A 72,089-nucleotide genomic window follows, 5' to 3' on the forward strand; every position below is an offset into this window, starting at 1 on the left:
TTGTGTATAATCATTATAAAGCATCCATTGTGAGATACGTCCGTACATAGGCATGAGTTCGTAGCAGTCATACTTGGATTAAATGAGTTCATAGTAATATTTAGAGCACTGTTCATCTAGATTTGGGGAGTTTAGAACTAATTTCCCGTCATGAGTTTGTTAATAAAATATACCACGAAATACGAAGTAAGCTGTAAGAAAAAATGTCAATTAAAGTATGAAATTAAATCGCATACTTCTCATTTCAATCACGGCTGAAGCTTTCTTAAGAATTAGTGTTTAGATTGATATCCACAAACCGTACAAAGTGGAAAAGAGTACGTATCCAAAAAGAATGCACCCTCCAACGAAATTTTGAAACTGTAGCTAAAACTTCAATAACTTCCTCCAGAACTTAATCATATCCCCCTCCGAAATCCTTTTCTGGCTACGCCATTGCAATGCGCCCTTATCTAAAGGCAAAGGTAACCAGGCATGAACTATCAATCGAATTGAATGAGTTCAATTGTACTAATAATATTTAGACCTAGGGGGCAGTGTCCCCTGCTCACTCGCTCGCTAACCCCCTGAACTGCATCAGATCGCTTCATGATCGGAGTTCGCTATACGTACTCAGCGGCTGGATTACGTTAACGTGGTTGCTTTGTGATGGCAGGTTGTGGCACCAAAATTTTGGAAAACTCGCCATAACAGCATTTTTGTAACTCTGCATACTCATCGGCGGATTCTCAAATATTTCATTTTTTTTTTCACAATCGCAGAAATAATTGTTGCTTTTAAAATTTAACACCAATCGATGTTTTGTTATTGATGACGCTCCTCTAGTTTAAATTCAACTTTTTAAAATAAATTAAACTTTTTTAAATAAAATAATTGTCTGCTTTTTGAATTAAAGCAAGCATAAATGATCTAAACCAGTGATTCTCAACCAGTAGTCCGCCGACCACTAATGGTCCGCGAACAATTTTCATGTGGTCCGCGAATAGCTGTAAAAAATTAATCTGTATAATTTTCATAGGGATAAATCTTTTCTATTAAACCTGTGCGCGGCTGTCTGTGTTTGTAACCCTATCTCCCTCGGACTTGCAATGTCTACCAGGCCAATAATGGTACCGTTGGATACAGGACATGCAGGGGAAGCCATTTAGCCCGGTTTTACCCTTCTAAACCTTAAGAGGCCGGACAACGAGCCCTACGGATGTCCTGAGGAGATCCAGGGATGTCCGGGCCTCCCTCTGGATGTCCTCGGGACATCCAGTGGTAAAAGCATGTAGTCCACAAAGGATTCGGAAGAATATCAAAAGGGCCTCAGAAGTGAAAAGGTTGATCTAAACTAACTTTTGTTACCCAAATAAAAATTCGTCAACTATGATATCTAATAAAAAGGTGCGCTTGTCCCCAACTCCCTTTCCAGTACAGAGCACTGAGTATAGCATAAACAGAATGACTAAATATTTTTAAATATCATAAAATAACTGTTTTTAGACTGTTGCTTGGTTGACTCATCAAATTGCTGGTCTCAAAATGAACCATATAAGACCCACTGTACCAAAATAACTTTTTTTAACTTAATAAAAATTCATCAACTCTGATATCTACGTTGTAAAAAGTGTGGGTGTGCTCTCCAAATTTTTCCAACTGCAGCACTGGATATAGCATAAACAAAATGACTACAGTTTTCTAAATGTCAATCACTGATTTTAGACTGTTCAAGAACGGATCCAGAAACTATTCTTCAAGGAGGTCACGATCGAATTCAGATACATTTTATAATTCCTAAACCTCTCCCCTCTCCGCCTGCAAACATCGTGAAAGATCGTCTCTCAAATAGGTTTTTTTTTTTTTTTGGAATCCAACTTCCAAAAAATTCCGGAGGAATGAACGGAGCCCCGTTTTTTACTTTAAAGCCATCAAAAGTGTCTTATTAATGTTTTTTTTTGGACTTCAATGTAAAAAATTATTTACAGGCGAGCCCCCAAATCGAATCTAATGTCATATTAGATCGTAAAAATTGAATGTTAAGAACTTCGAAAAACTTCCTATATACAAAGTTTTCATGCGTTAAGAAATATATTACAATTCCGTTTTCAAACCTACAATTCTAAAAAAAATATCCGAGGGAGAGCCCTCTTTTTCCAAACATTATTGAAGTTACTTTTTAACCGACTTCAAAAAGGAGGCGGTTATCAGTTCATACCGTATGTATGTTTTTTTTTTTTTTTTTGTTTGTCCACTCATAGCGTCTCACTCAGTGAACCGATTTTGATGATTCGTTTTTTAATGGATAGAGGATGGCTCAACTTAGGTCCCATTACTTTGTTTGACCATATTTGTTCTTTAGATAAAAAGTTATGGGCAAAAAACAGTAAATTTCCCTATTAAATGATTAAAATCATATTGTAGCGAAGTTCGCTCTTTTCATCCGAGGATAACGGTGGCTCAGTGGTAGAATTCTCGTCTCCCACACGAGCAACCCGGGTTCAGATCCCGACTAGGACAAAGTGAATTTTACTAAAATTCCGTTTCTACTGTTTCCCGTATTTTCTCGAATGTTCTATTAATTTCTGTATCTTTTAAAGTTTGGAAAGTTCTAGCACTTTTTCAAGTTGTATATAAGGAGATGTAACGTTCATTCGTGGTTCTGAATAAAGATCTCGAGTTGAGACTAACGAGTATTCGCTTCATTTGGCTTTCACATTGTCTTCGATATCTTCATCTATGCGACAATATGAAACTCATTGTTATAAAAGTTTGGTGCCATATAACAGTAACATTAATAGTAATTGTAATGATAATTTTGAATAAAGGCTTTTCTAAAGCAATACAGTGATATAGAGTCGAACTTCTTACTAGGTAACTTCTTACTTTTACTGAAATATCTACATTTACACTAAAAAGAATGAAATAAAAAAATTTTGAAAAAAAAAAAAAAAAATAGAACCGACTTCAAAATTGCTCTAAAATGAAAAATAATTTTATTCTTTAAACACCATCGATAATACTTTTAAACATTATTTTTGAAGTTGGCGCAAAAATAAAAAGTAAAATCCATTGTAACCATGCTTCGTTCATATTTTTATCAAAAAATCATCCAAACTTAGGAACGAAACATTTATATCGTTACTCAAATATGCTGTCATCAATGCGTAATGCATGTGGTAGTGAAGAAACTGGACCTGGTTAAATTTATACTTGTAGTTGAGTTATGGCTGTGAATGATTTTATCGATCGTTTTTGCGTCAACTTCAAAAATTATGTTTAAAAGTATTATCGATGGTGTTTAAAGAATAAAATTATTTTTCACTTTTTAGAGCAATTTTGAAGTCGGTTCTATTTTTTTTTTTTCAAAATTTTTTTATTGGAACTTCGGTGTGAAAAATATGCCGAGAGAGAGTTCCTGTATTTCGGCTCAAAGAGGGGCGATCGCCCCCATCGCCCCATCCCTTGCATCCGTCCTTGTGTTTGGTAAACTCAACAAATTTCAAGTCTCAAAATAATTATATAAAGAACTCATTTGAAGCTGCGTTCGTATTCTGGAATGAGCTCGCATCAATCACATACTCGAATCAAAAGAGTTCAATTGTGGTAATATTTAGAAGGCTGTTCGTCTTGATTTCTGAACTTTAGAATTAATTTGCCATCGCGAGTGCTATATGTAATTACTTTCGTGCTTTTCAGGAAGTTGAGAATTTATGACACAATAAAATATGTTTTAGGATGGTTATTGCATTTTTCGATATCGCAAGCGACTGACCCTTGTTCCAGGCACTTAAAAAAGGAATGACATCAATTTCTTTTTCAGAAAATCCAGACGAAATTTACGAGGAGGGGTGTGAGTATCACAGAGCTAACGATGTGACGAAAAAGAAGGTTTTTTATTACATCTACTGGCGATAAAACTCCTTCCTTTATCTATTTAATGGAAATGATACAAAGGGCGACGTGAGGGAATTTTTTGATTTTGCGGAAACTGGAGGAATAATCGTAAAATTTATACTTTTCGGTTTATCTTTTGGACTCAAAGTAAGAGCAGACTGCTCAGAGCTGATTGCAGGTTCATTTGTAGGAAAAAATGATGGCCACTAGCGTTCGCCTTTATTTTTCGCATTCGCGAACGATCTCCTTTTTGGTCGTTTGTATTTTCAGAGCATGCATCAACCACACGCAATGCTATCAACACTATTAGCAAAGCAGGAAGCTGTCCTATTTTTAGTTTAATAGTCAAGGACTACTCATTCATTTTCGGGTTTGATACGATGCGGGTCGCTTTTAACGAATGCGACATTATTTTTCTTTAGTGAACAAAAAAAAAAAAAAAAAAAAAGTTTCTATCTTTGGTTAGACAACACAATGTGACCCTTGAAGATTTCACGCGAAATTCAAGAATATCTTAACACGTTTGAAACCTATTACCTGACATTCAGAAATATAGTTCGATCAAAAATGCTGGAACATTTTCTGACGTTAAAAACTTTGAAATTAGTAGAAACTAAGTTAACAATGCTTCAAAAAGTATTTTTGAAAATAAAAGTTCATAAAGTAAAACTAAAATTGCACGTTAAAGGCTTTATTCGGCTCGCAATATTAGGCCTTTTTTGCATTAATAAACATTTTTTTGCTAGCTAACGCTCACCAGTTCTCGAAGATTGCTTCGCAATCTTATTTGATTAAGTTGTCTGCTAGTAAGAATTAGATTAAAATATGTGTTATAATTATTAAACAAAATAAAAAAAAAACCTTCCACAAGAAAGGGAATTACACTGTACTCCCGATTATCCGTGCTAATTAATGCACGGGTGTACACGGATAATCGAAAAACACGAATAATCCAAAAATGACCAAGCACGTTGAAAAGTGTGTATTTAGAAGCTATAAATAAAGTACACGGTGGTACGTAAAATACTTGAGGTTTAATTACGATACTCTACTAATACAAAAAATAATACATTAGGAATGATAATGAAATGTGCAATAAAATTTGGCGTAATTTTTAGCTTTAATTAGTTTAATTTTTTAATTTAAATTTTTGTCTGCATGCATAATCCGCAAACGGATAAACGGGAGTACAGTGTGTAAGAAAACAGTTCGTAGTAACTAGAACAAAACTAAAACCTTGATCCCGCAGGAAAACAAACAAAAACAAAACAAAACAAAAAAACTTGATGAAAATGCGTATAATATAATTATCTAAAAAAGAAAAGCCACTTTGAAGACTCCCCCTTCCCCCTGTCAAAACTAACTTTTACCAAATTTCGCAGCTATAGGTGCTTAGAAGAAATGCCGTTTTGTATGTTTGAAAATTTGTTTTCAAGTTCGGGGTTTCTAGTAACGTTTTGTTCTTTAGCTTCGGGTTTGAATTGAATTTGCCTTAGTAGACTTCTACTTAGTTCACTGAAGTAGAAACCCGTAAATCCCCTGTACTATTTTTATTGAGAATATTGGAAAAAAAAAACATCTAGTGCAGAAAAAAAAAAAAGCTCTTGAATGAATGACACAGAATGTTAAGGGGTGCATGAAACCTTTCATCTCTTTAATAGGAGATTAATGTGAAATTTTAGCTGAAAAAGCAATTTTGAAATTAAGAAGAAAAAAAAACTTTCTCTGAAGTGCAAATCTTCGGAGCGGAAGTAATTTTATGATACTGTGCTATGGGGTCTCCTAGACGCGGTGCAGCCTTAGACTCAGACACACGTTCGCAATTTATTTGACGTTACATTTTTTTTTTTTTTAATACAGTGAAACTTCGATCTGTCGAACTTTGATGAGCTGAAAACTTCGACAAGCCGAAATGAATCTTTATTCCCATCTAACTGAATGGAGAACTAATGTAATTTATGATGTTATTGTTCAATAAGACGAATTTCGTTTAGTCGAAATATTCGATAAGCCATCTTATACTTCATGACCGTCGCCTGATTTTCCTTGTTAACGTAAATTCATAAGTCGAAATCGTTTTCCCCTCCTAAATAATATGGAAAAAAAAAGAAAGAAGAAGAAAAGAACTATGAAATGAAATTCAAAAATACTATTCGATTTGAAATGCAGGTAGAATAATCATCTTGTGACTTTTGGTAAGCTTTGCTATTTGGTGTTTCAAGTACTTCTATTTTCGTTTACTCTCATACTGTCAATATTTTACGTCATTCGTCAAGTTTATTTTGTTTTTTTCTTACGCACTTGTAGTCCACTCATATTAGACATTAAAATCGCAAAGTGCGGTGTAGTTCTAATTTTTTAATATGTTGTTTGGGTCCAGTAGTGCAGCCAGACCGTCTGGAGAGTGTTTTTTGATGGAAAAATTCCTTCTAGAGGGTTTTAAAAAAATAAATAAATAAAAACAGCCCTTCCATATGCATAAACTACTGTATTAGAATGTTTAAAAACAATGACCCTGGCAGGTATTTTATCCCCCCCCCCCAACCCCACGCCATCGCTACGCCACGTTTTGGGTCAGTTTGGGTAGTGGAAATCTAAGTTTGCAGTTTTTAAAAACCTGTGCCCGCTGCGCAATTCGCGAGCGAGCACAGGTTTTGGTAAACTGCGAAATGTTCGGACTTTTTTAGTTTTTCATTTCTAACTCCTAAACTATTCAACTTTTGATTCTAAATGTGAATATCCCTTTCAAAACACATTAAATTAGAAACAATTTAAGCTCAAGTGGTGCTCTGTTGGACCAATAGTTTAGGAGATATCGCCGGCAAGCGATTTAAAAAAAAAAACAGCGTCATTGCTTCAAAAGGCGGCTGAACGAAGTGACATTCCCATTACATTACACCCCAGGGTCCGCCGTACCTACCACAGATTAGGTTTAGTGAACTTAATTTTCGATTTTAATTTACAAAATGAGTGGCAACTCCTCCATTAATTTACAAAATGAGTGCAGTTTTTTTTTACAAAAGAAAATGAACAGTCCATCGAGCGAAATCGTTTCTGATATGGAGAGAACTTGAACCGGTGGTAAAATTTACCTGCTATGTAAGATGCAGTGAACCCTCTCTTTCTGAACACTCTCTAATGTGAACACCCCGATATTCCGAATACATTTTGATGATCCAAGAAGCACACATGCATTAATTCCGTCTCCCACTGTAATAAACACCCGCATAATGTGAAGGTTTTTCTTCGGTCTTATGAGAGTTTAGAATAGAGACAGTCTACTGTATACAGTGAAACCTGTGTATAACGATACTGTCTATAACGATAACCTGCCTATAACTTTTTTTTTTTTGGCACCTTAAAAATGTCAGCATGAATAATCAAACTGTCTATAACGATAACCTGTCTGTTAGGATATTTTTTTTAGGATATTTTTTTCCCAACAGTATCGTTGTAGACAGGTTTTACTGTATGAAGAGCAGCAGATGTATTGTGCGTTTTTATAGAATCCTGTCCAAAGTTTGATGCATTAAAAGTATCCGAGGACTATTAAAAATAGTCCTCGGATGAATTGAGAGTTAAAATTTCTGCACAGAAGCAGTGTTTAATTACAGATTCTGTATTGATATACTTTTTTCTTGGGGGGGGGGGGGGGGGAGGGGGAAAGTAAAGTTTCTTATATTCATCAAAAAAAATTTATTTGTTTTCCAACTCACACAAACTCTTGAATTTATACAGTAATTATTTTTCACGTTAATTATGTTAAATTTATACATAATCTCTTTGATACATTATTCTATTATTTTTGCAAATGCTACTATTATAAATTTCTTGAGTTTCAGAGGTAGTGTTTTATTTTATTTTATCGATTTGTTTTCGGTTTCGATTCGCCAAACTTTCGATTGCTCGAATTTCCTCCATAGGCGCCCATATGCAAAATTGTAAGGGGGGGGGGGGGGGGCGGATGTTTTCTCCGTGGTTTAGCATATTTTCCTTATAAAAACCGATTTTCAGTACAGATTAGTGTTATTAAAATTCGACATTTTCAATGACTTCTTCATTAATGGCTGGAGAAGAAATATTTTTATATTTTTGCAAAGAAAAAAGTACTAAAAGCAGGAAAGTTCAAATTTCTAAGGGGGGTGGAGGCTTGAGCTCCCACTAGCCTTCTCTCCCCCCCCCCCCCCCCACCTATTTGGACGCCCATGATTTCTTCCACTTTCCTTGCATCGAAGCTTCACTGTATATAGAGACAACAATACGGAAAATACGTTCCATTGCAGACAGACGTTGTAATCAAACACTATTGTTGTCAATTTAATTGAAAACAAAATAAATAATGTAAAAAAGGAAATAAAACGAGTAATGTAGGCTTCTAGCTTGTTTTTAAACAGTTTAGTTTGAGGGAAGGTAACGATTCACATTTCTTTCCACAAAAATCCCAGCACACACACATAAAAAAGCCTATTCTTGAAAAACTGCTTGCTAAACATAAACCGAAAGCAGCATAAAAAGGAAGTCGTTAATTTCACGCGCCCCTGTGTCTTCCGAAAGAGACTGCCCGTTGTCCACCCCTTGCGGTTTTACGAGCATTTTGGAAGCCCCGGGGGTTACATAAGATGACGCTTTTTCATGTCGGCGCGCAGAGGAGGTCGTCTTTGATGACGACCGACCGAGAAACCAAGAAAAAGGTCGTTACACTGCGTTATTTCCTTGAACCGAGTTTCAAACTAGTTTGAAATCTGCCTCCTAGATGGCGACACTAAGCGCACATTTCAGAATGGTTCGACTTGGGGGCACGTCCGCAAATTATTCAATTTTTGAAGGGTAAAGGGTTTTGTGAAATTGTGACAAAGTGAAGGGAGGAGGGGGTGGGATAACATCATGCATTAATTTTTTCATGAATATTCATTCTTATGAAGAATAGCGTGACATGTGATAAACGGGGAAGGGATAAGGCAGGTGTGTCCTGGAAGGGGGGAGGGGAGGAGGTATGGCGCGTTGGAATAGAATATCAGAAAAGCAAATACGGAATTATAATTTTCACAACTCTTTTACCAAATAACAAGGAACTATCAGATTTTGTTGAAACTGTATAGAAATTAAGATTTTTGTGTCAATCGTCCGATTCCGATTAACCCAGTGACAATGAGAGCTCAGATCCATGATTACTTTGGGACCCCTACCGAGAAATAAGATATACAACAATAAAAAGAAGCGTAGCACGACGTTAATATTACGCAGTGATAATATCCAAAAAAATAAAGAAGTAAATAAATAAAACAAAATAAAAATTTACAGCATCCAGCCCTTGGCATTAATATAAAGTTGGACGTCTGACTTTAAATTTTGTTATCGCAATCACGAATTGCGAAATGACTCGTTGGGTTTCTTGTTTCTACAAATGGCTCCTGATGCAATCGTAATTGCGAAAAAATAATTTGCATTCAATGCTTCAAACTTCAAATTAATTGCATACAGAGGTTCCCCGATGGGAGGTCACGGGGGTGACTGTGACCTTTCTTAGAAATCCTCATCCAGTCAATTTTGCAGACGAGGGAGGGGGGGGGGGCTGTTGGCGTGGCCATGAGCTTAATTTGGGCGGAAAATTTAAAATGAGGGGTGAAATGTATGTAGAGACGTAGGAGTTACCAATATGAAGGGGAGGGGGGGGGGGCGTAAATGATATTTGTGACGGGCCCCAAAATTTCTGTGTACGCCCCTTGACACGGTGACGATATGATGAATCCGGAGAGAGCCCGGGCTAATCATGTCCTTCTAAGTGTCCCGGCCCAGGGCGGGGTAAATGCAGGAAGCAAAAGCTCCAGCATTGTTCAGTAGTTATATAGCGCTTGTGAAAAAGCAGCAGTGTCAGCTCAACCAAAAAAGTCAGGCGCAGTCTCCTCTTTTATTCTTCCCTTGTGCAATATAATTTTTTGTTTTCTGAATATACTTAACTGTTAAACATTTTCATTAATGACCGGTACGAAAACACTTTACTTACAAATGAAGCACAACAGACAGGCCCGGATCTAGATATTTTGGGCCCCTCCTGCAACAAAATCTGTAGGGACCCTCCCCATAGTCCAGCAGTATTTGTTTGCAACGTTAATTTGTCTTAGTGCTAGCTTTTTTTTTTTTTTCAATTTCTTGGGCCGTGGGATCCTTTTAAGGACGTGCCCCACCCCCCTGTACTGCGAGGGTCTACGGGTACGCAGATGGCAGATGCAGATCCGTGCCTGTCAACAGCATAACGAAGTAAAATATCGCTCCCGGTAGATCTAGGAAAATTTAAAGTCATAATCCAACTTTACCATTTTGAAGTTCCAATAAATCTCCAATAATTATAAATAGTTTTCGACTGCTTTCTTCTTTAAAAGTTAAGAATAGTTCTAATCTTTCAGAATCTTATTCGGTATGTTCGGTATGTTCTGCCTTGCTATGCATTTACATCGCATTAATGTCTTTAATGACCTCAGCCGCATTCTGTGTGACGTTGAGAACCTATGGATTGTAGTCATGTGAAGCGCTGCCACACGCTCTGCTCCAAAAGACTGTGGAAACGATACTGGGAGGCAAGAGAACAAATGGGTAGATAGACTTATTTACTGTCATCCTTTTGTTATTTCTTTACTAAGTTTACTTGTTTTGGATGTAAGTGTTGTCTTTTGCATCCGCCGTTGGAAATAAAAAAAAATATTCGACATGTTTCACCGAAAGATAACTAGCTACTACTCAGATAGCAGGCTTCGTTTCATAAACATTGTATAATGGTTTAGTATTGGGACAACTATTTCAAAATTTTGATGAGGAGTTTAAGAGGTATTTGTGCTACCTGGATATGTGCAAATATTTGTATATCAACAATCACTATTGATTATCTATATACATAAATGGCTACTTCTGTATGTATGTATGTCCGACGTAAACATAAAAACTACAGGACGGATTTTAACCATTTTTTTCGCCACAGATAGCTACATTATCAGGGAGCAACTTAGGCTATAACTTATTTCTAAAAAACTTAATTTAAAAACGTTATGATGGAAAACAGTAAGTTTCACGTAATTTCCCCATTGAAGGATTCAATATAAAACCCATTGTTATCAAAGTTCGTTGCCTCACAACAGCAATATTAATAGTAATTACAATGAAAATTTTGAATCAAGGATTCTCTGGAGTAAGCATGAAATTCATTGCTTTCTTAGGAATTGTATCCTCATCTATGTACATAAATGGCTACTTCTGTATGTATGTCCGGGGTAAACTTCAAAACTACTGGACGGATTTTAATCATTTTTTCACCACAGATAGCTACATTATCAGGGATTTACTAAGGCTATAATTTGTTTCTAAAAAAACTTAGTTTTAAAAAGTTATGACGGAAAACAGTAAATTTCATGTAATTTCCCCATTAAATGATTAAATACAAAACCCATTGTTACAAAAAATTCCATGCCTTACAACATCAATATTAATAGTAATCATATTAAAAGTTTTGAATCCAGGCTTCTCTGAAGCAAACATGAGTTTATAGTCATTTAAGCATTTGGAAACTCTACTTTTTGCACACTTAGGAAAACATAGTCGAGTGCTTTTTTTTCTCTTTTTTATGTGTGTACTATTTAATTAAAAAAGCGCACGGTTTTCTTAGTGGTCTTTGTTTTTGTTAGTTCATATTTTGGAAACTCTTCAAATTTTTATATGCTTAAATTCGTGCTTTCGTGTCTAAATGAATACTCGTTCGTTCTTTATAATTATTGCTATTTTACTTCTTTGGGTAAGGAAGAAGCTCAATTTTTAATCACGTCAAGGGGGTGTGTTTTGAGTTCTTTCAGCTAAAACAGAAAACGAAAGAAAGTAACATTGTTTATCACAATTATTACTGACCCAGGCAACGTCGGATATTTTTGCTAGTAAATCATTATCTCGTAATGAATTTTCACGTCCTCCTCATTCTGTTAAACACATTTATGATTCTTGAAAGACTAATTTTAGGAAAAAAAAAGATTTAAGATTCGTAAAATTTATTTCAATTTTCAATTATTGTTCAGTTGAATAACATACACTACCTGATGAATATTGCAAAAATAAATTTAGTTTTTCTCCTCTAAAATGATGAAAAAGGACTTTTTTCACTTTAATGTTTCAGTTCTTGTCGATGAAAGTATTTTTTACGAAGTGGAGAATGAGATTGCTCTGCATATATATAATTAGTTTAAACAGTTTTGATTGTACTGACTGAGCTGATGTTTGATAACGGACGAGAAATTTCTCGAGCAAATGTGTTGTATCTCCGCGGACAGATAAAATGAAATAAAATATCGGTTATGTTTATGGAAAGTGTATCTATGTAGAAATATAGTTACAATAATTTATATTGTCGGTTAGAAATAGTTAGAAGTTGGAAAGGTAAAACTTTGGGAAAATATTACAAGGTTTAAGAAATAAATATGTCCTTAACTGGTAGATGGCAGCACCAAATGTATTGTGGACCAGCGATTCCCAATCTTTTTTGCTTTGCGAACTCCTTCCGAAATCTGTATGAATTGGGCGAACTCCTTGTGCACAAAGAACTAAGTGACAAGCACCCCCTCCCCCATAAACAAAAAGTAAAATTTGAGGGAGATTTTCTTTCTTTTTTTTTTTTTTTGTTTGAGAAACGAAAATAATAATTTCAATATTATGCGGTACAAACATTGCTACAAGCTAAAATGATAGCTGAAAAATTACTCAAAACAAATTCATCGGACCAAGCCCAGAGATAATTTTTATAGTTTCTGCCCACTTTGAGCAAATTTTAAACGGGATGGTTGTGGAACAAAGAATTTCAATGTTTGGCTCAAATATCTTGTCTGACAGTTTTAGTCTTACATTAGGCTCGAGATTTAGTTTTCTTCTGCATTTACCTCTATATGCTGTAATTCATTTTCCCCATGGAAACTTTGCAAAAGGGGTAACGATGAAAATAAAAATACAAAAAAAATTATCTCACAACACTACATTTATTCGTAATGCTAAATCCGTCAATAAAAAATGATCTTTCAAAATATCTTTTGGAGAAAATGTCTCAGATTAACTAAATGATCTTTTTTCTTCCAATAAAATGAGAACGTTCTCTAAATTTACATCTTCTTGGAGAGGACTGCTAATCTAGTTGTTTGATAAGGATATATTGAGTACATTAATCGCTTGAGTGCGGAAGAATTTTCTTTTCCTTTTACTAAAAGTTCCGAATAAAGTGCGTAGTTATTTTTTATTGTATTTTATTTTTGAAAAAATAGAAATGTCTGCAATTAACTCTAATTACTACATAAACGGTAAATTTTACGAACAAAATATATTCATGCTCACTTATTACAAGAGAATTTTTCTGCGCAAATTTCATGAGTTCCTTTTTTACATAGAGCGCAAATCTTTATTTTTTAATTCCGTAAAATGTTTTACGACTACTTCACCATAGCAACAAATATCGCCATTGCACAAATTGTGTCACTCGCATTTTCGGCGAAGCACGAGAGAAGCGTGGTCGTTATTTGTCGCACTCAAATGGTAAAGAAACTAAACATAGAAAATTAAGTAAAGATGTTTAAACCATAGACTAATAATAAGAGTAGACCGAGCTATGGCAACCCTTTTGCTGCCCATAAACCAAACCATGTGACTGGTGGATATCCTAGCAACAACGGGCGTTGATCGTAGCAGACGATCAACGCCAGCGCGAAATAAAATAAATAGAACTGTTGGAACACGGAAGAATGATCTTTTATGGAGTCCGATTTGTAAATTTGTTATTCTAAGTTGTAAATATTTTGTTAATATAGTGAGTTTTTTCGTTCAGATAGTATTGTGCATTTTCTTTAGTCAATTTCAATAACTCTTTTAGCAATAAAAGATGCAAGCGACCAAGAAGAATCGGCAAACGGTAAGATTTTTACCTACAGTTTCAATTTAAGATACCGATTAGTACATTTTTGCGTTAACGCAAAACGTTTACACCATTTCGTTCACGCCAACGCTGACAGCTCCAAATGAAATAAAAGTTACCGAAAACTGATCAAAAACTATTACTAATGTCAAAATAATGCATAACTAAAAGAAAAACAGTTCAATCTCTGCACCTGGAAGTTTTTTTAATGAAAACACATTGTCTTAAAATACATGTCGAGTGCCAAACTATAGATAATGCTGCCATCTAGCAACCATGCTGCCAAAGTCTTCGCCAAGCCCTTCCACTAGTCACATGATACATCTATGAACCAATTTTCTTCATCAGCAAGAATGAGAAAGCTCGGTCTACTCTTATTATTAGTCTATGGTTTAAACGCTCTTATATGCTCCATATAATATTTCCATCAAGTTCAATCGAATTTTCGAATGTGCAAGAGACACAAATGATAAAGAAACGAGCTGATGTGTGCCTCACGTGACTTCCTTTTACTCCAATTTAGTGTCATCTCTCTAAATATCACTAACAGTGGCCAAATTAAAACCAGATTTAAAAAAAAAAATGCCAAATTTGTTTGGCGACCAAAAGACTGGCGATATATCGCCATGTGTCCGCCAAATTGTAACACGACTTGAGTTTACATCGAAATTAACGATGATTTCCCCCTAAAAATGGGGAAAAAGACCCTTTTAGAAGCACCCGAATGCAACCAAAAAGGGAGGTGCACATCTAGACCCCACTAGAAGTCTACGTACCAAATTTCAACTTTCTAGGACATACAGTTCTTAAGTTATGCGACATACATCCGCACATACGTACATACGGACGTCACGAGAAAACTCGTTGTACTCGGTGGATCTCGGGGGGAAACTCGGGGATCGTCAAAATGGATATTTCGCGTGTCTATACGTTCTTAGCACTTATCCACGAGTGGTCGAGTCGAAAAAAAAAAAAAAAAACCTCAACATTCATTCGGGGGCGAGCAAAATAAAAATTAAGGTCGATTTTTGAGTGAAATTTTTTTCGCGAATACAACTCTTCCTTTTTTGTAAAAGGAAGTAATAACGCTTGAACTCAAGACTTCATCCACTGCCGTCCACCGAGACGGCGGTGCTTCATCTCACACAAACATATTAATTCTCTGCCATTACAGTATTATTTTCGCGAACCCCGTTTGTACGTCTTGCGAACCCCCAGGGGTTCGCGAACCACCGGTTGGGAAACGATGTAAGACGAAGAGAGGGAACACATATTCTTCCAATTGAGGGAGGGTGAACCCATGCAGATTCATCAGGTGGCTGTGCGCTGAACCATTTTTATCTGTTTTTGGAACTGATATCCGTAAAGCGGAAAAGGAAAGATATTTAAAATCATTTTTTTCTCTCCTCTTATCTACACCTTCGATTCACTGTTTTCAAAGTCAGTGGCGGCTATAATTCTTACGGGGTTCTGAACGAAAGGATTTTGCGGGACATCAATTAAAAAAAATATTAATGATTGCATAATTCACACGGGTGACCATCACAAGAGCGATGTCATCCAACCCCCATTGCTATCTCCCCCCCCCTACGAACAAGGTCCCTCAAAAAAGTGGGAAAAGATACCTAGAAACAGCCTAATTTCAATGACTCAGTTTCAGTCATGCCCCCCCCCCCCCTCCTCCACCTAGTGTGAACCCGTGTTACATTTCAATGGAACGAATGCATATTAATATAATTTAGTCCAATTAAATTATAATAATATAATTTAATTCAAATTATTAAAAAGAAAAATTTTGAATGTCATCCCACATAGATATAAGTCTCTTAGAGAATCAAATACTGTTTAGTTCAAGAAAAGGAAGAGAGAGAGAGGGTAGATGGGGCAAGCATGGTTCAGAGTTATAAGCAGCCTCATTTTTTTTTAATTAAAAATAAAATGAGAACTTAGGTCTCCTTCATTCGAGACAACTTAGTTGAAACAACTTTCTGACGGGCGACTGCCAGGATGTGTAAGGAATCACACGCACCCTTCACACGACAGTCAACTCATCAGACACGTGTGCCACTACCATTCTCATCCCGATGAGTTGAATCAACTTTTTGTCTAATTCATCCCATCGGGACATTAACCGAGCGTTCACTCTACATAGGAGTAAATTAGTTGAATCAACTTTTCAATTTTGAGTTTTGTGTAATAGCTGCTCGAATAATTTCAACTAATTAGAAGAAAAGTTGATTCAACTAAGTTGCCTCGAGTAAAGAGAAGGAAACGCGCCAGTCAACTAGTTGACAGGCAACTTATTCGAAAAGTTGATTCAACCAACCGCCTGATGTGTAGGAGGCCTAAAAAAGGGTAAGACATCCGGTAAAAGCTTTTGTTGAAGCTTTTGTTCCCAAACCTTTGCTTCACCACATTTTTTCTTTGGGGAAACCATGAACATTTAAATGGTTTAAAATAGAATAAAATTAAAAAAAAAAAAAAAACGATTACATTCCGAACAAATTCTGTAGCTTCAGTAAGTTACCGCCCTATAGCCAGGGCTAAGGCAGAAATACGTGAAATACACCGCCAGCTCAGTCATTTCCAGCCGAGGACTGCAGTTTCGTGCTTATTAGCACTCATCAGCCCGGCATAGGAAAGTGACTGAGCTGGAGATGGGAAACCTCTGAGGAAGCCAAGAGTGCCAAACAAACTGGTAGCTAATATAGAATTAGCGCAAACCAGACGAGTGACCGAAACGATGGTTCGGTTCAACTCGAATTTTGAAGGCAAGGCAGGTATATTCAGTAAGTTACCGCCCTATAGCCAGGGCTAAGGCAGAAATACGTGAAATACACCGCCAGCTCAGTCATTTCCACTCCAGCTCAGTCACTTTCCTATGCCGGGCTGATGAGTGCTAATAAGCACGAAACTGCAGTCCTCGGCTGGAAATGACTGAGCTGGCGGTTGTATTTCACGTAAATTCTGTAGCTTTTTTTAAAGTTACGTATTAGTGCTCTTTTGATCAGAACAGCGTTTTGAAATCGAAAGCTTAGTTGTTTAATATCTATGTAGCTGAACCTTTGATGCGTATTGAACTTTAAGGTCTTGAGCGAGAACAATTTTTTTTTTTTGGGTCTTCCCATCTACGAATCAACGATTTGAATAATTTCCTCTGTTATTACGTTCACTCACTTCTGTTCCTTAATACTCCTCACTGTTCGATGGTATTTCATTAGTAAATTGTAACTGGATTACATTGCAAAAAGTCCAAAGACTCCGCTTTTGAAAACTGCCCATTTTAAAAATATGTATCACGTTTAAAAAATTTTGAAGACTCTTTTTTGTTCTTCAGTTTTTAATTTAGCATGTTTCTTTTATTTAAAATCATTGAGCCTTTTTCGCACGTCACTCAATTTCATTTGCCTCCGAGATTTAAAATTAACAGAAAGCAATTTTTAAATATTAATAATGTAAAAAAGAAAATAATCATCAATCCCTCAAGAAACCAGTAGGTACTGAATAACTTTAGTATAGGACTAAAAATCATAGTCAAAATCCAATCTTGTTGCGACTTCTGGTCAAACGCAATGACACTTTCTTCAATCGACACTCGCTTTTCATCTTCACTCTTACTGTTTTACGCTGATCCATGCTTGAAAAATATTCGATTTTTATGAGATATGGGAAAGTAATCATTATTAAATGGGGTCGTTTCCAAAATTTTAAAAGTATTTTTTTCTGAAAGAGCATGTTTAAAAACATAGGATCTGACCATTTTTTGAATAATTTATTTAGGTTTAATATTTTTAAAAAATTACTTAAATCGTTGAACTTTCATTGTTTACATTTCTTGGCGATGACATCACAAATGATGAAATGCCATTCTGTGTTGCCATTCACAGAACAAAATATTTAATTCTCATCTTTACTCACGTGTATTGGCAACGATATGGTTGATAGCAAGCGTAGAGTGCAATTTTAATTCGCTGCTTGATTATCATAACGTGAAAACGTAGTAGAAAGATGCTGCAAAGTGCATCATTTGTGACGTCATAAAGACCACGCCTTGTTTGAAAAATCGGATTTTTTAAAAATCAATTAAAAAAAAAAACTGTTGGGAAAATGAAAGTATTTTCTGGGCCCATGTTATTTGTTTTGCTCATTCTATCCATTTCAATGACTAAAAGTAGTACTTTTGACTCAAGAAAACCACCCCATTGCAAGAAAAGGGTGTCTCTTTGGAAAAAGAAAGAATGCTAATATTTCATTTTCACGAATAAAAAATTAATTTAAAAAATGTGTGGTTAAAGCAAAACTTGCCGCCTAGTCAGCTGCTTACTCCTCCTATTGGGAAATTGGGCCTTGTCTATTGACGATTGCCTGCGGCCGGGGGACAGAATACATTGCCAATACATTGAACCGGGGATTGCTCGGTTTCTGGTCTGGATCAAAAAATCAGAGTTGTCTTCAGGGTCCCATCCAACTGGTTAAACCACAAATAGTGGTAGATACGGGGGACCTTGGAGTGAAAAGTGAAAAGGTGGGAGGTTATACCTGAAATTAAGTATTTTCAGCACTCTTTTGACACTGAGAATCTCAGTGAAATTCTCAACGAATTCCGAAAAAAGAATATCCCACGTGTCTAAATCCAACTATCAATCTGGGTTCAAAAGTATATAAATTCCTGTCGTGTAACCATACCTAGGCTAGAAACCTGTTAAACTAAAGCACTTAAGTACAAATAAAAACAATAGAGATGAACAGCCTATTTATACACTTTGTACGTGACGTTATTTCCCTCTGTGTTTTTTATATTGCTACCCTATGACATTTTCCACCTCAGTGTATTTGACTTAGAGCAGTAGACTCTTAACTGCCGCAGGAAGGTAAAGCGCAGTATATGCAGAAATAAGGTTTTGAGGTATTTGTTCGAAACGCGTTTTTTATTCCATGCTAACAATAGGGAAATTCTGGAATTGAACGTTTTTTCCATGCCATATTTTCGGCAGAAATTAAATAAGTAAGAAAGCTAAGCACAATAGTTGACAAAAATGCTAGAACGTGGAAAATGATTTTTTTTTTTTTTTTTTGCAGTTACTGCGCTTTGCCCTCCTACGGCAGCATAATGTTAAGACTCTCCTGACGAAAGTATTCATTTATGCATCAATTTTTAGCACAAGGATTTTTATTTAAGTGTACTCGTGCGTCATAGCACGATTGACTGTTCAAACCAATATAAATGTATTGAATAAAACCTTTTCCTTATTTTATTAACAGGAGAAAAATATATTTATTTATTTCATCCTCTTTCTTTCTATCAGGGGGTGGGGGTTGATGGCGCTGATACTGCCATTGAAATGTTTAGGTGTGTATGTGATTTTACAGAGTTTTTGTTCTCATTTTGGGTGTTGGGGGATGTCTCGTTCATGGGTTGTCCTCCGTTGCACTTAAGAGGGCACGCCATCGGGGGGGGGGGGAGGATTATTTATTTAATTTTCTTTATCTATTCAAATTTAATTATTGTATTGGTGGCATTTTGTGTCATTTTCTCTTTTACGGTTGTCGACTTATATATTTAAGCACTCTATGCTTGAATATCGTTGATTTTTCCATTAAAATTCATTGAAGGTTGAAACTTTTAGAAACTTTATTCGAAAATAAATTTGGCATCGCTTTTCTGTAAAAACTGATTTTCTTTTCAAATGTAAGAGATGTTTGTTGTTTTAAAACAAAATACTTCAGCCAGTGAAAAGAATTATTTAGAACGGAAAACGTTCTTCAACTAATATGTTACAAAATCGACACGGAAAAGCAGATTCATTTAAGTATGGGCTAACTTATTGTTTCCGATTTACTTGTTGGATTTCAATACTATGACAGTCTTTCCTTTCGTACTGTAATGTAAGGCAATGAGAAACGGGACTGTGGAGTCGGAGTAAAAATGACCGACTCCGGCTACTGAAATTTTAGAAGCTTTGGCTCTGACTCCTTTATTCCAAAATCAGTTCGACCCTGACTCCACGACTCCGGCTCTTACTCCGCAGCCCTGTGAGAGTTAAGGACAAGGAGATTGAATCAGACTTTTGGAATTTTAAAGCTATCGACTCCTGACTCCGCAGCCCTGGTGAGTAGTAAAGGGATGTAAACAGGGCTGCGTAATCACTGTCAGACTGATTTTGGGGTAAAAGGGTCGCAGTCTGAGGTTTAAAATTTTGAGAGTCGGAGTCGATCATTTTCCCTCTAAGTCTGCAATTCTGTCAGTGCTTGTGGAGTTGGAGTCGGACAGATTTTGAAGCAAAAAAGTCGGAGTTGAAGACTCTAAAGTTCCCGGAGTCGATCACTTTCCCTTCGACTTCGCACCCCAGGATGTAAGTGAACATATTGAATTTTTCAGTACAATGCATGTAATAGTACAAACTCTAAGTGGGCTTCCAGCGAAGAGCTTTTCTAAATCATGCAGTATAGCAGCACCTGCCAGAGATATATCACTAACTCCCTGCCCCAAACTATTATTACTAATTATTACTAATAATAAAGCGGAAAGTCTCTCTGTCTGAATGTCTGGATGTCTGTAGGATGTCTGTGACGCGCATAGCGCCTACACCGTACTGCCGATTTTCATGAAATTTGGCACAAAGTTAGTTTGTAGCATGGAGGTGTGCATCTCGAAGCGATTTTTCAAAAATTCGATTTTATTCTTGTTATATTTGAATTTTAAGAACATTTTCCGGAGCAAAATTATCATAAAATGGACGAATAAATTACGAAATTATCATGACGTGGAATGGGAGAGCGAAGAACATAGTCAATTGGCAAGAAATTCGTCATCATTATTTGTAAATATACAGGCGAACCGATTGACCTTTTCATTTTCAACTACGGGCAAAGCCGTGCGGGTACCACTAGTTTACAATAATTATGACCAAATTTTTATTTTTGGCACTATCACGCGTCTCTTTCTACGTGATGAATATCTGATGCTTGTGCTTTTATTAAAGCTTTTTGAATAGCTTGGGGGAAATAATAAAGACATTTACACAGGATATAATGAGTACAGTAAGCGATGACGTGAAAAGTTTTATGTTAAATATATCTACAATACATGACTTTTTTTTAGATTGTCTATAAAGTACTGCTGTTACTGACTGAAGATATTACAATGAGTCTTTATAGTCCAGTAAATTGCGGTGTTTTGTGGATATCATTCATGAATGAACAAGTACATTAACGAAGTTTCAATGAAATGCTGTGCATCAACACCTGGAAGAACTTTTCCAATTGAGGCAGTGAGAAGCAAAGGGATGTAAGTGGCCATTTTCTAGTTTCGAGTAAAATGCGTTTAAAGATAAGGTCCCAGGTAGGCTTTCATTGAATAGTTTTTCTAAATCATGCTGTATAAGAACCAATCAGGGCTACTAGTACTATCTCTTATCCCAAGACAGAAAAGATGTTCACCTGAGATTTGTACTGGTTATGTCCTAATTTTTAATGTTGCCACTTCCATCACTTTGCTTCTCACTGCCTCAGTTGAACATTTATAATTACAAATCCAGAAAACAACTCTTAAAAGTTTCAGCAACAGAATCACATTGTGTCCTTTCCAAGTTGATGTGGGTAACGGGTGTCGAGAAATATTTAACGTAGGATATGGAATACGTTTGTGGAAAATTACTGAGAATCTGGTTGAACTTCATGACTGGAAGTCGTCAAAGATCCATATCGATCCGAAAAACTTATATCGGATGTTTGACCGAAGTCATAGCGTTGAGTTATGTTTTCTGGCTTGCTGTGTTTTGTGAATACCATTCATGACAGAACAAGTTCAATAATAAAGTTTCAATAAAATATTACGCATCAACATCTAAAAGAACTCTTCCGATCGAAGATACATAAATATAAGTCCGAAAGAACAATTAAACTCTTAAAGTTGCATCAGTAGAATCAATGTCCGTGCCTCGTTGCTATGGACAATGGATATTGAGGCTTATTTAACATTGGATATCCATACAACATTCGCTGTGAAAACGCTTTCAAGTTTATTGGCAAATAGTGAGGAACAGGCTGAACCACATGACTGGAAGCTGATAAGGATCCGTATCCGTTCCTCGTTTGGTCTGAAGAACTGATGTCGAATGTCTGGTGGAAGTCGGTGTGTTGAGTTCTGCTTTCTGGCTGTAGGAAGGAGCTGTGGTGATGATGGTGACGATGGTGATAGGAGAATGTTGAGACGCTGGACTGTAATCGGAAGGAGGATCTACTGCTGCAGAATTCTTCTGATGGTGTGGTTGATGATGCTTGTCGTTTCTGATGTGGAAGATGGAACGCAGAACACTCTGGAGATGCAGCTGTAAATTTTAAAAAGATTAATTTTAACGAAGTATTCAATAAAAATAAGGAATACAGCTTCAGTTACAAACCCCTTACGAAACAGCAGAGTTCCTGCGCCCTAAGTAATTTTCCGCCTCCTACCCCATGAAATAAAGCTATCTATCAGCACAAGGAAGGAAAAAAGCCTTGAGTTTACCATGTAGTTGAAGTTGAGTACAGGCACGTAGCCAGAACTTTGTTAAGGGGGGGGGGGGGGTCCAAGGTTGCACGAACTTCAAAAGAGGAGGCATACTAAAGCAGACTTAGTAGCTCATATTTACGTTTAAAAAAAATCCAGTTAAAACTAATTATGAGAATATGATAATTAACTAAAATTAATTAAATAATTGAAATTGATAGAGCAATTAGTTGGAATTAATTAAAAAAATTTCATATTAAATAGCAAAGAAATTATTGTCAGTTTATAAAATTAACATTAAACTCAAAATTATGCCATACTAAGTTTCCAAACATGGATTCCATCACATAAGCTTCCTCTGTTCTGATACTTTAAAAATGAGTGATATAATTCCTACTAATAAAAAGTTCACAATAAAAGAAAATCAGAAAATGAACACTGTTCTAGGGATTACTTGGAAAATGCAGGTGATAATTTAATGAAATATGAAAGCTTTCTTTGATATTTCAACAAAATATGTACAAGTCATTTTATTTGAAAAAATAAAGAAATCTATATCTATCGAGTCGAATGTATAACTGTATGAATGCTATATAACGTAATTCCGCCACTCTGTTCGATTTGAACAAGATTTCTAGCAAAATTCAACCACCCTCTCGACGAAAATATTAGCAAGGTTTCATTTAAAAAACTGGAACTAGTTCTTTATTTATTTACGTTTATAACATTCTCTTGATAATACGAAATTGAATGAAATTTCTAATTTTATCCGTTTTCCTATTATTATTTCTAACCATCATTTAAAAGCTTGAACAAACTATTAACTCTTTGAGGGACGGAGACTTCCTTTGCTGCAATCATTTGAGAAAAAAAAAAGCGTAGTGACGTTATTTTTTTTTTCCGTTGTTATTATTATTTTATTTTATTTTATTTACTTTTTTTTTTGCAACGAATTGGTAAAATAAGCTATCTTAGGATCAGTTATGGTAATTTTTTTTCTTTTTAATGGGGCTTCGTTAGAGGCTTTAGCCTTTTCGGACATAGTGCGAACCACCAATATGGCATCTAGTCTTTCATATGCTGCCATTAAGGCGCGGATGTGACTGGTACAGGAAATTTTGACGCCGAGTTTCCACCAGATGGAGACACTTGAGCTCTTTGCGATGCGAAACTGCACTAGGGGTTTAATTTTTTTCAAACCAATACTTGAGAGATCTTTTACCTGACGGTTAATGGAATGTATAATGAATGAAATTAAGCATCTATGTATTTTTATTTTAACAACATTTTGGAAAAAATGTAAATGATTGCTTTTTATAAATGTTTTTTTTTATAAGGTCATGACTGATTTGTGTGTGAACATTATTGGCAATTTTCGTCTGATGTTTTCAATTTGATGCTTCATTTAAAAGATCAAGAGGATTCATTGCACCCACCTATCTCACCACCAAACACGAGTTCTGTTTATTTTGCTAATACAAAACAACTTCTGTACAAACCAGTCTTTTTCAAATTAAAAAAATAATTGTAAACAACTACAGGGAAAATGGCAATATGCTCTGTTACGAATTATCGTGACACTATTTGATTATAACCTGGTTACTTTACGGTCTTTATTAGCAGTAAGCAAGTGTTATACTCGAAATTTTCACAATTTGGAGTCAAGCGTCAAATTTTGATCATTAAGGTAGTCTTCGTCCCGTTTGCGATAATACAGCAGCATCGATTTAGATACATTTTCAACAATATGTATGCATAAAGCTAGACAATTTTTGGAAACAAAACTTATAGGTTTCTCATAGCCTCAGTTTGCAAATTTTTTGCTCCTCAGTCATCTGATGTTCCAAAGTCTACAGACAATCTTTTGTAAAAACTCTTGGAATAATTGTGGTTAAAAATCCAGTAATAATTTAAATCAATCTTCTAAAATTAATATAACAATAAAAACACTTCTGATTCTTTCATTTTCAAATTGGTATAGCTTCCATTATAGGAGCAATTTTGTAATCATCCTGTATTCGCGAAAGCATATCATATTTTATGACGTAGGTATTGACTTTTTTTTCGTTCTTTTATGTGATGTTAGTAAAATATATTCTAGTGCAAGAAATAGCAAGTAATTTTAACTTGAAGAAATTAAAAGTTAAAAAAAAATAATAATATAGAAGTGAAAAACACAATAAAATTTACCTCGCATTCACCTTTTTTTTAATTATTTGCTTGTAACGCAGTAAATAGCAGAGGTTTTCACCTGATAATTTATAGTTAAATGCATATATCCGTTTTTACGTTTAATGCTACCTTCGCAATTTACTAATGATGGATGCATAGATGCTTACTAAATAATTCCTCAGTACAAAGGCGGTAAATAACAATCAGAAAATTTATTCCTATGAAGCAAATATAAATATGTAATATATTGTTACAAATCCTGTAAATAGTAATTATTGTAGTAACGTAACCTGTAAATAGTTTCCCGTAATGAATATACAACCCCTTAACATATGGCTAAAGTATACAACCCCCTATTCTTTTTATTTTCATTGATAAAATCTGATAACGGTCTACGCATTTCTCGAAGCAGAAAGAATGTTGTAGAAAATTCTTGGATGTTTATAAAAGCCGTTAGCGATGGGCAGAAAGAATGTTGTGGAAAATTCTTGGATGTTTATAAAAGCCGTTAGCGATGGATAAACGGAGAGTTTCGATTGAGGATTTCGAACTGAGAGTGTGTATTTGCTCTGTTTATAGCGAGGCATTTCGCTGTGTTGTTTTCGTATTTGGAAGTAAATACGTGTGTAAACGTTGAGTTTAGGGTGTTGTGTGATAATTGCTTAATTGCTGATGAATAATTTAGCAGTTGTTGACGCTCTTTCCTGTATATAGTGTAAATAAATCTCCTGTGTTTTTATCAAGAACTGTGTCTTCATTTCAAGAAAGTGGAAGTCGCACCGAATCCGTTACAATTTGGCGCCCAACGTGGGGCTACTTCAGGACTTTCTTGCAGTAAGTGTGACTTTGGAAATTTTTTCATAAAGACTTTTTAAATTTGGACTTTCTTTTTATGGTGATTACTCGCGCAATGGATGAACAATTAAAACAACTTCTTGACGCAATCACCTCTGTGAAGAGTGATATGGCGGCTAATCAAGAACAATTAAAAAATGATATGGCGGCTAATCAAGAACAATTAAAAAATGATCTGACTGCAAGTATGTTGGCAAATCAAGACCAGTTAAAAAGCGATTTAATGGTGCTGAAAAAGGACTTAGCGTCTAACCAAGAAGAAATTAAAAACGACCTTATTTCGATAAAGACTCTGATGGAAAATAAATTTAATGACATAGAGCATCGAGTTGATGCTATTGAAGAAAAATTTAATACCGTTGAAAGCCGATTCAATGCTGTAGAAAATAAATTTGAAGAAGAAGATAGAAGATTTCATCTACTTAAAGAAGAGATCTTTAAGGACGTGGAAAGGAGATTGGCGACCGCGGAAAGCAGCTCTGTACAGTTTGGCGCTCCCACATCGGTTGCTCGACCGTCCATTAAACTTGCCACATTTGATGGGAAAACTTCGTGGCAGGTTTACAAAACTCAATTCATGATAGTGGCGGAAGCGAACGGATGGGACTCTGCTACCAAGGCCTGTCATCTTGCAGCATCCCTGAGAGGTGACGCAGCGGACATTCTCCAGACCCTTCCGGACAGCCAGCGCCTGGATTTCGCCGCCCTCACAGCTGCGTTGGAGCTTCGCTTCGGTGAGAAGTGCCAGAAAGATTTCAGCCGACTCCAGTTGAAGTCCCGTTTCCAGAAAACTGGGGAAACCCTGCAAGAGCTTGCGGCGGACATCGAGAGACTGTCTCATCTTGCTTTTTACGACTGCCCTGTGGATGTTCGAGACAACCTGGCACTCAACTACTACATCGACGGGGTTCGAGATCCGGAAATCCAGAAAGCTCTACGGATGGCGGATGTCAAAGACCTGAATTCTGCCGTTGTGTATGCGATGAGATACGAGGCCGCCCAAGAAGCAACCCGTGTGGATCGCCATCTAATCCGGACTCAGGAAGCTGATGAGTCTGATTCCAGGTCGTCCCACCTCGCTGAACTTGAGAGACAACTCGGTGACTTGACAAGACATTTGAGCAGCATAACAGCCCAAAAGAAACAAGAGCAGAAGTGCTGGAAATGCGGTAGGAAGGACACCTGCGAAGGAGTTGTCCGGCTCGCCAAGCTACGCGAGGGAAGGAAATCACCACCACTAAAGCTCTGCAGATTTCCTCTTCTAGTAGTGGCAGTGATGGACTTTTCATTTACGCACATGTAAATGGGAACCCCTGCAGACTGATTGTTGACACTGGAGCCAATGTGACAATCATTAGGACAGATGTGGCTCGTGAATTTGGATTGAAACTGCTGTGGACATCGCCACGCGTAAGTCACCAGACTGTGACAGGTGACAAAATCGAGATTGACGGTAAAGTGGAACTGGAAATAGTGTTTGGGAATGCCACCTACCATCATACGGCATTCGTCGCTAATATCACGGACCCCTTCATTCTCGGATTGGACTTTTTGAAGAAATATGACTTCACTCTCGACTTCAAGACTAATGAGCTGCACTCGATGAGAGAAGACATTGCCGTTTTCCCTGCAGAAAGTGATGTAAAATCCGCTCATCAAATAATAGCCCAAACAGATTTATCGATTCCCTCAAGGTCAGAATCATTAATACCTGGCTCCATTGAAGAAACCAATAGTTTTCGATTTGGACTCATTGAATACCCTAACCTAAGCAATAGCCTAAAAGGAGTGCTGGTAGCATCTACGCTTGTGGACCTTTCTAAGGATGTAATTCCCGTGAGAGTCGCCAACGTGAGTGAAAGGCCAAGGAATATCCGGAAAGGTGAAGTGTTAGCAACTTGTACTCCAGTAAACTGCATCATTAGAAGAATCAATTCCCCCGAGACTGTGTCTTCTGAGTCCTTGACATCGAAGTTAATTGGGAGTGCACCCTTATCGAAGGATCAAAGAACTGCTGCGGAACAATTGGTGGACGACTTCAAGCATCTGTTTTCATCTACATCGGAGGATGTTGGCCGTACGAATTTAACGCAGCATAGGATTTACACTGGAGAACACCCCCCTATTAAACAACATCCAAGACGACTACCGTTCGCTAAGAAGGAAGAGGTTGAAACCCTTCTGAAAGAGATGAAGGAGAATGATGTAATCGAACCCTAATCCAGTCCTTGGGCCTCTCCCATCGTCTTGGTCCGAAAGAAAGATGGCTCCACCAGATTTTGTGTCGATTACCGACGACTGAATGAAATCACCAAGAAAGACAGTTCCCCTTTTCCACGGATAGACGACACCTTGGACACTCTTTCCGGACACAAGTGGTTTTCGACCCTAGACTTGAAGAGCGGCTACTGGCAGGTTGAGATACACCCTGATGACCGAGAGAAGACAGCGTTTACAACTGGACAAGGCTTATGGCAGTTCAAAGTGATGCCCTTCGGCCTCTGCAATGCACCAGCTACGTTCGAGCGTCTTATGGAGACAGTGTTAAGAGGACTCTCTTACGAATCCTGTCTGGTCTACTTAGACGATATCATCATCGTGGGACGCAGCTTCAAAGAACATCTGGCAAATCTTAGGAAGGTGCTGCAAAAGCTTAAGGAAGCCAATCTGAAGTTAAGTCCGTCCAAATGTAATTTGTTCCGCCGGGAAGTGAACTATCTTGGTCACATCATCTCTTCTGAGGGTGTGCAAACCGATCCAGAGAAGGTATCTGCGGTCAAGAGTTGGAGTCGTCCCGAAAACATCCATCAGCTGCGAAGTTTCCTGGGGCTCTGCACGTACTATAGGAAGTTTGTGAAGGGTTTTTCCAACATTGCACGACCTTTGCATAAGCTGACGATTATTGCATAAGCTTTGCATAGCAAGCAAAAGTTTGAATGGTCCAAAGAATGCGAAGATGCATTTCTACGACTGAAGGAGGCTTTAACATCAACGCCTATCCTCGCCTATCCTCAGCCTGAAAAATCCTTCATCCTGGACACTGATGCGAGCAACGAGGGCGTCGGAGCTGTTTTATCCCAAGAAATTGACGGAAATGAACATGTCATCGCTTACTGGAGCAAATGCTTATCAAAATCGGAGCGAAATTACTGCGTCACCAGAAAGGAGTTACTGGCCATAGTGAAAGCTGTAGAACACTTCCATCATTACCTCTACGGCCGAAAATTTCTGCTTCGGACAGATCATGCCTCATTAACTTGGCTTTTGAACTTCAAAAATCCGGAAGGCCAGATAGCCAGATGGATACAGCGGCTCCAGGAATATGACATGGAGATCAAGCATCGAAAAGGGTTATCTCACGGGAATGCTGACGCTTTATCAAGGAGACCCTGTCCTGAGATCTGCCACTATTGTTCCCGAATAGAGAAACAGTATAGAACGACTAGCTCTACCGCCTATCAGGTGACAGTGACTCCAATATCATCAGAACCTGATCCATGGAGTGACGACCAAGTTCGAAAAGATCAACTTGAAGACCCCGACATAAAACCAATTTTGGAGTTCATGGAAAGCGACAGTCGGCGACCTAGCTGGCAGGACGTTTCCATCTTCAGTCCTGCAACAAAAAGATACTGGGCCTTATGGAACTCGCTCCATTTACGGAACGGCGTGCTACACCGAAAATGGGAATCTGACGACGTCAAAACATTTAGGTGGCAGTTACTACTTCCCCGATCAAGGATTTCAGATGTTCTGAAAGAAATACATAGTAGTGCGACTGGAGGACATTTTGGTGTCTTGAAAACCCTCAATAAATTTCGGGAGCGCTTCTTCTGGAGCAAGGCGAAGGATGACGTGGAGAAGTGGTGCCATTCTTGTGACGCCTGTGCTGCTCGTAAAGGACCGAAGAAGAGAAGCAGAGGGAAGCTACATCTGTACAACGTTGGAGCTCCTTTCGAACGAATTGGGATCGACATCCTGGGTCCTCTACCAAGAACTGCTGATGGGAACAAATACATTCTTGTTTCCATCGATTACTTCACCAAATGGCCGGAAGCATATCCCATTCCAGATCAAGAGGCTACCACCGTAGCAGAGACTCTAGTCCAACATTGGATCTCGAGATATGGAACACCTTTGCAGATTCATTCCGATCAAGGGAGGAATTTCATCTCTGCTGTGTTTAAGGGCCTATGTCAAATTTTCGGAATTGAGAAAACTAGGACAACACCACTACACCCACAATCGGACGGCATGGTGGAGAGATTTAACCGCACAATCCTGAACAATCTCTCACTTATGGTATCCAGAAATCAACAGGATTGGGACAAGAAGCTACCTTTGTTCCTGCTGGCCTACCGCAGTGCTGTCCACGAGACTACCGGATATGCCCCATCTCAGATGCTCTTCGGACGAGAGCTTCGGCTACCTTGTGATCTCGTCTTCGGTCGTCCTCCGGATGCGTCTGCATCGCCTTAGGAATACATCCAGGATCTCCAGGCCCGGTTGGAAGACGTCCATAACTTCGCACGGGAGCGAATCAACATCGCGGCGGAGAAGATGAAGACCCGATACGACACAAGGTCTACTGGACATGAATTCAACGAAGGCGACAAGGTTTGGTTATGGAATCCCATCCGACGGAAAGGTCTGTCACCCAAATTGCAGTCGCATTGGGATGGACCCTACAAAGTCCTCAACCGACTAAATGACGTCGTAGTGAGGATCCAAAAATCACCTAATGCAAAACCTAGGGTTGTACATTATGATCGGTTAGCCCCATACTATGGCCATAGTTCATGAGTATTACGTAAACAACCATGGTTGATAACATAAAAGTTGTAGATAATTTTTTTTGCCTATAATGTTTAGTAATATTTCTTGTTATTATTGTGTTTCCTATGCATTATTGGTTATTATTTAATGTGTGTATTTGTGAACATGTGATAGAAGTTTGGCACCCTTTCTGGGGATTGTACTGCCCGGGACGTGCAGTCCTTAGGAAGGGGGCAATGTTACAAATCCTGTAAATAGTAATTATTGTAGTAACGTAACCTGTAAATAGTTTCCCGTAATGAATATACAACCCCTTAACATATGGCTAAAGTATACAACCCCCTATTCTTTTTATTTTCATTGATAAAATCTGATAACGGTCTACGCATTTCTCGAAGCAGAAAGAATGTTGTGGAAAATTCTTGGATGTTTATAAAAGCCGTTAGCGATGGATAAACGGAGAGTTTCGATTGAGGATTTCGAACTGAGAGTGTGTATTTGCTCTGTTTATAGCGAGGCATTTCGCTGTGTTGTTTTCGTATTTGGAAGTAAATACGTGTGTAAACGTTGAGTTTACGGTGTTGTGTGATAATTGCTTAATTGCTGATGAATAATTTAGCAGTTGTTGACGCTCTTTCCTGTATATAGTGTAAATAAATCTCCTGTGTTTTTATCAAGAACTGTGTCTTCATTTCAAGAAAGTGGAAGTCGCACCGAATCCGTTACAATATGCTTTACTTGAAAAACGGAACAACATCGAAGAAAGATTTTGTTCTTCAGTTAAAAATAACTAACGGCTCTTTTCTTGGAGCCATAGACTCACAATTCAGTAAGACTTAAAAGTACGAATTTCAAATAATTACTTTTAAATTACATGTGTCATGTGTTAATATGGTCGAACTTGCAATTTCATAAACTGATCAGAGTAAAATATTCGATTAATTTTCAATTTCATTCTTCGCTGTATAAAATTTTGATACAGTTAGACAGACCAGTGAATGGACACTTTAGTGCAGTTTCATTTTCAAAAATTCAGAACATCGTTAAAAGCTAGCATTTAGCACCGTAACAGTAAAAACGTTTTGATTCATATGCACAATTTGACATAAAAATTCAGACGTTAGGTCAACATTGAAATAACGAAGTGTTTAAAAAATACGAGAAAAATTAGCATTCATTATTGGAAAAATCCCAATTGAATTGATGTTTAGTACCCCGTTGAGACACCCCCAGCGTGAATGTACGAGGGGATACAAGCAAGCATTGAGACGTAACAGTTTCGCACGACGTCTTACGTCATGTCGTACCACAGTTACTGTAAACGTGCCTCATAGGCGGTCTAACTTACCTTCCCAAGCTGTACCAGGTTGGCTCAAAATGTGACAAATCAGATGATCAAGCTGACCAAAGAAGATGACAGTGCGGTTGGGAAAGTCCTCTGACATCCTTGCTATGTGAGACCGATCGTTATTATGCTAAAAATGGTTCTTAGGAGCCCTGCCATGAGTGCCAACCCATGTGATTGAAGAATGGTATCAGCGTACAATTTGGTCGTCATGGTGTTAGAAGCAGTGGTGGCGCGTTACCATGCAAGGCGTCGTACTCCTAAATGTAGGGTCTCGGGCTCGATGCCAGCTGGTTGAAGACCCTCCCGTGTTTGTTAATGGGGACTGAAGCACGTTAACTATGTTCGGGGTCGCAAAATCCTCCAAGTTCCCACACCAAATCAACACCCCCTGGGGTGCTGGATTAGGGATTGCTCGACTCCAGGTCTGGATCAAAAAACAGCTGTCTTCAGGGCCTCATCCAGCCGGTAAAACCACTTGTAGCGGTTAGTACGGGGAAGGCACTCTAGTACGGGGGACCCTGGAGTGTAGTGTAGTGTAATGGTGTTATGGATTAATATTAGTGGTGGCCTATGCCGTGGCACATTGTAATACCATCCCAGCTGCAGGTGCGGTGTACTGCTGAAAACAAAGGCAAGATTAAGTCTTTCACACTATCACCTCCATCTGGAGAAGTCTCGAGTTTGACGGGATTGGACTGCTACCAAATGGATTCAGATCGTCTTGAGAAATGAAGTTGGACTCGGTTTGGGCAATGATGACAATCGTATACGCTTGTGGAGACCCCGTTGTGATCACCCTAATTGTGCCTTTGCTTTTCAGCGGCACACCGCACCCACAACTAAGGGGATGTTATGGAATGCTATCGTATACGAAACATAGTCACTCCTATTATAGATTCACAATCCCGTGAGTACCAAATGGTACGTTTGTGGCATGCTTCAGTCACATGTGTCGACACTTATCGAGGGAGGGGGAGGGCTTAGATGTCCTTTTTTAATAAGACTCTGCTCGATCACAAACAAAAATTGTGGCAAAAGACTTCCTCTCCTACATTATCAGTACATGAAAATGCATATTTATTTATCTATAGTACAGTGGACACCGGTAAATTGAATCAGAGGTTAATTTAATCAACCGCTGTAATGAATCAAATTGCCAAAAACAAAATAAAATTCAGCTTTATTGAATTAGCCACTTTATTGAATCAGCCACTATGTAGAATCAAAACAGTTTAGAACAAACGTGATTCATATAAGCGGTGGCCACTGTATGTAGTTAAATATCTCAAATTCTCATACCAACTGATTGCTTGGCAAAATCACCATAAAGTTTCATCCTCGAATTTCTTCGTGCTTGTGGCTGTATTTTACAAACGCTGCAGTTGCAGGAGTGAAATTTAGATTCGTGGTCAGCACCTTTCATTTCTGCAAAGGAAATAAATATTATTTTCTGCAAAAAAAAAAAAAAAAAAAAAAAAAAAATGCGATAACGAAAAAGGAATATGTCTAACTAACTACATCTACATCAATAAGTGTCGAAGTGTCTTTTCATACCTAGGGTACTGATAAGAGCTAAAACACGAGTTTCGAGGAGCACTTAACTCGAATTACATGATCTCAAACAACATGATTTTTGAGGATTTTTTCGAAAGAGTATGCCTAAGTATACCGTTTGTTTGATAAAATACAGTTTAATACATGAATACAGATAAAATACAGTTTGATAAAATACATTACATCACCTGTTTGATAAACAACAGGTGAAGTTGAAAAAGAAAGATCACATTTGAAACTGAATTCCATCTTTTTTAGCCTCTAACGATTCGACTTCAAAGAACTAACTCTAAAATAAACAATCGTGTTCATCAAGGGTTGCATGTTTTTTTATATATAGAAATTTCTTTATATTTCTTATAATTTATGACTTTTTAGGAATTGCTAGATAGTTTTTAAGGTGGTGCATCTTATAGCGTGATTTCTTTTCTTCTTTTTTTGATGTTATTTTGCATGAAAAACAAATAGTGCAGCGTGTTTGATAGTTTTTAATATGATAAAAATGAAACGCTATCTTTTTAAACTTTCATTGTTTAACAAGAATCCTTCAAAAAGGCTATTCCTGCAAAAAGAATTTGTAAATACGTACTTCATCTAATTTGTGAAACAAATCAATGCCGTTCAAGAATTCTCTGAAATACGGTAAACATAACTCACTGATTTGTGAAATATCTTGTGATTTCAAACACTTGATGACACTTTGGAGTCCTTCTTTGACGGGTACATGGGATAGAGTTCCCACGCTGACCACTGCTTCGGGACCAGTGTCAGAGACTCCGGGCAAATGCCCGTACAAGGGCCCCAGCTTGGTGAGAGGTGTTGAAGCGGCCATTGTGACTGGGAAGACTTTGCGAGAGATCTGTTCATGTCCCCATACACGCCACATATCTCGAATTGAAGGGTCTATGCCCGGACTCTAGAAAAAATTATGAAAGTCATTTTTACAATTTATTACCAATATACAAATCGAGCTTTTAGTAGATGATAAAATATCTTTCATTTGATAAACCCGATTACATTCATTTGGCGGCGTTAAGTAGTAAGTAGTGTATTAATTGTCAAGGGCCATTGCACGGAAAACGGCCATTTAGTCCTGCACGTAGCAACTCATATGTGTATTTCATTAAAAATAATAATTTAAAAAGATAATGAGCAAAATTTTGTTGCGTGAGAAATCAAAAGTTTATTTGTGATTTCTTAAGCAAAATATTTGTTCATTACTGTAAAAATATATATATATATATATTTTTAAATAAAATGTATGAGCTGTTACGTTACGTGTGGGACAAATTGGAGTTTCTTTCGTGGAATAGCCATATACATATTTTTTCTCAATAGTTTAAATTATTATTTCTCATCAAATGAGATAGGTTTTCCTTACATTAGAACCGTAACTTTCAAAACCCACAAGCTAATTCGTCATTGCTATATTAATAGAGCAAAAATTTTAACTAATTAATGGAGCAAATTACAAAAGGTACAAATAAATGTTAAATAACAAAAATATTTAATAAAAATATTACTGTGTCAGGAATATCCTTGTACCAGATGTAAAGATTAAAAAATGTACTTACTATAATTTAATTAAAATATTACGATCTGAAACGAAACGTTGGTGAAATTATAGAGTCTTGTTATTCCGCACATGACGGTGAAACGGCCTTGATACGGGTGTTTCAATACCGGTGAGCAAAAATTTAAGAGACGATAGAAAACATCTTAACAAGTAAGATTTATACATGAGCATTTGGGTCGCAACCAGGGTTACCAGAATTAAGAACAGTAAATACGGGACAGGTTTCTAGGAGTGAAAGGGGGGGGGGGGAGAAGGCGTGGTATTTTTGAAAAGTCCATTCATGATAAATCTTAAAAATCCAATCGCAACTCGCAACAAAGAATTAAACCTCACAAAATGTCGCCTATCAAAGTATAAAAATCTTTTTCATTGCGATTGACGACGCAAAGAGATATATTTCCAACATTAGTCAATGAGCAAAGCAGAAGCAACCATTCGGTTACTCATGGTTTGCCGCCAAAAAAACATACAAACCAAATCAAAAGGAAAATAATTTTTGTGTTTGCTGCCACATAATTTTCTTATTGCTCATTATTTCAAATGTTTTGTTTTACTTCACTTTTTTCCCCTTAACATAATTTCTTGTTCTGTAAAATATTGTTATCAACTACAATACGGGACTTTAGCCGTCCCGTATCGAAGTTCCCCGGGACGCGGGACAATTTTTCAAAATACGGGACTGTCCCTTGAAATCCGGGATGTCTGGCAACCCTGATCGCAATCGATGCGATGCATGTTTGCAGAGCCAGAAACTGGTGAAGGCAAAACAAGGTCACAAATTTCTTACGCAAAGTGATTTTACACAACATTTTAGTTTTTAAGAAAGGTTCAAAGCGGTTGTTTAAAACTGTGGTCTGTAGCTCTAATACACGCTTCGCTGGGATAACGTGGTATTGGTGGAATCTGGTCTTGGCTCGTCGTTGCGTTATCATTGTGATACATGTAATATGTTGTTAAATCTGCAGGTTGCAAATGGCACCTTTTAAGGTGTAATGTTGTAGCACCTCAGGCATACCCCCGCAAAAGTACCAATTGACTCCTTATAACAACTCTATTGCTCTCTTAAAGGTGACATTTGGTTCCGTATGGCACTCAGTGGCACTTCTTAGGGTGCCATTAGGATCCCTCGAGTTCCTTTAAGGGATCCATAGAGAGTCAACTAGCATCCTTAAGGGGGTACCGCAGGCGCTACAATGTTTTCCCCTTATAGGTGCCACACGCAACCAGCAGTTTTTACAGTGTACTGCTGCAGGCTGCAAATTTCAACGTGAACATTTTACTAATCTTTTAACCTTTTAAAATCTTAAATGTTCTGTAAAGTCATCTTTGCGTAATAAATTTGTCAGCAGTTTCGTATCTGTCAGTTTCTGCCATTGAGTACATGTAACGCGTAAGCACTAAGTTTGCGACTATATTTTCCTGTAGGATTCTTGCTTTTTTAGATGTTTCCTATCCCTATTTAAACATTTTGAATATTAATTTTGAAACTCTTCTTGTAAAAAGTGTTTAAACTTTTCACTTTAAGCAACAGAGCTGTACATTCTGATTTCGTATTTTAGTAATATTTGTTCACTATTTTGATATTGTATAATACATTCGTAGTAAATACCTAGGACTTTGGCTAAAGAGTCTCCTATAGTGAGAAACCGAGGAGCTCTTTAGGAGAAAATTTGGAAGGAGACTCTGCAGGAAAATAAGAATACAGAAGATGATACCAAAGTAGCGGGAAAAATCATGAAGGAAATTTGAATATATATGAAATATTCGGAAGGAAATTCCGAACTAATGTGTAAAATTTAAAAAAGGATATGAAAGGCAAGCGAAAAAAAAAAAGAAAAGAAAAGAAACAGATAACATAGATGCGACTCTTAAGCAAGGGCGGTCTGGGTCCTCCAAGAGTGTACCAACCCCCCTCCCAAAGGGCGTAAAAAAAAACAAAAGCGTACAAGTTTGAGGGCGCACAAAAAAAGAAAAAAAAACTGGAGGAGCTCACGTTCAAGGCCAAAAGTAAAGTAAAATACAGTAAAAAAAAAAAAAAAAAGGTTCAAAGGCGAGGGAAAAAAACCAAGGCTCACATGTTCGAGGGCGAGAAGCTTAGGTTTGACGGCGAAAAAAAAAAAAGAAATGAAGCCGAATAGGGTTGAGGGCGTAAAAAATAAATATATAATAATTTTAAAAAAAAAACGAAGTCGCACAGGTTTGAGGGATAAAAAAAAAAGGAAACGGAAAAAAAAATTAGAGGCGCTTAGGAGTAAGTGCGCATAGGTTTGAAGGAGGAAGAAAAAAAGAGGTGCACAGGTTCAAGCACGCAGAAAAAAAAAACCCAAAACGCACAAGCTTGAGGACGCAAAAAAGAAACAAACAAACAAAAGGAAAAAAACAAAGGCCCCTGCTGTCAACGTCAAAAATCTAGAAGAGACTTCTGCAAAAAAGAAACAAACAAAGGGAGCAAAAGGAAAATGACAACTGCACAAAGCTACAATCAATCATAAGCATTTTTACAAATAAATTAAAAATACCTGTTTCTCCTGTCGCAGTCGGTCTTTGAGTCAACGTCAAAAATCTAGAAGAGACTTCTGTAGGAATATGAACAATCTAGAGGGAGTTTCTTGAAGGACCTGCAAAGTTCAGGAACGGGCCTGAACGCGAGGGAGCCTGAACTCCTTAAGAAGTTCAAAATGACATTTTTGACTGCACGAAAAAAAGCTACAATCAATCATAAGAAAATTGTGAAATGGTTTTTCATTTTTACAAATAAATTAAAAATACGTTTAAATTATTATGTGTAATATGTTTAAATATATAAAGTTCTGTTTCTTCGTAATAATATCTGTCGCAGTCGGTCTTTGAACAAATTTAATAACTTTAACAATGTTATGCATATGAAAATGTTATTGCTTATAATATTAGTGATTAAGAGTATAAATATTAGCACAAGTAAAAAAGTTTTGGCGTTGCTTTAAGATTTTAAGCAGGTTTTCATTACACATAAAATTATTAACTACAGCTAATATTTAGAAAACCTATTTAGAAAATTTATATAAAAGCGTAAAAGTACTCTAGTATTAACACTGCACCCAGTAAACTATATCCAGGATAGATTATAGCGATATTTCACACTCAAACACTAGTTAGCCTAAAGTCTATTTTGTCTTATTCTCCTAGAATCTGCGAGACTAAAGATGTCAGTGTTGAAAGTTCCTTGTATAGATAGATACCATCTCTATCATATACAAGATAAGGAACTTGCTTGTTTGATTGTTGCCCATGTTAAGTAAAGAAGCTTGAAATTTAGTATACACTAGTACTTTTTGTTGAATGTGTTCACTAATGCTTCCGATTTTCGAAAACTTATTTATTTAATTATTTTTTTAAAGGTTTTATGCCTCATTCAATTTCGAACACTATTTTTGCATCGTAGATCGCAGTTGTTGAATCAGAGAAATGTGTTTTCAACCCGACTGTAGAAATTCCAAGTTTTAACCTGATGGAACAAATTTTGAACGTGGAGCAATTTTTTAACATTCAAAAAAAAAAAAAAAAAAATCAAAAAGACGCAGACGGTTTGAAAGTACTTTTTTTATGAAAATTTGACATAGTTTTGCATCAAATTTTTTAAAATGTCGCCAAATTGCCACCAAGTAACACTTAAGTCACCAAAGGTTCACCAAGTTCAGCGATAAATGTTAAAAGCCCCTGAAAGCCGTTGCGTAGGTCGTAGTGAGTAAAAAAAATCGATAAAAAGTAGCACTTAAAATTCTGTAAAAGGTGTTTCTCTGCTAGAAGAGTGTCAATGCAAAAAAAAAAAAAAAAACAACAACCTGTCCTTGATGTGTTCCTTGATATTCCTATCTAATGTTTGCGTTTTTATCACAGATACACTGTTCGGTAATTTTTTTGAGCTCAATCGTGACAATTAACGAGAAGTTATGTCTAGAACTAAACGAGCCTACTTTCCCTTTCCGTATACCAACATCGACGTTGTAGCATCTGGTCAATATCTTTTGAATTAGCTAAAAGTGCAAATTATGAGTAGCATACCTTTTTAATATTTAAAGTTAAGTTCAAAAAATATAATATGCATCTCTCATCTGATGAAATATTTACGTAAAAAATAAATTAACAAGTAAATAAAGAAGTAGCACCTTTTCAGCAATGCAGCTAATTTTTCCCCCCTGTAAATTTATTTAATCGCTTTCAAAAATAAAGTAAAAATAAAAAGCACATCAAAATAATACATTTTATTTAAAAAAAAATACTTTGTTGTTCTATCTTTTGGGTACAAACACAGCACCTCGGTATTTATTATTTCCCGTTGCCAAAAATTAAAAAAGAAAGAAGGTATACCTACTTTAGAAAATATACAAACAAAAAAATATCCTTTTAAATATACAAAATTCGTCAAAACCAGCAGCACAGTTCTTTCTTTCAGATTTAAAAAAAAGCATTCTGAATTTATCTCTAACGGCCAAAAATATAATTAATTAAAACTCTATAATGAGAATAAAAACGAACCATCTCAATAGTCAATTCTTAATCATAGTTGAAACCAGGACTGCGGAGCCAGAATTAGAGTCGTGGAGTTAGAGTTGGATTGATTTTGGGATAAAAGAGTCAAAGTCGGGAGAAGAAACCTTTATAATGGGGTCGTTTCCAAAATTTTAAAAGCGTTTTTATCTGAAAGAACATGTTTAAAAACATAGGATTTGACGATTTTTTAAGTAATTTGACAAAGTTAACTATTTTTAAAAAAAATTAAATCGGTGTGCAGACTCAATTTTATTTTTTTCACACTTCTGAGCATGACATCACAAATGATGAACTACCATTCACTGTTGCCATTAACGCAGAGCGCAATATTTAATTCGCTTCTGAATTATCATAACGTGGAAACGCGGTAGACAGCAAGCGTAAGAACGCCAGTGGAATACGCGCCTAAGTTCATTATTTGTGACGTCATAAAGACCAGGCCTTGTTTCAAAAGTCGGACATTAAAAAAAAAATAATTAAAAAGTAACTGTTGGTAAATTGAAAGTATTTCTGGGTCCCTGTTATTATTATTATTATTATTATTATTCTTTTGCTCATTTTATCAACTTCAGTGACTAAAAGTAATACTTTTGACTGAAGGAAACAACATCATTCCAACAGTCGGTGCCTTTGGACAGGCTTGTGACGGGCCTTGTTTCAACATTAATCAAACCGATCACGATCCATTTTGAAAAGTAACATATTTTTTTACAATTAAATGTGCAATTGGCTTTACTATCTTTTGCCGTCTTTTTGCAATCTACATGTGTTTGGAAGTTACCATCAAATTCTTACTTTGAACATCATATCAACTTTCTTGTAATCAAGTATGGAACAAGTTGTTGATTGCAGATGATCAACCAGAGACAGGAAATAACTTGGATCAGTTGCTGTTAAACTTCGCACTACCTCTTGCGTATGCCTACGCAAGTATTCAGGATAAGATAAAAGGCAAGGTCTAAGAATTTTTTCCTGAAACAGAAAATAAAATTATAATTCTTACTTGTTGTGCATCTGGGATGTCATTTTAGCACGCAACAGAATTTCAATAATTAACAGGTATTTTATTGCAGGTTTTGCACCCGCAACAAAAGTCTTGCAAACCTTACTTCGGTATTTTATTCAAACACATAAATAATGGTGTGACTGCAAGCTGAATCAATGTGATTTATTTATTTTGGGGTTTTTTACTTTTTGTTTCTAAATTTCGCGTGTGGGAATGTCGGTGCGTTTCTTTAATTATTCTGCAGCAAGGTAACTCTAAATATAGTTTTAAAAAAAGCTCAGTAGTTCCTTGTAAAAAAAAAAAGTCGTTTCCTTTATACGCACAAAAACAAATTTAAAGTCCTATAATTAAAATCGCTGTAACGATGTCTAAAACTGAAATGAAATGCGAGAACTTAACATGTATTAATTAGCATTCAAACAAATCCAGCATAAATTACTTTTAAGTTTCAAAACTGCTTGATTGACATTACTCGGACAATTTTACTGCCCATTGCTTCAAATTTTCTTGGTAAGTGGATAAAAAAGTGCTGCTAGTGAAATATATTTTTTTCATATTTTTCACTGTTTTTTTAAGCTAGGAAAAAATTGAGCTGTCCATAAGTGCCCGGTCCAAATATGCCCCCCCCCCTCTTCCGACAGTATTGCCAACTTCTTTTGTGAAATAAAAAGTAGAAAACTGATATAATAACTTTACCAGTAAATTGCAGCATTGGGTCTTCTGCAGTTTTACCTGAAGTCAAGTATAACAAAAAAATAAGAAGTAATACAGAGTTAAACACTGAATGGCTATATCTTTAAAGAAACTCATGCATATTCAGTTATTCAAAGTGTTCTTTTCAATTATACAAGATGTGTGCATATTAAACAATATGTGTACAAATTTGTTTACCTTAACGAGTTGAGTAGTTTGTTCAGGATTCTTTCCAGGAAAAGAATGCGTGAGGTTTTCAGCGTGGAGTTCATGGATAGTCTCAGCACAGATGTCTAAAACCATTTCCTTATACTTGCTGTTTAGTTCAGCAACCATTGTCTGAGGAATTAAAAAGAAATAAGTTACTTCAGATTTTGTTATTTCATGGTTTTCTTGAAAATAAGTCGTTAAAACATAACAATCAACAATAATTTAAGACGCACTAGAGCAGGAATGATATAAAAAGTTTTTTTAAACTCCCAAAATGAAATTAAATTCAAATACAGTTTTATTTTTGAGATCCAATGGTGCTTTAATGCGTAGTGATGCAAATGATTTGTTTTAGTTGCAAAAAATGATAAGCATACTGAGCAATAGATTGCAGTATTTGTTCCATATAACAAATGCTATAAATTATAAAATTTCAATAAAAATGATTAAAATTAACTATTTTGATGATTCATCTGTAATTTTTTGAGTTATGTTTCTTGTAAGAGGGTCAATATCCAACTCGTTTATCGTCCCGAGTACAAGACGACGTATGCAGCAGATTATTCATCTTTCAATCGCTTTCTAACATTCGAAAGTACCTATTGTGAAGTATAAAGAGTATTCTTAAAATTCTTTTGCTTGTTTATTAGCTGTATTTACTGATACATTATTATCGATATTATTTTGTTATGTTTTTATTATTTTTTACGTTTCAGGACAAAATTCTGTCACACCAAGTTTGACATGCGTACCATGTAATTTTTATTGCTACACTAGAGGAAACTTTTTAAACAAAGTGTATTCTTACAAAACCTATTCATAGCAAAAAAAATCGCTTTGCCTTATTGAAAAAATATCAAATTAGTTGCTGTGTGAATGACAAATGATTATTATTGTATTTCAAGGCTCTAAAAAACACACTTTTAAAAAATGTGAGTTTATGTCATTTAATCTGACAAAAAAAAAATCAGTTATCTGATTTATCTCACAGGAATATACTCTGATGTAGTACATTTTTCAGGTCTATTTATTTTTAATTTCATTCAGTGAAAAACTAAAACACACGCATTTCACAAAGAGCATCCGTGGCTCTGTGTTAGAAGCTTAGCTTCGTATCCCGAAAGTCGTTGATTCGGCTCCTGCAGGTGCCCTAAGTGTTATTTCCTTCTTTTTGTGTTGCAAACCTTTCCTGTATTTGTCCGGACACTTACTACCAAACGGCACGACCTTGAGGGTCACGGATTTGGACAAAATTCTAGATATAGGTCAATTCCAACCAGATATGAGCCCAGGTATAGCGGTTTGACTGCATAGGCCCTAGTTCGGCTGCAACGGGGGTCCAAAATTGATAACTTGGACCCAGAAATGCAATAGAGTTTCCTTTAAAATTAATATTTTTATCGCTTTTTCTGTTATTCTACTGCAGAATGAGCCGTATTCATGCTTATCTTTGAATTAATTTTCAATAAGCAGTTCTCAAATTCAAATTGGTTACTACTTTTAATTTCAATAATTAGAATGCCAAAATAACATAGTAACAGGATATTTATCTTTTGCAAATGAAACTAATTACTTTCGTTTTAGATTAAAAGTCTGCTGGTAAAAATTATTTATCGCTTGCTAATAAAAACTGGATATTTATTGTCTGCTATTAAAGATACCCCACATTGATAAACAAAAAATGAGAGAAGAGAAAAAAGCTCCGATTTATTGCGCATGGCACACAAAAGAACAAAAATACAAGATCGTTTCGACTTTCCAACTAACTTAGATAATGCCTATAAATAAATACCTGTTCTCTTTTATGCTCAATTTACTAACAAAAGATGAAAAAGGTGTTGAGAGATCGAACATAGTGTCGAATTCTGAAATTCCAATGGGAAACGCCATTGAATTTCTGGGACCAAACTAGCAACTTTGAACCCTCGTTGCAGAGAAACTAGGGCCTATGCAGTCAAACCGCTTTACTTGTGCTCATATCTAGTAGGAATGGACCTATAGGTAGAATATTGTCCAAATCCATGACTCTCAAGATAGTGCCGTTTGGTCGTTAGTTCACGATCCTCTCCGCATGCAAAATTGACTAGCTTTTGTTTTGATAAATAAACGAAAAATACATTTCACATACTCACAGGAAGCTTCCAAAAATCCGGAGAGCTTTTATGCTCAACTAATGTTCGGATGAGGCTTTGAAAATGGCGGCAGATGCCTTCTGTCGTGTCTCGTTGGTAGAGGGTCAGCATCACCACTGGAAGACTGCTCCTAGGGCAGGGCCGGCATGAAGAAAAACAAGATATTTACAATACACGTTTATTGGAAGATAAAGAAAACATTCGTTTCACAACTACCATTAATTAATGAAGATCTTAAAATATAACTCAAGCAAAACTTTCACATTATGTACCCAAGGAATCAATTTGAGGAAAAATTGCCATTTACTACTCTCGATGTCTCACTACTAAACGGCACGACCTTGAGGGTCACTGATCTTGAGTAGTAAACAACTCTTAGTAAACAAAGCTGAGGATGTGATTCACATCTCCTTTTGAGTGCCAAATACGGCAAAAATTCACCAAGTTTTCGTCAACAAATCCTTAATTTAGGAAGTTGCTTCCGTTTGAATTCCGTTTCATTAATTTCATTGCAAGTTGAAACTTTTCCTTCATCCCATCAAATGCGTGTACAACTTTAAAAACTAGAACCTTTTCAATACTTACTTGTTCAACTGAGGCAGAACTGTAACATAAGTTTGGAAACCATGGACGACCTCTAAACATTCATCAAAGAAGAGGACTGAAGATGTTGGCAGCCTGGATTTCGTATTCGTCTCGGTGGATAAATCCGACCTGCTGTCAGCATCGCAAAACGAACGAAGAGTTTCCTCCATGAAGGGGAAAGCAAATGTGATGTGCTGTTTTCCGTGCCGAATAGAGAAACTCTTGATTGCCTAGAAAAGTGAAAGGGACATTTTAGTTGGATTAACACAGTGGTGCTCATCCTACGGCCCGTGGGTCACATCCGACCAGCTAAGCTGATTCATGTAGCCCAGGGGCGTTTGTGATTCAAAATTTCAGAAAATTCCGAAAGTTTTGGGCTGTCATTTCCGAAAATTTTCGGCTGACAACATAGTCTAAAACTGAAGAATTATACAAAAAAAAAATTCAAATGATGTTTTTTCAATGATTTTTGTACGCATATTTGAAAAGTATTTACGGGGGGGGGGGAGGACGGGGCACGGGGGAGATCGATCTTCCTCATAGTTTCCGAAAATTTCACACTGTCTTCCGAAAGTTCTACTTGAGTCCACTAACACCCCTGATGTAGCCCATAGCTTTTTTTTTAATTCACAAATCGAAAAGCACGATTGATGACAATGTTACAATTTTGGACCCTAACAGTCAGAAATAGGTTTCTAAAAAACAGATGCATTAAAAAAAAAAGGAAGCATAGTAATGATACCAACAACTATTGATTTTTAATTTTCTTTCCATTTCTATAGTGTCCTATGCTATGGAAAATTTTAAATATTTTGAAATTTTACATGCGTTTTGACCAAAGAGAATCATTTTGATATGAGATGCAGCAGTCAGATAGAAAAAGTTTGGGCATCTCTGGATTACTTTGTTAATTATTTATTAAATGTTGCCTTTCAACTAGTAATTTTCGTCCTATCACTATCGTTGGACACGAGAGAAATTAAATATACCCGCCTTTAATAAGAAACAAAAATTGTAGACTGCTTAAAAGCAATTTCTGTAAATTCCCCCACTCAAGGTTCTTCAAGTTTCTAAAGGCTCCCTTCAGCTTTGTAGTAGAAGAAGGGCTCTAAAATTCCAGTTCTGATTGCCTAAGAGGTAGGCCTGTGTAAATTTATTAATCCTCAATTGGTTTAGTGTAGGAAAAAAAACCCATTTATAAGCGCTTTTTGTCGTTTTCGCCCCTCTGTGTGTCGGTGTAAAAATTCAGTATTAGTATGATAAAGAAATTATTGCTTTAAAACAACTCACTTTAATTTATTACCATCAAGTATTATAGTCAAAGTAAGCATTTTTAGAATGCTGAACTTAAGTGAATTTTTTTTTCTATCTTTATTTGCCTTTATTTATTTTTAAATTAACAAACAATCAGCAATTAAAGAACAGAAGTAAATGTCATATGGTGAATGCTCCGCAATTGTTAAGCTCGAAGAGAATGTTATGAATGGCAAAGAACGCAGATGAAACCTGGTCTTCCTAACAACTTTGAAGATTGAAGTTTTAAAATAATTTCTTTCGTATCAACACGATCAATATTTTCATCTGGTTCACGACTTTGACAAGCATTTCAGATTACTAATTTTCAATGTAGTTAGTTTTGGTTTAATCTTAATGACACTATAAGAAGTACAGTGAGCAGCCAAATAGCCACCCTGCAAATTTAATGATATGAATGGTTGGAAAATCCATTGATGACCCTAACACATCCTTGTAATTAGTAGCCACAAAACATGAATAAAAAAAGTGAATGTGGCTGTGCATGTAGACTATAAACATTCCACACACACGTGATGGAAAATTTCCATAAAGAATGGATATGATTTTAATAAACAAAATCATGATTAAAAACCATGATTCTGATTCATGTTTCCATAAATAGAAGCGGATTCTATTTACGTTTTAAGTAGACATTATAAATAAACATCCAACTTTTCTAATAGGGCACTCAGTAAACTTAATATACATTATCCATATAGTTTTTAATATTTAGACAAAATAAGTATCGTTAAAGAGTTCACATAATCCATCCACTGTCATATCCTTCGAACGACTTATTGGAAGCCACTGACATAGAGGCCCCTTAACATTTCAAAAGAAAGTGTAAAAATTCTAAAAAGCATTTAATACTTAGTTCAGACCTAAAAGATAAAGAAATTCCATGTTATCGAAATTTTGAGTTCCTTAATCTAAAAATTTTAAAAGTTTTTTTAAACATTTATGTATGCGTTTGATAAATGAAGAATTTAAAAAAATGTGGCATTTTTGCTTTCATTTTTAGTACCTCTCCGTATAAAATAGTACGATAGCTCTTTTATTTTAGACGACATACATAATGACAACATATTCTTTTAACTGCCAATCATTAAAATAGCTGTTTATGACACTAGTTGAAAAAGAGCTGCGATAGTTTATTATTGCTCAGCGCCCCGAAAACCTTGCTAACAGTTTTGCTCCAAATGGTAATACTAATTTTCGTTTTGTAGACACCAAGCAAAAGGTCATATTCCCGAAACAAATCGGTAGGATCCCGCTTCGAGTTGACTTCATATTTCCTACCTCAAACCGCAGAAACAACGATGTGAACCTGGAGCAGAATCTTATCAATTTGTTTCCAGAATAGGACCCAAAGTCATAGATCAATACGAATGAGGGTGGAAAAATAATTGATACTGACTTGTTGAACATTATCAGGTAAACATCCGATGAGAGCCATTGTCAGCATGGTCGCAGAAAATATGGAAGTACTCTTCACTTCAAGGTCTTAATGCCTGAAAAAAAAAGGAGAATAATTTCAACTACTCATAAACAACAGTACATAAAAATGCTTTTTATGAAAGCCAAACTTTCTCATAGGAGTTCTTTCTCATAGGATTTTTTTAAACTGAAACTCTTCGTTTTTACCTTTATGGTTTGACTTATTGTTGGGATACATTCAAAAATAAGGCTTTACATACACTGTAACAAATTTCGGAAACGTTTCTAGATATATCGGAAACGTCTCCGAAATAGTAAGAATCCTTCATCCAATAGCGAACTCCTCATTATTCAGAAAGCTTTTTGTTATTTCAAGAAATCTAGAAGCGGAAGTGAGGCGCAATGCTTCGAAACGTATTTTATCCTTCCAACACTGGCGCCAGTGAGTCGAAAATAACGAGAGCTTAATTTTTTCCTTTTCTATGGTTGCTGCAGTCAGCAACTGTTTAGCATTGGATTGCTTGTTATTTCATGTCTAGAGAGTAGTAAATTGTGTTGAAACTAATTTTACGCCTTTGCATTTTGGGCAGCTCTTGATTTTTTAGACGATGTACGCAGCTATTAAGTTAGTTAATAACGATTTGCTTCTTTACAATTTCCGGTGCAACCATTATTACACATATATTGTGTGTTCAAGCGTGAATATTTTCAACACCCGTTTTTATACTGAATGAAACGAAACCCTTTGGATTACTTATCAAGTTGTAATGGAGGTACTTAGATTTTCTTTCGCTCATGTTCACTTGTAAGTATTAATGAATATTTTAAAACATGTTGTTATATACATTTATATTTTTTTGATTTGCATTTGATGAGGCTCCAATTGTAACTGTTTTTGGGTTTATCGAATAATTTAAAGTTATCCTACAATACCTGTGAGCGCAGTGTACTATTTGTTGTAACTAATTGAAACTGATTAATTACGCAAAAGAAATAAGATTTATATTTGAAAAGCAATCACAGAAAAGTTATTTCGAAATACTTTGATATACATACATTGGTTCAAAAAAAAAGAATCAATTGTTTAATTCATTAAAAATATGGTAATGCAAATGTTTTCTAGTATTGTAATATGCTTCACAAAAAATGTGCCAGTATTATTTATCTTTTTTTATTATAATTTATTCATTTATTTAAAAATATTTATACCATTAGAAAATGGCCCAGTTATCTATTAGTAAGCTACATAGTTATGCAATTAATTCATGTGCTTATTCATTTTGTTAAATAAGGTTCACAATAAAAAATTCCTTGATATTAGTTGTTCGGTAAATAACATTTCCTTCGTGGATATACTAGTTTAACATAGGACAGTCAGGAGGAATGAGTCAGAGGCAAAAATGGAACAGCTGCATTTACAAGCCGAAATAAAAAGAAATATTATTTCATGTCATTGTTTTAAAAGTGATCCTTTTTTAAATACTATGTTATTAATTAAATATACAATGTACATATGGGGAGAAGACGAGGGGCGTTCACCACGCAGACTGCCATTGACATTTTCAGGGATTGCTTTTTTTTAAAGGGGGGGGGGACGCTTCATAGCATTTTATGGGTTCACCATCACTCTTATGGTGTGGGGGGGGGGGATCTCGTATATATGAAATGGAGTAATCATGCAATAGAATTCAATGTTTTAATAAATAAAATATGTAATGCATTTTGCGCACATTGTAAAAATAAAATCAGTAACCTATTTTGATTAAGTATTTATATTTGTGATGAACTGGAAAAGGGCAAGAACAGAAGAATCACCCCGAATGGTTCCAACAGGAGGACTTGGTGTCATATTTAAATTCACCAATTTCTCTGTTGGCACTTTTCGGTACACTTTGTTCGTCAGAGAAATAGACTTGACGCGAAGGGAAGGTAAGTCCTGTCAAATTTTATCCGAAAATAAAAGCTATCAAGTTTGATACAAGATATGTTTTTAAGTTCTGCATTAAAAATACAATATGTTGATAATTTTGTCTTGAAAATATTGTGAGAAAAACTGAAGTTTAAGATTGTTTAACAAACAATTCCACTTTTGAGAAAGTACCCCCCCTCCCCTCCCCTGACGATTTTGTGAATAGGAATGAAATTACTATATTATTTCATAAATTTTCAAAAATTTATAACTGTGCATATGTTATGCTGTTAACCATGCTATTTGTCATTAGAAATTCAGAAAAAAAAATCCACGAATGATTCTAAAATTGTTTGTTTCATTGCTGTTAGATATGAAAGAACTGAAACTGATATGGTATGCAACACTATTGTAAAAAATTATATTTTAGAAAAAATCACGGAAAAAGGATTCTAAAATTCTCGGAAACGTTTTTGAAAATTGTTTGGAGAGTTCCGAAATACTCGGAAACGTTTTCGAAACTTTCATGAACCACAGCTGCACAGAACACTCAGAAACATTTCTGGAAATTACGGAAAGAGGATTCCGAAATACTCAGAAACGTTTCTGAAAATTACAGAAAGAGTATTCCAAAATACTCAGAAACATTGAAAGAGGATTCCGAAATACTCAGACACGTTTCTGGACATTACAGAAAGAGAATTCCGAAATACTCAGAAGCGTTTTTGAAAATTTCATGAACCGCAGCTGCACGATATGCTCAGAAACGTTTCCGAATTTTTTTTACAGTGTATATATATACATACATACATAGGGTCCGAGAAAGTCTGGGCATCAGGTTACCCAGAAGACTAAAAAAATACCTTGTTTTTTTAGAATAAGAAGCTTTCAGAACCCATTTTGACCTGAATTTGCCTCTAAACTCTGAGAAATAATTTGTCTGGCGCCTTTTCTGACTCCTAAGGATTTAGAGTTCTTGTCGGTTCCTGTACATACACATACATATAGATACATAGCGGTATTTTCCTTATGACCAACATTTTTTTATACTTCTTGCCTACATTTTATCTAAAAATGTCTGACTAAAATACCATTGAGATATTACACTGTTTTCCTGCATGTATTACTTCACCTACTACACCTCTGAAACATTATGGTATACTGACTATTTTTTTGCTTTATACGTTTCATATCCGTTTATATATTTTTTTTCTTACTTAGAACCGAGGTGACAATTTTTCAAAGACCAGGGGTACCGTACTATTGACAAAAACATTTAATGGTATTTCTAATGTACTAAACTTTAAACGAACATTTTTCTTTCCTTTCTTCATCTTATTTCTTTTGGTCTGTGTTTTTATAGATTAAAATTTTACCACCAGAAAAATAACGGATATTAATGTCACTCACTGAAAGTTGGTAAGTTTCAAAGCTTTAGTAAAGGAGTGCATTTACAACAACAAAGAAAGCGATTGACCGGCCACTCTTCCTAAAAAATTAGGACGTGAAATTTTTAAAATTATTCCAATCACATCAAAATCATGAATAATTTATCATGTCTAGGGAATTTCACACCATTCTGTTTCAGACATATAACTTTCAAAAGTGTTTCCTGTCAACAGTTATAGCTCTACCAACCAACATAATTGGTAGTGTTTTCTTGTGTAATAAATTTATGGTAAGATCGTCTTTTAAATCTTCAGTTGAAGGTTCAACATCCTTCATTCAAAATCAGAATCTTTATACTTCTTATATGAGTTGCAGCAGACTATGAAACTGGTAAGAGAAGAGAAATATTTCTTCGAATATTATTAGTTATTCGACATATCGTCGCCTTAGAGTAACAGTAAGATATCTTAGTGTTATTTCTGGGATTAGATATCTTACTGTTGCTCTGAGGCGACGATATAGAGTAATTTTATATATTCTCATGTTTCTTTTCCAACATTCACGGTATGTTTCTCTGCTGTATCTTGTGCGAGTAAAAGATCTGCCTATTTTGTATATTTCTTGTATTTATACACTGATTCAAAGAAGCCTATTTCTGGTACTCTTGGAACATGGAACGTCAAAACTGCACTAAGCAGTTGAAAGAGCAGAAGTCTTATAATAAGTAGAAGCAGATGAGACAGGAAGAATTGAAATAAAAGATTAGGGATCTAACAGAAATCGAGGAAAACACACACTCATTAGAAACTTTTGCAAAACAATCTTTTTAAAACGAAACTCGATCTTTTAAACTTGATGGAATAATGTCTTTTTCAGTAAGGATATTTTCAGTAATAATAAAAAAAAATAAATAAAAAAAAAACACGAATTATTGCAAATTGGCAAAAATAATCAGTGGCATAGTTTTATCAGAATACATTAATAAATTAATGAAAATTGTGAAATTTTGGTGTTTGGTATGTCATTCATGTATAATGTGGTCATCTGATAATTTTTTACATTATTAATGAAAGTATGAAAATCTTAGTGGGAATTTGAAATTTGAAACTTTCATTGTAGCAGCTAATTCAAAAATAAGTAAATAAATTAATTCAAATATTTTAAAGTATAAACTTATTGAATACATATTAACCAGCTTACAATTAAGGCTAAGTTACATGGAGAAAGATGGAATGAAATTATCAAAATCATCAGTTTATTTAAAGACAATTTTTTCCAGATTTAATGCGCGTAATATACTGCATAAGTATGGCTCAAATAGGGTTTATCCTTCTCTATCTGTAGCTTTATTAATGGCATTGTAAGAAGAATTTTACATTTGATTAAGTTTTTCATAAACTCAACAGCCATTACTTCCATAAAAATGACTACTTTAAGTGTGGTTATTTCAACGATAAACCGAGAGAAAACCATTATTTCTTTCTAAAATGAGTAATCTGTTTAAATCTTATCCGTGGTTGAAATAACAAATTGAATAGAAAAAATCGGAAAAATAAAGCAAGAGCTATACAGCCTGTTTGCATTTTGTATAATTTCAAGGCTCTCTTTGGCTGAAATTTCTGGTATTTTCCCATCATGTTTAAAACGTTCGAAGACCACATGGAAGGGCTATCAACATCATTTGCGTGGGAAATACACAACCTGTTGGAATTTTAAGGACTTTCTGAAATCGTTCTGGGCTATCGGAAATTGCATTGCAGAAAGAGATGTGTTGTTTTGTTTCTGCTGTAACGGTACGTTTTCTGAAAGTAATTGAAGACACAGTGGGGAATAATTTAGGACATTACTTTTCGTTGCAGTTGAAAATAATGAAGACTGATTGACGATTCTAGATAAAAATATGTTCGCATATTCTTCTGCAGAAGATGTTTCGTAGTTTTTACATTTGGAATGCACATTTTAAATGCATTTAAAGTTTTATGTTGTTAAATCGAAGAAGAAGCACATCAGTTTCCAATAAATAAAATAAAACCTTAGTGCAGTGCAGTGGCACAGCGAGGGGGGGGGGGAATGGGGGTGAAAACACATATCAGAGACTATGGTTTTAAAATAAATGCATATTCTAATGCAGTAGTTTATGCATTTGAAAATGTGGTTTTGAACAAAAAATCCCTTTCAGAACGAATTTTTGATCAAAAAACACCTTCAGAACGTATTTTTAATCAAAATTCCCTCCAGAAGGTATTTTTGATCAGAAAACCCCCTTCAGAAGGCATTTCTGGCTGCGGTAGTGGTGCAGTGCATTCAAATTGGTCAGTAGAGATTTTAAAAGTTCAAGTAAGATCTATACTCCAGTTCGAAAAATAAGCAACATGGGGAAAAAATATTATAAAATGAAAACAATTTATTGAAAAATGATGACATTTTTACAAGTTGTTGAACAGAAGAGGACATGTCATGCAAGAAAAAAAATACTGAGGAAAACAACAATGATTTTTTTAATGAGCAATTTGATCAATAATGTCCTAAAATCGTCTCGTGCTAAAAATGTTTAATTGCAAGCATTTATCATAAGGGTGTGTGACCACTTCTACTAGAGACGCAGACTCATTTTCAGAAATTCGGAACTAAGAAATCAAGAAATGAGTACTGAACAAGTCTTATATCCAACGCAACGAAATGCCAGAAATAGCAATTGAGCCTGTTTTTTTATATCTATTATCGCATTACACAGCTACATTAGGTTGATGTAAGTAGATAATCACACTGTACATAATCATTTTAGAAGCTTAAAAAGTTCTACACTAACCAAAGTCTAACTGTGTCCCCCATGAGATCTACTGAATGCTCCAAATGTAATCTAACATCATTTTAAAAGAAAAACTATACAAAAAACGAGCTGATGTGTACATCACATGACTTCCTTTTACTCGAATTTAATGTCATTTTATCATTATTGGCAGTTTTAATGTGATTCAATAGTTTACTCTCTAAACATCACCAACAGTGCAAAATTGAAACCAGATTTTTAAAAAAAATAAATAAAAATAAAAATAAATTTTTTTTAAACCGCCAAATTTGTCACCAAATTGGCAACAAAACTTGGCGACCAAAAGACTGGAGATATATCGCCAAGTGTCCGCCAAATTATAACACCATTTGAGTTTACATCGAAATTAACAATGATTTCCCCCCAAAAAAGGGCCAAAAGACCCCCTTTGGAGCATTCGAATGCAACCAAAAAGGGAGGTACACAACTAGACCCCACTAGGAGTCCACGTACCAAATTTCAACTTTCTAGGACATTCCGCTCTTGAGTTATGCGACGCACATACGCACGTACGACACCATACGCACATACATACGTACATACAGACATCACGAGAAAACTCGTTGTTTTTTTTTCTCGGGAGTCGTCAAAATGGTTATTTCGCGTGTCTATACGTTCTTAGGCGTGTGGTCGAGTCGAAAAAAAAAAAAAAAAAACTCAACATTCATTCGGGGGTGAGAAAAATGGAAATTAAGGTCGATTTTTGAGTGAAAATGTTTTTGCGAATGCGAATACAATACTTCCTTTTTTGTGAAAGGAAGTAAAAATAACTATGCGCTGAATTCATGAAAAATACACACAAAGGTAAATTTACAAAGGGTAAGTTAAAGGTGTAACTTACATCAAAATCCAGTCTACCATTAAATTGGAGGAATGAAAAACTTAGCTTTTTCCATTTTCAAAGCAATTAAATTATAGTCATACACAGTACAGGATTTATGTAGCAAGTGGAAAGACCTAAATTACACATCAAAAATAGCTGGGAAGGGGAAATTCAAAACTAAATGTTTCAGTAGCCTTCGAAATCACGAGAAAACTCGTTGAAACTAATTACTGCGCATTTGTAGATCTGCAGGAAAGAAGACCAGTAAACTTATAAAAACAGCTTTTTTCAGTCTCGTTAAATAATGATGACCCCTAGACAAAAGTTTGGAAACATCCGGAACTTTCAAAATCTCTTCTATACGTTACCTAGTCTTCTCGAAAATTTATGACTTTAATTCCATTTAACCCAACTAACCAGGGGCAGATTGGATCCCACAAGCGAGCTCCAACCTTGACTCCCTAAGATTATACATAAAATACACCGCCAACTCAGTCATTTCCAGCCGAGGACTGCAGTTTCGTGCTTATTAGCACTCATCAGCCCGGCATAGGAAAGCGACTGAGCTGGAGATGGAAAACCTCTTATGGAAGCCAAGAGGGCCAAACAAATTGGTAGCTAATGTAGAATTAGCACAGACCAGCCGAGTGACCGAAGCAATTGTCTTGGCTTTCATAAGAGGTTTTCCATCTCCAGCTCAGTCACTTTCCTATGCCGGGCTGATGAGTGCTAATAAGCACGAAACTGCAGTCCTCTGCTGGAAATGACTGAGTTGGCGGTATATTTCATGTATTTCTGCTTTAGCCCTGGCTAATGGGCGGCAATTTACTGAATATACCATGGCTTGCCATCAATTTTCGAGTTGAACTGAACTATTGCTTCGGTCACTCGGCTGGTCTGTGCTAATTCTACATTAGCTACCAGTTTGTTTGGCCCTCTTGGCTTCCATAAGAGGTTTTCCATCTCCAGCTCAGTCACTTTCCTATGCCGGGCTGATGAGTGCTAATAAGCACAAAACAGCAGTCCTTGGCTGGAAATGACTGAGTTGGCGGTGTATTTCATGTATATCTGCTTTAGACCTGGCTAATGGGCGGTAATTTACTGAATATCCCTAAGATTATTTTTGGAAGTTGTTGAATTACTCTAAATAATCGAAACCTCGTGATGTGAGAAACAAAAAGAAGGCGTTTTTAAACATTCATAACTTTTATTTTTCTGCTTTCAAGTTCCCTTTACTTTTATTAAAATAATTTATTTTGCATCCCATTTGCCGTGACTCATGTTTACCATAAGCGGAAAGATAGCACGTAGGCTAATAATTCATTCAAATAGATTAAATAATTATTATTTCTTAATTTTGGATAACTATGCAAAGGGATAGCTGTTTTTCTTCCGCTTCGTACCAACGAATACAATAAAACGATTTAAAAATGCGTGGATCAGTTTAAAATCGAGAAGATGTGGTTAAAAGTTACATTGAATTATTATACTTTAATTGCTTTTAAAACGAAAAAGGGAACAGCGAGTATACTTCAGAAAGCAAACTTAAATGATACTTGAGAAAAAAAGAAATAAATGGAGCGGCAGAAGCAACAACTGGCATCAAATTTGAATAAAACAATTCCTTATCAGCAAATTTTCTCCCTATAGGAGCAACAACTGTCGAAGTCGGGGCGGAGTTCCTCTATAAAACAAGACCCCGGATCCACATGTAAATATCGTTTAAAAGCGTGATCTCTCCTCAATTCAATATCCGCGAAGGGCCGCCTGGGAATCTTGGCAGGTGCCGCGTGGGCTCCGGATTGCTGGAAATGCGAGCGCTTCGTCAGATCGTTTGGGGTTTCCGCAGGGAACAGGGGCCCAGGCTGATTTGTTTGCTTGTAGGTCGTGGGCAGCTTGCCTCTTTCCCGCCCTTTACGCTGATTATATCCAAAGGAGTGATTTAATTATTTCTATGTGATTTGTCGATGCGCTGGCCGTTGATAAGTGTTTCATGAGAAATATATTGTTTTAAATGCAATCCTCAAAATATTTGTGATCCAAATGTAATTTAAATACGGTGGTTGGAAGCGGTATCATGACACATTAATTGCATCGTGATCGTCAAGCAAGGAAAGATTGCAAGAAAGAAAAACCTTGCAAAAAGACCTGCATTTTTCAAAAACTTTATTGAAGTACAAAACAGAAATGAAAAATGTTAGCAACTCATAATGAGTGCTAAAAATGCGTCCTACTAACAGCGATCCTTGATTTACATCGGCGCTACGCATGTCACAAAAATCCCGACCACCATTGAATCATAAAATCAGCCTGGAGTCTCCAGGACACTTTGTGATCCGTGCCGTGAAGTCGATGGTCGATCTAATAAGTGTCTCGTTCTTTGAGATTAGAAATAGAGGCTGCTAAGTGGTTAAGATCCGGGAATTGCACTGGCCTCTGCCAGAGCTTATAGCGCTCTTTATTCTGTTCAAATGGACCAAAAGTTGGCAAATCTGTTGTCAGGTTTGCCACTTTTTGGGGATTTTCTTAGCAATAAAAAAAGCAAGCTAATATGCGCCGTCTGCCTTGCATTGATTCCTTATTGTCCACGCCTAACACATGCTGATGCCCGAAATGACGTATTTTTTAAAATTTATATCCCTGTCTATTTTTTCGTGGATACAGTATAGTGTTTTACGATCGTGCTTCCAACACTCAATTCCTAGGCAATTCTTACTCCTCATGACCCGACACACTTAGATGTGTTGTTTGAACATGAGCTTTTGAATCAGCCAGCATCTATAACCTAACAGAATACTGCTTCAAAATATGAAACATAATCAGGTGATTGAAATATAATAATAATAATCAAATATAGGCAAGATAAGTAAAATTTATAGTTTCAGTAATATATGGATGATAGTAACGAACTGAAATAAAAGCAAAACTTTAGTTACTCAGTAAGTTTTGTGCTCTATAGTTGATCGTGAATTGCTGTTAGCAATTTCGTTGACAAAAACCAGGAGAACCAAGCAATGTGTCTGTAAAGGAAAATTCATTCACTCGATTCCTTAAAGTTCTTTAAGGCTATGGGTCAGACATTTACCATTTGTATTCTCTCACTTTCTTTGTATTCAAAGTTTTAAAACTTTCTGCTAACATGTGTAAAAAACTTTGCAAAAAACATACAGCCTCCATTTTCCAAGACTCGGTTTTTACTCCATTACTTTCCACTAGAGGTGCTACATCGATGACAAAACATCGATGTTAGAAATTAAAACATCGAATGTATGGATACATCGACCAAAAAACATCGATCTTTTCATCAATGTATAATATACATTTTTGAACAAACTACACTAATTTAAATAATACAAAAGAATACGTACCCGACGAGTATATTGAAGATACTGAACCTCAAATCATGAATATAACTTAATAAGAAAAATTTCGCTACATCTTGGTATTATAGTAGGACAAAATTTGATAATAAGACAAGCACCGATTAATACAAACTACAGCCGAACCTCCATATATCGAACTTCCACATATCAAAATTTTCTATATATCGAAATTCCAGCAAATTTCCATGTTCATTACATAGAAAAATTGTTTCTATGTATCGAAAAAATCTCTATATATCGAATTTTTCTCCGAGACATTCATAGATTTTTTTTTCCACTTTAGACTGTTTGTCTCATGAAAAATGAAGGTTAAGGGAGAAAATTATGTTCACTAAAGGTTGCTACGAAACTCATTAGGAATCTGGAGTTGAGGGGTGTGTAGATAGGTCGTTGTTTCGCTCTGGAGTTCTTAAATTCTCTCAAGTTTATTTCAAATCTTAGTTGTAACCAGCAATATTGTAAAATCAGTTTCAAGTTATCCTTTTCGTCTCTGTTGATTATCATTCCTAGTCTTTTTAGCTTCAGTAAAAATCTTTTAAATTAAGTAGATGAATAAATATAGCAAAATATGTAATTTCTGTTATTTTTTTAATTATTAACTTTCATTTAATCCGATGCTCGTATAAATTAGAAATTTGGTTTTATACATGAAAATTAGCTTTAATGTAATGTTTTAAGAGATTTTTAGGATAAAATAAAATTGTTTCTATATATCGAAATTTCTATACATCGAATTTTTTTCCGGCAATTTGCTACTTCGATATATGGAGGTCCGACTGTAGTTATAGTAATGAGGAAATATTTTTAAACTGAATGAAACTAAAAGTAAATTTACATCAAAAAAGAATCTAAGAAAAATGTATCATAGCACTTACCGTCAGTTGAATGATGAGAAAAAGTTAAGCTAGTTATTTAAAAAATACAAAATTAATTCTAACAATTATTTTTAAGAGCAAGAAATATGTGTTGTAGTGTTAGTTAATGATTAAACACAAATTGTAAGTAACAGAGGGACGACTTGTTGGGGGAAATCGATAAGTGAACCCGAATATTGGTGTTGACAGTTTGCGGAAAAAGAAGATTGTTTACTTTGTCCCCCCAGAAGCGCATTTCTCTTTTCGCAGACTATCCCACCAGTCAGAGAAACATCTCTTTCCGATGGAGGACAGAAGTTGCCATCACTATCAAATACTTTAAAGCAACTTTTACCAGCTCTGAATTTTTGAAGTTTTAATTTTCACCGTAGTAACGTATAGGATTTTCCTTTAGTTTAAGAACTGGAGCCTTGAAATAGACTGCAAGTTCTGGCACCAGACTATCAGTGTCAGGTTCTTCCAATAGCTTTGACCTCTTCCTCACTCTCTAGTTAAATCTTCTACTATCTTGTAGTGATCTTCCCAAAAATCGTCCTCTACACAGAGAAATTGATCTTATAAAATGGGTGCAAAAAATGATTTTTTTTTGGCAACTCCATATGTAAACTTATATATAGCGAGAAAATTTGAGCAAATTTTATGATCATTTTCATTTAAAATGCAAAAACATCGATGGTTCAAAAACATCGAAAGTAAAACATCGATGTTTAAAAAAAAAAAAAGATGTTTCCGAAACATCGACATCGATGTCGCACCCCTACTTTGCACTACTCTTTTGTTAGCTTAACTAATGATAGGGTCAACGGTCAAATGCCTTTCACAGTCAATGAAGGGGAAGCATAAGTTGGAATTTCAGATCTCCAATGGTATTCCTTTTACTTTTTGTTAGATTGTGTGTGGTACATTTGCAACAGTTCTTTTAAATGCTGCTTACTTTTCAAATTGAACCAGGGACTGATACAAAGAGACTGTCAGGAGGTCATAACCCTCTTTAAACCTTCGATGATATTATCCGTTCATCATTATTATACGTGACCAAAATTTAATAATTGCATACAAAATGGATGGATGTAGAATATCATGAAAACATATTATTACACATTGTGCTCAAATACTTTATGAATAAAATGTGTTGCCGTAATGCTTTTTATTTATTAATTATTTGTTTAAGTAAAAATTTCAAATAATGCTTCATTTCATTGCTTCTGAAATAAATAAAGAAAGTTTATGCCCTACGGAGCGTCTTATTCCTGGCTGATTTGTTGCTTTTTATTGACACTGAAACAACTCCAGAAATACTTTTTACTCAAAACTCTAGCTTTCTCAGCATGACCCCCTCCCTTTCCTCAAATGTTAGTCTTTATACGCTACTGAGTTGAACATGAACATTTTTGCTTCGAAATTTTTTTGGTCGATCCGTTGTATTTATAAAACAGATAAAACGTTTGTTACATTGGATACAGTTTTATCGACCTTCTCTGTTGTTATGCTTTTTCTCTTGTGTGAAAAAAAAATATTTTTTTTTACCTGAAACAAGGTACTTTAAACTTTATCTTGTCTTCAACAAATCATATTTTCTTCGACTATAAGTTTATGCGCTACTTTGTCTGGTGCGGTACATTCGATCTAAGAATAAAAATGCTATCCCGTTCATATAAAATTTTGCACGTTGCTCCGTTAGTTCCCTTGCACCTGTTGCAATACATTCCATCTAAGAAGAAACATCCATCTCGTTCAAAAAAAAATTTTCATGCTATGACATCAACCTTGCACCTGTTTTGATACGTTCCATTGAATAAAAAAGAGAATTTTCGTTGAAAAATTTTGTAATTTGCTTCATCAGTTGCCTTGCACCTGTTGAGCTACATTCGATTCCCAAAAAACCCCTCCACGTTCATGTAGAATGTGCTCTATCATCTTCCATGCACCCTAAAAAAATTCTGAAGTGCCACAAATTATTTATAAGTTGCAATACAAAAAATTTCAAATGAAACTCATGACTATCATTTTATGATTGAAGTTGTGTTGAAATGTAACTGATTTTAAGCCTTAGTTTATTTATTTTTTTTTCACTTATTTCTTTTTTCAGCGTTCATAGTCCACATATTTTGCAAATACAAATACAAAAATGACGACCAACAACAGTTCTTATACCCAGCTAGGCTGGTCCTGGTCATTTAATCAATCCCGTATGAAGATCAGGAGCCTTCTTAAAACTATTCCCACCACTGCAAGTAACAGCTGTTTCTGGTAAACTATTCCAAATGCTCATAACCCTGTTGAAGCCGAAATGTTTCCTGATTTCAAGGTTAGCTTGGGATTTGTTATGCTTAAAACGGATGACCTCTAGTTTTGCCGTCTGCGTTGAAATTTAGTCCATAATATATGTTCTCCAATCTAAAGCTGGATAATGTCCCCTCTTACTCTCCTTTGCTCAAGACTATATACATATTAAGTATTCTTAAACTGGAACCATAATCTAAATTTGAAAGCCAATTTACTAGCTTCGCCCACCTGCTATGATCCCCTTCTAATAAAGTGGTTTTTTCCTTCCGATAAGGAGACCAAAACTGAACAGCATTTTCCAAATATGGTCTTATAAACTTTTGTATAAATAAAAACTTCTTAATTGATTAGTGAATACAGTCCAATATTTTAGCAATGGTTACTTTCTTCATGCAACATTTTCAGCTATCCCATGAACTGTAAACATTCTTATAGCTCAAAATTAATAAAATTGTTAGATAGCCTTGATATACACAAGTTTGTAATAGGTCTAAAAACACATAAAAATCTGAAAAGTATTAAAAATGTCACTGCCCAAGATAATTCAAAGTATTTTGACCAAGATTTGTAAAAGGGAGAAATTCGAAATACATATTTAAAAAACACGCAATTCTCTCAAGAAAAGAATTATAAGCTTTTTAATCCAAAGGCTCATTGAATCGCACATGAGCGCGTGTCAATAAATATGGTCAATTGGGGTAAAGGTCAACAGAATTTCAATGCTTTAACTTTAGATCCTTCCTTTTCTTTTGAATGAATTGAGACAGAAAATTTTGCTCAGTGTGTTCAAGACTACTCTTTGAGACAACTGGGATTGAAAAATTTGACTTTATGATTGTTTGTTAGCGAACAAAATCCAATCTCCTATTACCCCAGAGACTAGGGGTAGATGGAAACATACTATTTATTTCACTATGAGGCTGATGTACGTAGGTAGATAATCATACTATACACCAGGGGTTCCCAAAGTGGATTCCGCAGAGAGAAAGAAAGGCAAGGGGTGCAGTAAAGATTGGAAAAGACCAAAATTGGAGAAAGACGATTATCACCGATGATTTACTGGAAATATTCGGCCTTTTGCCTAGGTCTCTGGTATATGAATGTTGATATTCACTGGGTAAAGTCGGCATTTATCAGATTTCGGACTTTTACAGTAACATGTAAACATCATAGTGGGAATAGGTTGCTGTGAAAAAATTCAAGATCTTGAAAGGGTGTCAGGAATAGGAAAAGTTAGGGAACCTCTGCTATACGCAGTCAATTAAGAAGCTTAATGAACTCTGCACCAACAATACTCATGTACTCAATCTGTGGCCTATAGCTCGTATTTGATTCGCTGAATCCTCCAAATTAATGTAATCTGAAATCATTTAAAATCGCATAACTTAACTTTTGTAAATTCTTACAAAAAGTTGTGCGCTAAATTTTGGAAAATACACAAAAAATGTGATTTACATACAAACGTATTCTTTCAAAAAAATATGAAGAATGAAAAACTTAGTTTGCTTCCATTTGTCAAAGGGGACAGTAATTATGGGGTAAATGGAAGGAATTTCTAGGCGTTAAAACAAACAACATAGGTGTCTTTTTCAGTGAAACAAATCTATATTTAAACATAATATTTTTTATTAAACACTCAGCCGATATGCACTGCTGTATGCTACATACTGCCGTCAGCATATTTGTAAAATAGCATACAAAAGTAAAAAAGAAAATTTTTAAAAGACAAAATTGATTGCATTTGTGTGAAATTTACTCTAACACAGGGGTTCTCAAACTGGGTGCCGCGGCATCCTGGGATGCCGTGGTAAGAGGGGTGCCACGAAGTGTCTATCAATGTATGTATGTTTTTAGTTTGGTTTGCCAAATAAATCCATTCCCTGTTTTTTGATGTAGCATTTTAAAAATTCACTAGATCGTGACTTGATCGTCATCAGAAAGTCGAATTGATGATAAAGCGTTGTGAACGATCAGTTTTTAATAGCCTGGCTATAGTTATTACAGAAGACTGATGCAAAAAGTGTCTGATCTTATTTTCCTATAAATTTTGTTTCAACATGATTCAGTATAGGTTACTAGTATAAAAAAAAGTTGCACATTATTCTTGTAGCCAAATTCGTGTAGTCGGCAAATTCACAAAGATAAATATCGCTGTGTAGCGTCATTTTTTCCTGTGATTTGATAACCTATAAAAGTAGATTATTGGTCGTGAAGGCCGTGGTTAGCTTTCTTAGCACTCCAGTGTCTTTATAATATGACACCGGAGTATCGGGTGTTGGATATGATTATGTGCTGCATATGAGTGATTAAAAAAAACGGTTTATCAGTTGCGCCAAATATGATGATTGATCTTTCTCCTTTCCGTGGAAGTAAACATTGAATTTTTGATAATGTTTTTGATGTCGTCATCAAATGTAGTTTAATAAAATTAAAGATTATTTCAATTCGTTTTAGTTTGATAATACTTTTTGGCGATTTTGCCTTCAACTGTGAAGTTATCTTAGCCCAGAGTTTTCGTTATCACGGCCCATGTTCTTAAAGAGACCAAATCGCTTTTTGTTGCTAAAATTGCTAAAAAAACACAGTTGAAACTTAAATGTTCACTTGGTTTTATTTTTTCTTAGTTTCTGTGAATCATCTAATGAATATGCAAAAGGTGGAGAAATTCAATCATAAATGAGCGATATATTAGGTTTTAAACCTTAGGGTAGCGATGCACTTATGCACGTACTTCAAATAATAGAAATTGACTAGGGTGCCGTGAGAAAATTCTAATTCTTCAAAGGGTGCCACGAGTCGAAAAATATTGAGAACCCCTGACCATAACAAATTTTTTCCTTCGAGCCATTCGCGGGTCTTAATCATAAGGAGTCAGGAAATGAAAGTTTCAATGTGATCCAAAACTTAAAGCGTCTAATTTGGCACCTAAGTTTGGAAATTTAGGCATCAAGTCAAAGTTTTTGGTAGCAAAATGCAACTAACTTTGCTCATTTCTAATATTGCTAAATCGTGAGTGTGAATCAAGAATTTTGTTGCTTTATAATTATTTATCTAATCATACTGTTCTCATTCATTGAATACGAATCAAACGAGTTTGCAATCAAAAAGAATTAATTTTCATTCATCAACTTTCTTCGCTACAGGATACAAAGTTTAAGTTTATTTCAAGTAATTTTAATCTAGAAAATTTTAAGACCTTCAGTTCATATTTTTGTTAAACTAGGAATCCCCAATCATAGTTTTAATTATTTCACACTCCGTTAAAATTACAAGGTGTTGAAGACGTACAGACGAAACATTAACCGTGCGATTTTCTCTGCAACAAAACTCTACTTGCCAAATAAACAACTTTACAGACATGTTGTTTCCTCTTTCATTTATAAAACAGTAACTTCTACAAATGCCGATCGCCTTGTCTAGTGGTTACAGAAGTCTGACTGCGATGGGGAGGTCCTGAGTCCGAATCCTGGCTCGGGCATGGATGCACTTTCTCCCTCCTGTCCTTGTCCTTTCTTTGTGTGAATGTGTTATTATGCTGTAAATGGTTGCCTAATGCCTACCTTATCAACGGGTCCTTACGGCGTGTGTGTGTGTTCTGTGAAAGTCGGACTTTGCACCAAATTACAGTACAGTCGGAAAAATGAAGCAGCGGACATCAAATTGCCAGCCTATCTAGGACTCCAACAAATAAAATTGGAAGCAGGAGGGTTTTGATAATAAATATGTAACGAATTATAGTTCATTAGATATTTATCACCTCAAGCATTTTTGAAGAAAACTAAGATCTTCAAGATCATAGGCCGATCATGCAAAGGCTGAGAAATTCTTTACATCAGAGGTTCTCAACTTTTCACTGTGTCCTCCCCCTTTGAACAGTGATGTGAACTCGTGACCTCTCGCCCTCCCATCCTACCACCATATGTGATCAATCAAGAATACAATCAAAATTTGGAATTGAAGCAGGTTATTTTTATAAAGTACAGATAGTTTAGTAAACAACATTTATTGTTTTCCACACATAACTTTATTTTGAATGTATTCTCCTTACAACACACGAAATCAAAGAACTAAATGCATCTAAATTTGAAGCAATACTGAATCTAGGTGAGATTGCATGTTATACCAATCGGTCATTTTCACAACATTAAAAAAAGCGTAACCACTTTTTCCTATTGACAAGTTTTGAACATTAGGTTGTAACTGTGAAAAAGCGCACCTCAAGTCACTTTCGAAGTCCATTCTTGTTGAATAGTTTAACTGTATACCTGTTAATCCGGCACACAGAGATCCACAGGGATAAGTGAACAGGAACAGCACTAAAAACTTCAAAAAATGGCGATAATGTTGAAAGCATTTACCTGTGACCAAAAAATTGAGGAAATTGTAGTTGTTTTACTAACTTTATTTTTGGAATGCATTCACGTCTCCCTTGACATCCTTCTCGCTTTAGGGGGACATGCCCTAAAAAAATACGCCCCCCCATCCTGGGCTAAGAATTCCAGCGTTGCTTTGCGTGAGTGTAAAATTACGACTTTGATGTTTTTTATTTTTTAGTAATCTTTACTAATAATAAAGCTGAAAGTCTCTCTGTCGGGATGTCAGGAGGATGTCTGGATGTCTGGATCTCTGAGACGTGCATAGCGCCTAGACCGTTCGGCCGATTTTCATGAAAGTTGGCACAAAGATAGTTTGTAGCATGGAGGTGTGCACCTCGAAGCAATTTTTTGAAAATTCGATGTGGTTCTTTTTCTATTCCAATTTTAAGAACAAAACTATCATAAGATGGACGAGTAAATTACGAAATTATCATAACGTGGAACCGTAACATGGGCTCAAGCCAATTGGCGAGATACGAAATTATCATAACGTTGAACCGTAACATGGGTACAAGCCAATTGGCGAGAAAATTCACCATACAGTACTTGTAAATATACAGGCGAACCAAAAAACCTTTTAATTTTTCTATTACGGGCAAAGCCGTGCGGGTACCATTAGTACCTAATATTCCTGCACTTGCCGCCCACTTTGCCTTATTGGTCAGAGAAGTCTGACTGCAATAGGGAGATTCCGGGTTCAAATCCCGGCTCGGGCATGAATGTACTTTCTCTCCTTTCGTTGTCCTTTCCTGTCCTTGTCCTTTCTTTGTGTGAATGTATTGTTATGCTATTTTTGGTTTGCCTACCTTATAAACGGATCCTTATGATATGTGTGTACTGTGAAGTCGGACTTCACGCCAAATTACGGTATAGTTGGAAAAGTGATGCAGCGCACCCCGAATGGGGTCGTTTTCAAAATTTTAAAAGTATTTTTTTCCTGAAAAAGCATGCTTAAAAACATTGGATCTGACCACTTTTTTTTTTGATAATTTGTTTAAGTTTAATATTTTTAAAAAATTACTTAAATCGACGTGCTTTTAATGTTTATGCTTCTGTCCGATGACATCACAAATGATGAAATACCATTCTGGGTTGCCATTCATAGAGCAAAATATTTAATTCGCATCTTTACTCACGTGTATTGGCAAAGAAAGGGTTGATAGCAAGCGTGGAGCGCAATTTTAATTCGCTTCTTGATTATCATAACGTGGAATCGCGGTAGAAAGATGCGCCAAAGTGCATCATTTGTGACGTCATCAAGACCACGCCTTGTTTCAAAAATCGAATATTTTAAAAAATTAATTAAAAAATACCTGTTGGGAAAACTAAAAGTATTTTCTGGGTCCATGTTTTTTTTTTTTTTTTTTTTACTTATTCTATAAATTTCAGTGACAAAAAGTACTACTTTTGACTGAAGGAAACAACCCCATTGTCAGCCCAGCTGGCACAAGACAACCACAACATTCCTACACTCCTTTGAATTTGCAATTAAAACTAATTAGATTTCGTACGCATACTTTCTTACTGACAGTTCTACTTGAAAAATAATAATACCATGAATCCATAGACTAAATAGAATGGACAATTGTAATCTGAAAGCTATTCGAAGAATCCAAGTAATTGATATCAAAAATGCGATTGAATGCCTCGTAATATGCATGAAATAGCAACTTGATGACAGTTTCCCAAAACGTAGGTTATTAGGCATGTTTAAAGCAGGGTATTCCAAACAATCAATATATCAACAAGCAATCAAACTATTCCAAACAAAACAATTACAGTTTATTTTATTGCACACAAAAGTCAACACCAGAAACGAAAAAAATAAAAAATAAAAAAAATAATAATAAATTTAAAAAATCATGGTGTCGTTGGCTTCAATTCACGAAGTTCAGCAGCAACAAGCAGCATTATGCGTTTTATTATTTCTACGATAATACGTTATTTTGCAATCGTACAATATCATTCCTCAAGAAAAGGAAAACAAGTTTTGTTTAAGCACGATTTTTGACTTTTTTTCTTCTTGAATGAATGAATGGACTGGTAGATTTTCTTTTAAATGACGGGGAAAATAACAAAACTGGTAAAAGAACAAAATTGGAATTTATAAGAAATGTCAAAAACGAGTTTGGATTGCAGCGCTAGTTGGTTGCATGCAAAGTGGTCGAAATAGATATTGAATGCAATAATATTTATCTTTTATGAAAACGCTTAGTCGTGAACTCGAAAGACTTCAAATGATAATTGCATATTGCCTTTTCTCTCTCTCGGTCTGTATTTTTCGTTGCCACATTTCATAGTTAATTTATTTTTCTCAAATATTTTTCCAAAATATGCTTTGATAAGCTTTTTCAAGTTTTTCTGAAATTAATTTTAATTTAGTGAAAACACAATGCCAAACAAGTCAATCGAAATCTCATCTAAGTTGACTTAGCAACAAACAGCTCATTTTGAGTTTTACTGATGAGGCGATCAATTATTTTAAACGTTATTTAAACAGTAAGTTTGGGGGAAGGAGGATGTAAATGCAGCTTTAAGGGTTTGCAATATCGACACTTTCTTTATCAATTGAAAACTACAAAACTAAGCTAAATTAATTTATCACAGTAAGTATAAAGCTACAATTGGGCGATTCTCGAAAAAGTGTCTCGTGCGTAACGCTAAGTTTTTTTAGTTTATTCAAGTAACTATTAATTAAATATGGCATTAACTGTTATGCTTTGATAGTATATTAAAGAATGTATTATTCCTCAACAGCATTATTTTTTGAAGGCTTTGGTTAGCTGGAAAAAATGTAAAAAAATTAGCGTTACGCACGAGACATTTTTTCGAGAATCGCCCATATGAGCTTAAACTGTGTCCCGTTTAAGAAAAATTTACTTGAGGAAACAAACATACCCACATCTGTTTTGATTTAAAAAAAATCATTTCTAGTTTTCACTTCTTTGCTTTGAATTCAACCAAGTATTTGTTTTTTCAACATCTTAAAGCGACTTGAACATGCAAATATCTATCCTCATCTAATGCAGAAGTAATATTTCCCTTCAGATTCTATTTTAGAGCTCTTATAGAAAACTGCAACTTAACAAAACGTTTTTGCAGTGAGTGTAATTGGAATGATGTTTTTAAAAGTGTAAACACTTGTCCCTAGTTCTGAAAATTTTAGTTTTCATAACCCCACCAAAATCATCCACCAAATTCTCTGAAAATTAATAAATGCTGCACTTTTATGCGGTTTATGCAATATATCATTTCCGGGCAACGTTCCTAGATTTAACGGGTTTCCACCACTTTCCTGAGAAAATCAAGTATCTTCGCGAAAACGTTTCCTGAATTGCTACAAATGACATGAATTCAAACTTCTTACTGTTGTGAAAAATATTTTTTGCTACCAGTTTGGAAAAATGTACAGCGTCTTTATTAGATGGTTTGTCCTCACCTCAGTTCCGGTTTTTCTAGATTAACTGAATCCCAAATGAGGACGAAATGCAGTTCCTAGATACGGTGGCTTTGCAAGGAAAGGATTTCAGGCAAATAAGATGTTCAGTATTTGCTTGGAATTATGCTATAGCTTTGGTCATCTATCCTAAAATGCTAAAAGAGTTCTGATAAATCAAGAAGGTGTCGAGCTGTTAGTGTGAATATGTCTAAGATTTCTTTGAACGATCTTGATTTATTTTAGAAACGTGGCTGGGTTTTATTGGAAAGGTTTCTGAATTCTTCAGAAAAATTCCAGATTGATTTCAGGAAGATTACCGACTAGTTTTATGACAAATATGTCACTACAAGACACTAGGCAAGCTAGCTGCCCATTATCTTGCAGGGGTTCGTCCTGGGTTTTTTTTTTTTTTAGTGTACAAAAAAACCAAGCTTTCAATAGATTTAAATTTTGGGAATTATTTAATAAATACAAATTCTTAAATTTCATTTTATTAGTAGTTAATGTGTTGCAAATTGAGAGAATGAGAATTAGACCAAGTGCAATTTTGTTCATAAAAATTAGCAGATGGTGCAATAAGATCTTGTGTTCAACATTTTCCCTTTTGCTCCATCAAGAGCGAAGAACGGAATTTACGTACAGTTCAGTGCGTGAACTGCGGAATTTTCTAACAGTGGATAGTGTTAAGACAATTTTTCTCTAAATCCTGCTTTAACCGCTTCTTAAAGCAACATTTTTTTTTTTCAAAACGTAAAAAGCATTTTTTTTTGGACAGAAAATGAATATATAAGCTATTTTTGACTAATTACGTTGTGTATGTGTGTGTGTGGGGGGGGGGGGGTGTAAAGTGACCAAAAAATTATTATGCAAAGAGTAAACCATATTATTGCATATTTATTCCGAACTTCAAAACATTCAAATCAAATTAAGTATGGCAGTTAAATTAAATTGTCATATGAATGGCTAAAAATTCAGTTTGACAATAAAATTGGATTTACAGTGAAACCTATATAAGTTGACCACTTGCGGTGCACTACTTTATTGGTCAACTTAAACAGGTGGCCAACTTATAGAGGTTAATTTATACAATAAAAGCTAATTCTTTGCCTGAAAAAGGCGGTCAACTTAGACAGGTGGTCAACTTACGAGGGTGACCAACTTTACAGGTTTTACTGTATCCATACAAAAAAAAAAACTACTTTACACATACCAAACGTATTTTATGCAAGAAAAATGCTGCATAGCTGTGCCATCTATAGTAAATAATTTTAGTTATACATAATATAGCCTATCTAATTTAACACGAAGGGAACTCAGACGGGCGTTAGAAATAAAGTAACGCGAGATACAAGCGCCCGTGTGAAACACGGGATTGCCGGTAATTTTCGCCTGCGTCAGGCACGGGCAAATGCGTAAAGGGGTTAATGGTTGCTTGAAATGTGAACTTGATTTTTTGTAGTTTCAGCCTCGTAATAACAATGCTATGCAATTTAAAGTGAAGTATTATGAAAAACGTTATCTTTGTGCAATGGCACAGCGAAGGGGGGAGAGAGGGTTGGGGTGAACCCCCTCCCCCTCCCCGAGACATTGGTTTTAACATAAATGCAAATTCTAGTACCGTAATTTATGCATATGAAAGGACTGTTTTGATCAAAAAATTCCCTTCAGAAGGTATTTTTGGTTTAAAAAAACCATCCAGGTCATATTGATCAAAAGCCACGCTCCAGAGGGCATTTTTGATCAAAAACCACGCTCCAGAGAGCATTTTTGATCAAAAACCACGCTCCAGAGGGCATTTTTGATCAAAAACCACGCTCTAGAGGGCATTTTTGATCAAAACCCCCCTCCAGAAGGTATTTCCGGCTGCGCTAGTGTTTTTGGGACCTCAAAGGCTCTGTGGTAGAAGCTTTGCCTTCTAAACCCGAGATCGTGGGTTCGATTCCCCTCCGGTGCCCTGGGTGTGATTTTCTCCCTTTGAGACGTAAATCGTTCTTGTGTTGTCTTGTATGGCAATAAACTTTGAAAAACTCTCAGCACAATTACTTCCAGGGATGAAAACCATTTTGCGAGCGTAGGCACTAATATTCACAAAAAAAAAGACACATCTTGTCTCTTTAATTTTAATAATCGATAAAATTATTGAAAATTTTCCGACTCTTCTGAAAATTAGTTTCAAAAGCTAAATAAGTTTACACAAGATTTTTTGGAAATATAACCCAACCGGAGAAAACTTCAAAAGAAATGCATAGCACGTATTGCATGCAGCAACTTTTTTTTTCAATTTTGTTTGCACAAAATTTTATTGAATGAGGGCAAAAGTAAGAGTTATATTTCCTTTTACACGAAATCATAATTTTATTGCAAATGTTTTGCTAAAGTAGGAATTTATTATTTTGAAGTCTCATGTAAGCAACCCCAAAGAACAACAACAATATACTAGTAAAAGGAAATCAAAAGCAGAAGCAGTTTAGTGAAATGATTACTCAATTTTTTTAAAAGTAAAAAAATTACGTTATTTTTATACGACCGTAAGAAGTAAAAAGAGCTTACTTGTTCTGAGTGTTTAACCCAAAATAAGTCTTTACTCCGTACTTAAAGAATATTATTGACACTTAAAACTTCATGTAAAATTTTAAAAACAAAAAAGTTTGAATAAAAGTACGTGAAATTCCGATAAAAATTCATGAGTCATTTAATTGATTTATCAAAATTTATGTTTTAACTATCAAAATATCTCAAAATATTTCTCCAAATGTTGCTAATTTTAATTATTAAATAAGTACGAAACATTTTTCTCATAATATAACTTTAAGTATTTAAAATTTTCTGGTAAAATTGCATTGCCAAAAAAGTTTTAACTCTTCTCCCTTTTCTTACATTTAACTAGGCACGAATTAAACAATGATAAAGGTTTCCGAAATAAGCATGACTTAATGAGCCTAGTCAATGTTGTATTGGACATGCAAGAATGTTCCCGTTTCAACTCACCCCTAACAGTCTTTTTTTTTTTTTTTTTCATGCATTTGAAATTTCTATCCCGTACATTTTTTAAGATGATAAGATATTAGTTATCTTATATCAAAAATAGTATCTTCTCTTTTCTGAACGGTGAATTTAGTTCTCTATATGAGATTTTCATATTATTATCTTTACTTACGAGAATTTTTTTTTTTTCAAAAGTTAACTTTGCAAAATAATTTAAACAATATTTAAAAGTAACTTAAAATTTGCATATAAAATGGCCTTTTTTTTTTGCGGTATTAAGTTTTGAAAAACCTATAAAACAAAACATTTACTTGAATAAATATTTGAATGATGAAGAATTTTTTTAAATCAAGCGAATAAAAAGTGAAACTTTTCAAAGTAAATTACAGTAAGGTTTTCTTTTAATACCATATCACAAATGTAAAAATATTTTTCTACGAATTGCAACCTGGAAATTTTAGAAATACATATTCTATAAAACTTACCTTTCAAAACGTTTCGTTTTGTGGAGGAGAGCTGACAGAATTTCCAGTCAAAACAAAAGAAAAGCTTTCGGTGAGATAAGGGAACTATATTGTTCCGCGGTATTCTTTTGATGCGTACCACACGCGAACCGGAGAAGTGAGTAAAGTGTTGCGCTCTTGGCGGCTGTGTGTGTAATGCAGCTCGCTCTGGTGTAGAGAATCGTTAGAAAGCATAAGGTAACAGGTTTCGGTTTTCCCATGCGGTGACGTCACGCTGTCAATATGCCGGCCCTATGTTTCGATTTGTAACTCCAGTTTTTTCGCGGTGGTTGTCACGTGCTCTCCGAGAGGTGAGGTTTTGTTTTGAAACTAAATAGATTCTTCAAAAAGTTCTCTTTTCTAAAACTGAAAATTCATTAAACAAGTGAAGAGATTTCAAAGCAAGTTCTTTGATTTTGACGACGATGAACAAGTGAAATGGAAGTTTTATACAGTTAACTAAGTAATAAAAGAAATTTTATTTTTTTAAGTAGTTTTTCTGTTGCATTTTTGAGTTATTTATTTTAACTTACGTTTTCTACTTTATGCATTTGTTTTGCACTGATTTTCAATTTTTACAAGCAAGTTACCAAAGCTAAAATCAAGCACAGTTTTAACATAGAATAGAACCTTGTTTATCTGACTCCCATTTATCCGGATCGCCGGTTTATACGGGTCAAATTTGAAGAGTTAAAAAGTTTTTTTATTCACGTTTTAATTATTTTTAATATTTAAGTTTGTGTAGGCTAAAAAAACAACTATTGTTTTCTTGTTGCGTTTTAATAATTGATATTTTCTCACATCCTGCGCTGCTGAAAATTTTAAC

General features: G+C 35.4%; 1 protein-coding gene across 1 annotated transcript; it reads right to left on the bottom strand.

Moving 5' to 3' along the window:
- Positions 1 to 21,730: 21,730 nt before the first annotated feature.
- LOC129223341 (uncharacterized) lies at positions 21,731 to 43,254 on the bottom strand. The gene is made up of 6 exons (XM_054857908.1): positions 43,148 to 43,254; positions 41,004 to 41,144; positions 39,902 to 40,078; positions 33,658 to 33,916; positions 32,746 to 32,871; positions 21,731 to 22,134 (listed from the first exon to the last, which is right to left on the bottom strand). The coding sequence occupies exons 2-6, from the start codon at positions 41,139 to 41,141 to the stop codon at positions 21,731 to 21,733; spliced, it is 1,104 nt and encodes a 367-aa protein (XP_054713883.1). The 5' UTR covers positions 41,142 to 41,144; positions 43,148 to 43,254.
- Positions 43,255 to 72,089: the final 28,835 nt, after the last annotated feature.

Source organism: Uloborus diversus, chromosome 5 (assembly GCF_026930045.1).
Source record: "Uloborus diversus isolate 005 chromosome 5, Udiv.v.3.1, whole genome shotgun sequence".
Classification (NCBI taxonomy): domain Eukaryota; kingdom Metazoa; phylum Arthropoda; class Arachnida; order Araneae; family Uloboridae; genus Uloborus; species Uloborus diversus.

Coding starts and splice junctions, on each gene's coding strand:
- LOC129223341 (XM_054857908.1), bottom strand. CDS start 41,141: ATGGTTGCTGAACTAAACAGCAAGTATAAGGAAATGGTTTTAGACATC. Junction 32,872..33,657: donor ACAAGATATTTCACAAATCA/GTGAGTTATGTT, acceptor TTTCCTTTGCAG/AAATGAAAGGTGCTGACCAC. Junction 22,135..32,745: donor TTTTGCCAAGCAATCAGTTG/GTATGAGAATTT, acceptor TAAAATTTACAG/CTGCATCTCCAGAGTGTTCT.